The sequence below is a fragment of the Malaclemys terrapin genome, chromosome 12 (genome assembly GCF_027887155.1).
Source record: "Malaclemys terrapin pileata isolate rMalTer1 chromosome 12, rMalTer1.hap1, whole genome shotgun sequence".
In the NCBI taxonomy this organism is placed as follows: domain Eukaryota; kingdom Metazoa; phylum Chordata; order Testudines; family Emydidae; genus Malaclemys; species Malaclemys terrapin.
The window spans coordinates 42,795,169-42,867,257 of record NC_071516.1 but is presented as its reverse complement, the minus strand read 5'-3'; the positions used below and the strand labels follow the sequence as shown (position 1 = coordinate 42,867,257).

At 49.2% G+C, this 72,089-nt stretch overlaps 1 long non-coding RNA gene and 1 pseudogene across 1 annotated transcript; one reads left to right on the top strand and one right to left on the bottom strand.

Annotated features, from left to right (window-relative positions):
- Positions 1–2,850: 2,850 nt before the first annotated feature.
- Positions 2,851–3,786, top strand: LOC128846536 (uncharacterized). The gene is made up of 3 exons (XR_008446794.1): positions 2,851–2,940; positions 3,437–3,541; positions 3,666–3,786. It is a non-coding gene; the product is annotated as an uncharacterized LOC128846536 (long non-coding RNA).
- A 16,837-nt stretch (positions 3,787–20,623) lies between these two features.
- On the bottom strand, positions 20,624–39,814 carry LOC128846067 (paired amphipathic helix protein Sin3a-like; annotated as a pseudogene).
- Between the last annotated feature and the right edge of the window lie 32,275 nt (positions 39,815–72,089).

Genomic DNA, 72,089 nt, shown 5'->3' with positions numbered 1-72,089 from the left:
GATGCCTTGGTAGGGAGAGCCCAGCCAACTGCAGAGAGCAGCAGATTCCTGTCAAAGATCGGACAATTACGACCTGATTGTCAGGGGAGCTGAGCAGTCCCAGGGCCCACTGACAGCTCTGGGAACTCCAAGTGCTCAGCACCTCTGGGAATCAGCCCATTCCTTCCATTCATCTCCAGAGATATTCCCCTAGGCCAGGGATTCTCAAACTGGGGGTCGGGACCCCTCCGGGGGTCACGAGGTCATTACATGGGGGGGTCGCAAGTTGTTAACCTCCACCCCAAACCCCACTTGCCTCCAGCACTTATAATGGTGTTAAATATATTAGAGAGGGTGTTTAATTTATTAGGGGGGTCACACCCAGAGGCTTGCTGTGTGAAAGGGGTCATCAGTAAAAATAGTTGGAGACCCACAGCCCTAGGGAATGCAAAGATGTTCCACTCAGCAAGCCAGGTCCTTTCCCTTAGGGCATGAGGGCAATTCCGCCTAGGACAGCAGCTCCCTTGTAGAGACTCGCCCTGTAGCCTTGTGTCTCAGCTCTCTATTGCCTGTGGCTGTTTCCTCATTGTTCTCTCCCCATCCTGCCTGTGAGCCCAGGACCCACTGGTGAGATCTGCTTTTCTGAGAAGCCTCGCGCTGGTGGGTGAAGCTGTCACCCAAGTGAGCAGGATTCCCTTGGTGAGCCAGGACACATACACCGTGCTGTCCCCCCTGCTGGTGAGTGAGCATGCTTGGGTCCTGGGAGGGGTCCCTAGGGCAGATGCACGTGCCACAGTCTCTAGCGTTTAAAGGCCATGTGCTGTGTTTGCGACCCGGTGCCCAGGGTTCTACATTGTGCACTGCAAACCCAGTGCTGATGCCAGATTCTTCTGGTGCGATTCCAGCCCAAGGAATTAAATGACACTATTTTCCATTAGCGGATTCATGCTGCTTACACCTGGGACCATTCCCCATCCCACTTCTCAGGGATCTGCCTGGCAGCCAGAAAGCGCCCTGGGGATTAACTCCAAGGGTTTTCACTCCGGACATGATCCTGAGGAGTTAACAGGCACAGCCCTCCCTTGGTTTGCAGGAAAATATTTGACCTCAGCTGTTCAGGATTCTAATGCTCCCCGTCACAAAATCGCCTCTGCCCAGATCCCCCTTCCCTGCACCGTGACAGATGCTGAAGTTTCCAGATGTGCCATCAGGAATGGCGAAATAGGGGCTCTGGTGAATGTCTCCTGCATTCTGGCCACATGGCCGCTCCTGGGCCAGCTTCCCAGCTCCGTGCCCCAGTGCACTGCACGCTGGGGCTGAGGGTCGGTGGGGGCATCAAACTGCGTTTGGAGATTCCAGATCTTGCTGAGGAACCGGGCTCCCCCAAATTCTTTTGCCTTTGACTCTCTGCTTTGTGCTGCAGGAGATGCTCAGAGGCAAGGACCGGGCCCGGCTGCAGAGCCCCGATCACCAGCATGCCCTGTTGGCCATCTCATACATAGGGTACGTCCATGGGGCCTGACTCAGCTGCGGAGCCCAGCAGCCGGGGAGGGGCAGATGGAGGGAGAGGAAGTGGGGGAGGGAGGAGCTGCAATAAGAACCGGAGGATATTTCTCTCTTGTGGCTCACTAACGGGCCATACCCTCCTCGGCCTCCGGGTCTCTTTATCCAGCCCCCATCTCTGCGTCTTGCCTGGTAAGAGGGAGCCCCTCCCGTCAGCATGAAGTGCTGTGAAGGGTGCAGCCGCAGAGCGGGGCCCAGGATCAGCCCCGGAGAGCAGCTTCCCCAGCAGAGCCCCTGCCGGGCCCAGGGGGCAAAGGCATCTCCAGACAGGACCATTCCCTAGGCGGTGGCTCTGCTGGAGATACCCCCTGGAGCTCTGCTGCTAAGGGAGGGAGCTGTCCCTCGAGCCATCAAACTCAACCTGACTCATGCCAGGACCTGTCTCCTGTCTAATGGCCCCGTCTGCTCCGTTCCTTCCAATCAGGAAATTTGAGCCTCGCCTGTCTAAGGAACAGGAAGCTGAGACCATCGGGACTTGTATCGCCAGTGCCATGGTTCAGCGCCCAGCCCTGGCGAAGCTGAGAGGGACTGAGGTGGCAAAAAGCTCCGCTCTCTGGGCAGAGGTTAGTGAGGCATGGACAAAGCTGCAGCTTCCACCTGCCTCCTTGGCTGGGAAACTCAGCCACCCCCCTGCTGAGTAGCTGGACCCTGGCCCGATGCAGAGAGCTGCGTGTCCAGCCAAATCCAGCCCCTCGGTTTATTTTCCAAAGGGCTGGTGACAAGTGGCTACGCAGTTAACTCTGCAGTGGGGTTGGCAGGGAGAACAGCTGTAGAGGTGAGTGTCTGTGAGACTGTATAGAATTACCCTGGATTCTTGGCACAGGGAGCTAGAAGCTACCCCCGTTTACACCAGCTGAGGCTCTGGCCCAGAGCGTTAAATAGCATTTGGTGCAGAGGGAGCAAAGCATGGATTCGGGACAGCCACACGGCCAGGCCATGACTCGCCCTGCCACAGAAACAGAGATTGGCTGGAGCGGGATGAACAGCTCAGCCCTTGGGGAGCCAGCGGGGTGTTGGGGGGCAGCTGGGGCCCCTCCAGAGCGGGAGGGAGGAGGCCTTCCCTCCAGAGCCCAGCTCAGTACATGTGTTGGGGAGCCCAGGTGGGAGGAAGGATTCTTTGGGGAAGGGCAGCCCGTGGTCCAGGTGAGACCCATGTCTATGTGCAGGGGGATCAGTATCACCTGGGTAAAGTGACCTCGAATACCAACAGCACCTGGCTCCAGACGGGGGGATCCACTCGTCCCCCTGCCTCGTGCACCCCACCTCCCTTGTTATTTACTTCCCTGCTTCTCTCTGCTCCAGTCTCTCCAAGAACTGCCCTGGGAGGGCCTGGATCTTGTGCTGCAGACATTCCTGGAGCAGCACCTGACCCCCACCACGCTACTGCATCTCTTTCTGGTATGATAGTGCGGGGGGAGGGGCCCATTCGCACTGGCCATCTGGGGATGGGCCGGCTGGTCAGGTTCTACCCGAACCACAAGAGGGAAGGCTCCCGTTGATCCCGAGGGGGCTGAGCAGGCCTCCCAGCTGCTGTGAACTAGCCAGTCCCCCTGGGGCATACACCCAACCCTGAGATCCAGCAAGACAATCCTAGTCCTGCTCCAGGGGTGTCACTTTGGCCTCCTACATTTGGCCTGGAGCCCCTGTTCCCCTGAAGGAAACAGCCCCGAGACCCTACATGATCAATGGGGAGAATCCTCAAAGCGCTGAGCCCAAGACCCTCAGACCTGTGCCAACGCCCCCCAGACAGGAGAGGAGCGCTGAGTTCCAGTGTCCGGAAGTGGAGGAGAAGCGGTTAAATGCTCCATGTCCTCTCCCTGCTGGGGCAGGAAGCAGGTTCTGGAGGTCACCCCGGCATTGCTGCCGCTCACACGACTTTCTCCCTACTCCCCAGCACTTGCAGCCGTGGATCTGCTCTCCCCGGGCCCAGGAGAGGAGCCGAGCTGTGAGAGCCAGCGCCCGGCTCTTCATGTTCTACCGCTTCAAAGCCATCACCGAGGTGAGCAGCGCAGACCCTGCTGCCCCCCCCCCCCCCCCCAGCACTCACGGGAAGTGGGGGGAATACAGACAGAGCTGGGCTCGTCCCGACCTATGCCCTCAATTTCTGTTTGGTGGCCCATTAGGACCTGAAACCCATGGTAGAGCAGGGCTACATGGCCGGGCTGCTGACAAGCCAGGCCTTCGATGCTCAGGAGGCCACCAGATACTGGGCATCTCAGGCTCTCTACTGGCTCTTCACGCCTTGCAAAGGTAAGATAGAGCGGAAGCAGTCGCCACTTCTCAGCCTTCACAGCCCCGGCCGTTACCTAGCGAGCAGGGCTGCAGAGAGAACATGGCGCCTTCATCGCAGCCCTGACCAGAGGGACACAGAGCAGAAGTGGGTTGGTACCTCCCAGGCTGACCTGGCATCTGCCCTTCACCAGGTGCCTGGGACCATCTGGGACCTCCCCTGATCCCACCCCAGCCCCAACACACCTTCTACATCAGGGTGAAGAGTGGGCAGTTGGCCCAGAAGCCAGCTGAGAGCTCACCCTAGCTGGTCGTTCCCAGCTGCGGCTGGAGTCTGGCTCTTTGGCACCTCTGATCTGGCTCGAAGGGGAGGGGGAAGAATCCGGCCCTGAGAGCTCTGCCTGAGCACTGCTGGTTTCTTGTGCAGCTGTCGTGTACACCAAGACAGGGGCAGTGGTGAGAGTGCTGAGCAAGACACAGAAGGATGCCAGCTGCAGAGAGAACCCTGTCCATGTTGCTATGGTGAGCAAAAGACTGTGGCTGGAGAGACAGACACACACATGGGAAAGGGGGGTTATTGGCTCCTTCCCTCGATGAGGTGCCGGCAGATGGAAATTCCTGGGTATGGGCTCCAGTGCCCACTCACATAGCCCTGGGCACAGGCTGCCAGTGCCTCTGTCCCCGTTCCCCGAAGAGCAAACCCACCTCCCCGGGCCGGGGCTCGCTGCTCACACTCGGCCTGTGCCTTTCCCTGCAGCTCATCGCGAAGCACCTGCAGTCGAGTGACCTCATGCCCTTCAGCTTCACCCTGCTGGTGGGCCTGCTGGAGAAGGAGGAGTGTGCAGACCAGCTGGCGGGCGTCATGGAGGCGGTGCTGAGAGAGCAAGAATCAGAGCTGCAGGGCCAAGTAATGGCTGGGCATTGGAGGCACCATGCTGACATCTCGGGCAGCTCCATCTTGCCCCGTGCCTAGAATTCCTGGGGCACGAGGGAGGATGTGGAGGGGAGACATCCCTTCTCACCATCATTGATCAATGGGACCCATCCATGCCCTGTCTGCAAGGGGGCCGCTGGGCACGGCCCTGTAATGGTTTTCAGGCTTTGATCCCAGGAGTCTGGTTTGCCCAGCTCACTCCCTGGGAAATGTGCCCTATCTCCAGACCCATCCCCCAGCTGGAGGAACAGAGCCTGCGGTGGGGTCCCCCATGTCCACTGACTCTTTGCTCAGTGGGCATGGATTGACGTACAGGATGGAAATGCATCCCAGACGCTTAGACCCCACTCTGGTGCTGAAGCAGCCCAGGCATGTTGTCACAAGGGGAGGTACAGCCGGGATATCCGGGGGGTGGGGTGTCACTGGGCAGCGGGATTGGGACCCTTAGTTCTACGGTGCTGGATCACGGGTGGGGGTTTCAAGGTACCGAACCCAGAACCCCCCTCAGCTCAGTCACTCGCTAGGAGAGTTTATCCACGGCCTCCGCCGGGCCATGTGACCGCTGCCTTGTTTCTGAGCCTGCCCAGTTCCTCCTGGCCCTTGCCTGCCACCCACCCACAGCGGGGGTAGGGTCTCAGTCCCTGCTTTGCCTCCGCAGGTGCAGGATCTCCAGGCGGCTCTTTCCTACACACTGAGCCCACCCCGGGGGGGGCGGCTGAGCGAGGGGACGAGAGACATTCTCCACCTACTGGCCAGACAACACACCAAGACCGCGGTCAGCATCCTCCTGAAGATGCCCTGGCCTTACAAACGGTGAGCGCCAGCCCCAGGGAAAGGATAGAACACCCCACTCCGGCCTCCAAGCCCCCAGCACCACGGTTACATGCAGCACAGACCCTCCCCTTGCACACAGGCCCCCAGGGAACAGCCCTGCCCCGGCATAGCCTCCCTGTCCCTTGGAGGGCTCCGTGTGCTCTGGGACCCCCGGCTCAGGGCTCCCCCAGCTGAGCTATTCCTAACACAGCTGTCACCCTCCCCCACTTCGTTCTGTGCACTGCTAGCCAGTCCACCCCATCCCGGTTCGGCTGTGCAATGGCTTGGCTGGCTGGAGGCCAGAACAGTCTTCCAGCCCCCACTCTCCCCATCACTACACAGACCAGGAGAGACCCCATGTGAGCAGGGTCACCTCCTCTGTCAGCATGGCGCCCTGCTCCCGGCAGGGCATCCCTCCAGGCTGAGGCAGGAGAGGGGCCAACCTAACTGCATTGCCCCCACAGACGCCCCTACACTGAGCATGTCCCCGCAGGGGCACCCCCTCCCCCCAGCTGGGAAATGCTCTCTCCCCCCTGGAATCCCAGCCTGGTATCTTCCCCATCACCGCACGCTTTTAGACCTCTCATCCCACCCCTAGAGGCTGGTCTTCTCTGATTCCCCAGCCTGCCAGGTTCCCCTGGGCCAGCAGCGCCTTCCCTGCATCCTGCCCAGAGCCGACAAGCACAGAGCCCATTTTACAGCCTTCTCCAAACCCCGCACCCCAGAGCCATGGCATGACCAGAACTGGAGCCTTGTTCCTCCTGAAACCCCCACACTCTGCCCCATGGGGAAGGAGCTCCTGCTCTCCTTGGCCGCAGCTCCCACTCTGTGCCCCCCGCCCCCAGTTCAGGAGATCCAGCCCAGCACCTAGCCCTAGCCCCTCCCAAGGGTGGGCACCTCCTCACACCAGCCCCACCCCTGAGCCCGGAGTCACTGCTTTCCCCCATGGGGGCTCTAACCCCAGCCCCTCTGGTTCCCATCAGGAGAAGGCAGCAAGGGAGGGAGGGGGCCCCCAAGCTGGGAGAAGTGAGTCTGGCCACGTCCACCCATCCCTTTCTGTGACACAGCGCCCCCTGGCAGTGCCCAGGCAGGAGGGTATGAACCCCTTAGGACTGGACAGTGCCTGAAGGGCCTTGAGGTCAGCCACCAGCAGGCTCAACCTGCTGCTTCTGGCCCGTCACCCCTCGGAGGGCATCATTCCTGGTGTGTACCAACTGGGCCCGTCCTCTGTGTGAATTCCTTACCTGCCGTCCCTCTGTCCGTCACAGCCCCAGCAAGGCCATCTGGAGATTCCTAGGTGCAGACCCCATGCTGACCAGGGAGGTACTGCACATCCTGCTGTACGACAGCCCGGAGAAAGGCCGGGCTAACCCTGGGCAGACCCAGGACAGGAGCTGCCCCCAGCCAGCCCGGCTGCCCCCGGCGGTAAGTTCCCATCGCTGGCATTCAGCCCTCTTTCCCGGCTGCATTCTGCACAGAGCCACGGTCTTCTGACTGTATCTTTTCCCTTCCAGACCACATATGGCCTGTGGGAGCTGATCGGGGCCTTGGGGCAAGCGGACACGCTGGAGGGACGCGAGGACGACCTGTTCGCCTCTTGCTTCCTCGCCATCGCCTGCCCCCCGGCACGGCACCTCTCGGGAGCCCAGCAGGACTTACCCAGTGACACCAGTCCACGCAGGTAATGTGTGGGGCCAATGGATCCCAGCACCCACGCAGTGTCTGGGTTAGCCCCTAGGAGGGGGAAGCTTCCTTCTTGGACCTTCATTGTCAAGGCACCCCTGACACCTTCGGGGGACCGAGGGTTCAGATCAGCCAGGCTTCTCATGCTTAGGAGCGGGCAGAGCTGCCCCCGGATACTCAGGGAGCCAGAGAGCTCCTCAGAGTGGGCAGCTCAGCAGGGTGATGAGGGAGCTGAGCCGTGGGCGGGTGGAGCGGGAGCAGAGCTGGGGAGCAGGGCAGAGCTGGCTGCTGTCTCTATTTACTGTCTACTTTGAAGGCTTTGGGACAGGCCCGGCCTGTCACTGAGCCACTTCACCCCTTTTCTGCAGTGGGCCCTGGGGGACAGGGCTCAGGGCAGCAGGGCATTCAGGGGGCACTGCATGTCCTTTTCTCCCCAGGGTTAGTTTCCTGGGCGGGGTGGGGAGGGGCAATTTTCACATCTTTGGAGGAGAGCGAAGGTCACATCTGCAGACACTCCCCCCTGCCCCCACAGTTGTGGGGGGAAAACCGAAGGCAGAAGTGGGGCAGCTTCTAGGCTCACCCTGATCCCGTCAGTGCTGCAGCAAGGGAGTCCTGCCCGCCCCCACCCCGCCCAGAGAGCAGGAATCCCCGCATCACCATCTCCTGCCTCCTTCTTTTCCCAGCATGGCCGTGCAGGCCCTGGCGCGGGTGCTGCGCCTCAGGGGCAGTCAGCCAGCTGTGGAGCTAATGGACCAGGAGCGAGGCTGGCAGCTGCTGGAGGAGGCCCAGCCCGAGGGGTTCACTCTCCTTAGCAGGTGAGGACAGAGGCTGGAGGAGTCACGTTCTCGCTCTGGAGCCCAGTGGGGCAGAGATGGGAGGGGGTGGCCGGGACCGGGCTGGATTCCGGCAAGTGCAGGGTTGTCATGCACACGTCAACACGAACTCTTGTTCTCTCCCAGGGCCATAGTGACCCACCCAAACCTGGCCCTGAAGAACATCCCAAAGCTTCTCCTTCCCAGCCTCCAGGCCAGCCAGGAGGGTGAACGCATGGCCTGCACCGCCCTGTTCGCAGAGGTGAGCCTGGAAGACCAGGGGGGAGGGTTAGCCAGGCCCAGAAGCTGATGGAACAGGGGGCCAATAGCTGGTCAGCCAATGAGAGATGGTCCCGGTGGTGTATTGCTTGAACAGCAGTCGGTACGGATCTATGTCACCTCCTGGCCCCTGATCATACTCCCTTCCCCTTGCTCCTCCTGGCCTCGCCCAGCCCCCTCTGACAGCTCCTTTCGGTCCCTTTAGTTCCTTGGCAGCCCCCTGCTGATGGAGAATGAGCCCAAGGCGATGCGGAAGCAGGTTGTGAAGGCCATGCTGCAGCGGACAGAGGACAGCAACATCCACGTTCGAGGCAGAGCGCTGCACGGCCTCAGAAACGCAGTGACCGAGTTCCCGGACAAGGTGGGTCTGGAATGGCAGGAGACTAGGCAGAGAGGGCTGGGTAGGAAGCGCCTGGTTCCCCTTCTCCCCAGCCTGTGGCTCCTATGGAGCAGACTAGGCTGTAGGCTGACTTGCCCGGACTCTGCTTACGCTCAGGCTGACAGAGCGTTGCTCACCGAGCGGCGTCCAACCCCTTCTCTGCAGGTCAGGAAAAAGCGAGACAAGATCCTGGAGAGTTTTGTCCGCGCTGTGTGCGAATGCTGCGACCCCCGCACCGTTCTGGAAGCCATGGAAGGGCTCTGCTGGATGCTGCGGGACCCCAAGGCACCTCTGAAGGCTCACGTCGCCGTCCCACTGGCCCTGCAGGCGAGAACGTTCTTTGAGGATGTAAGTACCAAGCAGGGCAGGCCCCATGGCGCTATAGGGCACCCCACAGGGGAAGGTGCTCAGGACCTGCCTTCCCGTGGAGGGGGCTCAGTGTCCGATGCAGGCACATTTCTGGATTTGTGGGGCAGCTCAGCTCCTCTGCTAGGGAAGGCAGGGATGCAATCATTCTTGGGCCCTGGGCCCACAATTGTTCAGCAGCCCTGGGGCCCAGCAGGAAAGAGGGGAGCTTGCAGAGAATTGTCCTGTCGTTTGAACTAGCTGAAACCTCTCCGGGCTCCGCAGCTGCCAGGCTGATTCCCAAAGCATGTGAGGGCCTGAGCCTGTCCCCTCTAACCACCCTGCGCCCCCTGTCTGCAGGAGACCAGCGGCCTGAGGCGGGCCTCCATGGAGCTCTTTGGCCACCTCAGCAAATTTGTTTCCAAGAAGTCATCCCTCTTTGGGGCTGAGGTGAAGAAGAGCATGGGGACACTGCTCATCCACCTACAGGACGGGGACCCCCAGGTGGCCCAGGTGAGTGCAGCTGAGGGCTCATAGGGGCAGGGGTGGCTGGGGGCATTCTAACAACATGGCAAGGATGGTGCAAACTCCCCCCTCCAAGCCCCAGATCTCCTCAGTGCTGCCCTGTGGCACCCAGGACCCCCCACTAATCCAGCCCTCCCCCACCCCACACACAGCTCTGCCAGCCCTCAGAGTGTAGCTGTGGGGTAGATCTGTGGGGATTCCTTCTCCTCCTCCATTCCCCACAGGCACCTCCAGCCTCCCTGCCCAGCCAGCCTCTCCGCGGCTGTGGCTCCATTTTACAGCCTGCCCTGTTTAGTGGCCAGGTCCAGGTCTATCTCTGGCCCCTAGCAAGTGACCTAACCCAAGCAGGGCCACAGGGAAGGGCAGGTCGCTGAGGCCGATTGGGTCTCCATTGCTGCTGCCCTGTCCTCACTTGTGTGCTAGCTCCTGTCTGGGAATGACCAGCCTCCTGCAGCAATCCCACCACAACCCGCGCCCCAGCCGAGTAGCAGCCCCCGATAGTGCCTGGGATTGAGGGGAGGCCAAGTACGTTGGTCATCGGGCAGTGCTGTTAACCGCCCACCGGGGACCCACAGGGAATGGCCCCTTCCCTGTTCCAGGAGTGTACCTCCCCGGCCCCAGCACTCGGGCCTGGCTCCCCTCAACCCAGCCAAGCTGGAGATGGGGGCTGTGGGGGCCTGGGGAACAACCGTCAGGCCAGAGGAGGTTCTGCAAAGAGGTGGCTCCTTGCTGCTCCGGCACAGCGGAGTCTCCCCAAGCCACACAGAGCCTGCGAGTTGGCAGCCCGTTGCGCTCAGGGACTCAACCAGTTTCCTTCTCGCCCTCTCTGGCAGGCGTGCAGGGTGGCATTGCTGCAGTGCGCACACTTCCTCAGCTACCAGCCCCTGCGTACGCTCGTGCGGAGCCAGCTAGCCGAGGGGGCGGCCCCTGCCATCCCCGCCTTCCTGAGCGAAGCCTGCAGGATCCTGGTGAGTGAGCTCTGGGGTGTGGGCCCTGCAGGACAGGGGGGTGGGAAGACCTAAGCACACAGGGAGCTTCCCTGCTCCAGGGAGCCCCCTCACTGACTCAGCCCCATCCCCCACCCTTGAGGATGGCTCCTGTACAAGTCATCTCTGTCCCATGGGAGGAATCAAGGGGGAGAGGGCTCTGACAGCCAGGGGTTCCTCACCTCCCTACCAGGCAGCTCCCCTCAGCCTGGGGAGGATGTGTGGCTTGGGACTAACTGGGTGCTTGGTTTCCCAGCTCCAGGACTGCCCAGGGAGACTGAGCAAGAAGGATGCCCTGAGAGCAGCAGCTGCCCAGCAGCTGATAGGTAAGAAAAGAGCTGGAGCTCTTCTTCCTATTATCCCTCCCTGCCCCATGAGTCCGGGGCCCAGCGCCACATGCACACTCCTAACAGGGGGGAGGGGCTGACCTCCGTTGTCCACACACAACCAAACCCAACTCCCCCCCCAACCCGCTCCTTCCCATCTCCCTGGGACAAAGGGGGAACCAAGACTCCCTGCAGCCAGATGTGAGAGGGCTCTGCGGCCAGAGGGTCTCCTCTGCCCTGGCCCTGGGCAAGCCTGGCACCTGCAGCAGGAGCAGGCCCAAGGGAGAGATCCTGCCTCCCAAAGGTCTCACCCTGGTTTCCCCGCACCCCACCCCGCACCCTCACGAGGCACTGGCCCCAGCCAGGTCCCCCTGCAGCCTGTACAGGGAGGGCAGAGATTCACAGGAAGCCCCAGCCCTGCCCACCCCAGCTACCACCAGCCGTGCAGGCAAAGAGCCAGGGCAGCAGCTCTGCCACACTGTGCTTCACGCCAACTCCCAGTGGGGCTTGTGTGCACAACACCTCTCCTGGCCTTTGTGGGGCATGAGGCCAAAGGCAAAATGATCCCAATATTCTTGGGGACTGACTCTCCACCCAGCTCCTTCCCCTCCTCTGTCCGGATGGATTGGGGGTGGGGGGCACCTTGAAAGACAGAAATCCAAGCGGTGGCTGGTGCCCTGCATGCTGTTAAATAACCAGGCCTACCTGCCTCCCCTAGGATACATGATGGACAATTGAAGCCAGAGAAGAGCAGGAGGCTTGGACCGCCCACCCTGCTGTGAGTCACAGCTGAGGGGTATTGCTGTGCTGGGAGGAGGGGCGGGGGGAAATCGGGGCAGGGATCTAGGGGCAGGGGGCAGCAGCCACATCGCATGGTGGCTGGGAGCCAGAACCCAGTTGGAGTGACCTGCAGAGCATAGGAGCAGGGAGAAAACTCTTGGGGCTGGTTCTGGGGTATCTTCTCCCCGGCTATAGTTTGAAACTCCCTGCCCTGTGGGGTGTTCCCATCCTGGCCCAGGCAGGAGCCATGGCTGGTCAGCAGGGTCTGGGAGTCAGAAGTGAGTTATTCCTGGCAGGCAGGGGGCAGTGGCAAGCAGAGAGCGGGTGGACTCCACAAGAGGGAGGAAAACCACCTCCTATGGGAGACCCGGCTGCTGGAGGAGACTTTTCCCCTTAATCCCTCACCAGCCGCAGTGCCGCGGGCAGGGACTCTGAGCAGCCCCAGCCAAGGGCGAGGCCAGGGGTTCCTCTGAGCCTCATTTGGTGCTAACTCTGCAGAACCCAGCCTGGATTGCTGCCTGCCCCCTGCAAGTGGCAGCTCCAAGAGCCTCTGCACGCACGGAGCAGCTGACACCACCCCAACCCCCCACCCCACCCCACCCCAGCCCCAGCTATGCTTATGGGGATATGAAATTCTACCTCTGAGGCTCCCTGCCTTCAACAGCTGATCATGCCCCAAAGGGCTGCACCAGAGCTGAGGAAACAGAGCCAGGTGCTGAGGAAACACATTCCAGGGCTGGAGTGTGCAGTCCAACCCCTCCCCCGCATCACGGGCATTCGTTCTGTCAGAGGCTGACCCTGCCAGCTGCTCACTAGGCAGAACCCAGCCAGGTGCTGAGCAGACTCTCCTAGGCCTGGTGCTTAAATACCTGGAGAGGCTGCAGTCAGCCCAAGAAGGGTGGGCAGGGGGTGGTGTAGAGTCTCAGGCTGAACTGCAGGCCGCAAGCAGACCCAGCGTCACTTCTCACGGCCCCAATCCACTGAGCAAGAGGGGAATAAGGCTGCTGCAGCCAGAATTTTCTTCACTCCAGTAAACTCCTCTCCCCACATTTCCTGACACCCTCCCTATTTACAACCAATGCCGTTGGCTGCTTTTTAAAGATAAGTGCATGTTGCAAACTCATGTTTTGTTATCCATTTCCTTCTTTGCAGACAAAGATTCCGGCGGAGAGAAATTCCGGCATAGTTCTTCCCGCAGGTCTAGCTACTTAGATGCTTTGCTCACACAGGCAGGCTGATCATATGGGCTGGACCACGCTGCTGTGTGGATGAGGGAAGCCTATGGAAGGTGGGGTGTAAAACAGCAGCTGACGTAGCCTAGATGGGCGCATACTCACTGAAGATGCTCAGACCAAACTTGGGTCAGGGAGCAATGCTGAAACAGTCCAGCAGAGGGAGCCACCGCAGGAATAATAGACAGGCTGCCAGTAGATGTCCCCATGTAGGCAAGAGAGCACTTGCACAGACCTGTGAGAAAGCAGGAGGATACCCAGGGTACTGCCTTGCAGAGTTCCAGAAGGGAGGAGTCTCTTTCTCACCAAGATCTACCCGAGCTCTGATCTCTAGGGCAGGAGCCTTTTATTTGGCTCCACAGGCTTCACTCATACACCTGCCAACCAAGCAAGGCTTTCGAGCTCAGTTTGCACCATACAGAATGAACAGGTGGTCAGACTCACTCACCTCTAGGGTGCCCTTTTTGTATGTCTAGGACTTTTCCATCTTCTCCTCCTCCACTGAGGGGAAGAGGATGGAAGCTCCAGCTCTTGAATTGGGCTATTAGGGACACACACTGATCACCAGTGACTTATTAGGGAACTAAATAGGGAACCCGGGAGACAAGGGTATTTCCCCGACCTGCCTATGGTGGAGAAACATTAAGATTCAGGTCCCAGGAGTCCAGAACCTCTTAAGTTTGCCCTCTGCAATCCGTTATCTCTGGATGGAGCCTAACAGAAAAACAAGGGATTAGTGGCCAAGGGCACAGAGGGCTGCCACGTATACCCTCCGGGAACCAAGGCTCAGGAGAAAAGGCTAGTGGCATGCCAAGCAGAAGCAGTCAGGCTTGGCCTTCTCTGGCCCCTCAACAAATCTTCCCCAGAACCTCTGAGCTACATGCAGGCTACCCGGAGGGTATCGCTCAGTGAGAATTCACCTCTGGCAGGCAGCCCTATCAAGAGGGGGCGGGATCAAAATTACATGAGCCCAGGATGAGCTTCCTCTCTTGGACAGTAGAGCTGGGCAACCTGCTGCAGAGGCAAACGCTGCAAATCCAAAAAACATCATCATCATGTTCAGCCTCACCTCCACGAGCAGACGCCTGGCATGTAATCAAGGCTCCATTTTGACCTCATCCAAAACCTGAAATCAAACTCTTACCTTCTCAACATTAAAGACAGTGATAGATGCCCTTGTTTTGTAAACAGGCAGAGAACTTGGGCGGAAACAGGCACTCAAATACTGCACTGATGGGGGCCTTATAAAGATGTAGACAGATGATAAGTAGCATCTTTATATAGGAGATCCTTGAACAATGCACCAAGATATTGGACTCAAAGCAAGAACAAACTTCTCTTGTTCACCTCTCAGTAGGAGAGCTCAGGGAAGAGAAGAGTGAAGCCACAGCTCGTATCGAATCTGCTCTTCAGCAGACTACACGCTGCACATCAGACGTACAGCAGCGGTGTTGGTGAATTAATCTAGTACAGTGGTTCCCAAACTGGGGTTCGCGAAATGTTACAGGTTGTCCGTGGGGAACAAATTCCCTAACGGCGGACAGAGCTGTCCCTAGGGACCCCGGGCAGCATGGGGCCAGCAGCCCGGAGCCCCTGGATGTCCAAGAGCGAAGCAGATCAAAGCAAGCATCTCTATCACACTGAGATTTAAACTTCAAAACTCCTTATAGAAAATGCAAAGGGAGGTGGATATTTTTTCCTGTTTTTAAAATTAAATAGGCAGCTAATATTGTTTTTAAAATGATTAGGAAGAACAAGTTTAAGCTTTGTTGTAACGTGCGTTGTTTGTCCGGACTGCTCAAGACCTGAATGCTTGTGTAGAAGAAACTCTAAGTTGACTTCTTAAATACCTTCATCAAGGAGTATCAGGTGTGAAACAGCATGAAACATAGGAGCCTTGTCTTATAACAGACTTATTCAAAGTGATACAAGCTTCGAAAGTAAGATCTTGGAAGAGTGTTGCCGTTTTCATAATGTAATAAAATACTGTAATGATAAATAATAATTAATAATAAAGTGTGTAATAAGCTTGTCATCAAAACAAATTTTATATTTCCCAGATTACTGTTTTTATAATTTATACTCAGGTAAAGGAGAAACTCCCTGGAAATATTTATTTTGAGGAAGGGGTTCGCGAGACTTGACATTTTAGTGAAAGGGGTTTTGTCATAACTATAAAGGGAAGGGTAACAGCCCTCCTGTGTACAATATATAAAATCCCTCCTGGCCAGAGACTCCAAAATCCTTTTACCTGTAAAGGGTTAAGAAGCTCAGGTAACCTGGTTGACACCTGACCCAAAGGATCAATAAGGGGACAAGATACTTTCAAATCTTGGTGGGGGAAAGGCTTTTGTTTGTGCTCTTTGTTTTTGGGGGGAGTTCGCTCTTGGGACTAAGAGGGACCAGACATCAATCTATGCTCTCCAAATCTTTCTGAACAAGTCTCTCATATTTCAAACTTGTAAGTACAGCCAGGCAAGGCGTGTTAGTTTTATCTTTGTTTTCCCAACTAGTAAATGTACCTTTTGCTAAGGTGTTTACCTCTGTTTGCTGTAACTTTGAACCTAAAGCTAGAGGGGGTTCCTCTGGGCTCTTTAAGTTTGATTACCCTGTAAAGTTATTTTCCATCCTGAGTTAACAGAGATGATTTAGACCTTTTTCTTTAATTAAAAGCCTTTTTTAATAACCTGATTGATTTTTCCTTGTTTTTAGATCCAAGGGGATTGGATCTGGATCCACCAGGAGTTGGTGGGAGAAAGGAGGGGGGGGTTAATTTCTCCTTGTTTTAAGATCCAAGGGGTTGGATCTATGTTCACCAGGGAGTTGGTGGAAGAGTCTCTCAAGGCTACCCAGGGAAGGGAGTTAGCCCATTGGGAGTGGTGGCAGGGGACCAGATCTAAGCTGGTAGTTAAGCTTAGAAGTTTTCATGCAGACCCTCACATCTGTACCCTAAAGATCAGAGTGGGGAAGGAGCCTTGACAGGTTCACAGGTTGTTAAAGTTTGGGAACCACTGATCTAGAATGAGAATACAGTATCTGCACCATCTGGGTCCAAAATAGGGTAAATGCACACAAGGCAGACTTTTAATAATGCTTGGACAATACAAAGCCAACTCCCTCCTCTATGCAAGTTCTGCTGGTTGGATGTGAAGATACGAGGGTGGGGTTGCAGTCATGGAGGTGATGTTGTATAAATATGCTCCTGGAAGACCAATAGACTGCTTCTACTACACAGCCACTTCCTAGGGGAATCCAAAGAGACTAGGTTTCATTTGGGACACCTTCCAGAAAACAGCTTAGGAGAGAGGTGCTACAGCTGCCTTGGGAACATATACTTCCAACAGATTCTCTACCACCCAACTGGGAAAAGTCTCCATGTGTGTCAAAGACAGGACTGCTTACGGGCTGAAAGGTCAAATTCCTGGAAGCTGAGAGTGAGAAGTTTTAAATCACCCTATGGTGAAACTCCTCTGATTACCAGACAATGCCAGGATTCATTGCCTCAAGTACCATGTCACTAATCCAGCATGCCAGGGACATCCCAGAGTGCAAAGGCAAACACGGTGGTTTACGAGCAGCTGTTTTGCTTGACCTAGATACAGAAATCTGGTTTTGCCTGGGAGGGGAAGGAACAACAGATTATTTAGAACTTTTGACAGCGCTGCAGCTTTAAGCACCAGAGAAGCAAATGCTTCCTCAGATTTTCAGCCTTCAGTAAGATGTGGCAGCCCTTACAGAAACAAGCAAGAAACTGCCTGGAGACACAGAATGGCTACCCTGAAGTCACAAACCTTTGCTGACCTGTCACCAACTGCTGGCGAAGGAAGCTGCACACACTGCAGTGCTCCTGGTCTGGCCACACAAACACGCTTGGCAGCGTCACTGAGTCAAGACAGCACTCACCAGATCTTCTGGCTCCCTTGAAAGTACTCCAACGGCCCAGCTTGACAGACATGCATGTGGGGCAGTGGGCTGCACTTCCACACGCATCTTTTGGGGATTTTTTTTTTAAAGCTGCAGTTCCAAAGGAATGTTTTGGGGGAAGTTCTGGGTTATACAGGCAGTCAGAGAAGCTTCTAAGGCCAGAAGGGATCATTGTGCTCTATGACCCTTGCTAGCTGGCATCCCTAAATTCAGAGTGCAAAAGGGGTGACTTCAAAGGGAGGCTCAAAGCACTGTTGAAAACCGGACAGGCTATCCAGTAACTTAGAGCACCTTCAGACATTGCCACTATTTGCATCTCTCGGGTCCCCCGATTCGTTATTAATAGACTTACAGTCTGTATTCAGTGCTCCTTAGCTTATGGCTTTGGATACCCAATGACAGCTGGTTGAGCTTTTCTGGTAGTTCTACCTGTGTATTTATACAACACAATTACCTCATGGGGCTTCCTCACCCAACGGGAAGAGACAGAAAGCAGGGAGGCAAAACTATTAAACTCTTCCACAAAATACTGAGCCATATAAAGTGCAATGTTACCATTTAGGCTAAAAAAATGCAACGTTCACGTCAAGGGGGCTGGGAGTTTAGTGGCCCTAAACACCACGACTGTGTTTGTGATAGACCTCAATCTCCAAGCACTGGATGTAGGCAAAGGGAGTGCTGAAGACAGCTCTAAATCAAAAAAGAATCAGGCTAAAGAGAACTGTTAATTTGTTAAGGAACCAAAAAGGATTGATTTGTTATTTAACAGCCCTGCTGCTAACAAGACGGAGGGATAGATTTTTTTTTTTGACATTTCCACTGGCTGGTAAATTGTATTACCGCGTTTCCCAGAATGACTCAAGGGATTTGGGGGGGACGGGGGCAACCTCCCAACTCCAGTGGAAGAGGTGGCTAATTATTAGCTCTCGACCACCACAGAATGTTGCAACTGCTACAAAATAAAAAGAGTTTATAACCTCTGAACAGGAACTGGGAATTGCTTACAAATTAGTATCTGGAATCCAGAGGCGATACCCTTACATTTATCTGCTAGGGTAAGTCAAACATTGGTCATTTGTGAGGGTCCTAAACAGAGATCAAACTTTCAGGTCTACTACTATCTTCTCCCACCACCTCTACTTCTGTTTTTATTAAAGGAGTGATTCCATCAGATGCATCTTCCTCCCTTTCCTCAGGAGAGTGTGTGTCAAAATCTCATTGTGTATGATCAAGAAGGAAGAAAAATCTGTACACAATGATTAGCCCTGATATTTTAATGGAAATACTGCACTACAGTCAAGTTTACATTTGTATAGAAATCATCACATGGATAGGTGGCCAAGGATCACATTACAGAATACAAAAAGCAATTTAAAGTAAAAAGAAATCTTGCTATTGTACAGTCTGGGATCAGAGCATGGAGCTCAGAAGTCAGACATCGAGAGGGATGAAAGCTTGTCGGAGAAAAACAGAGTTCTCATTCTTTTGTTTAGGTACAGCAAGTCAGATGCTTTATTAACTCTCACAATTGTGCAGAGGGAGAGAGCTAAGCAGGTCTCTCTCAGGTAACTAATTACAGCAAGCATTTATACCTTTCATTACAGAACTAATGAGGGACAGCTGCATTTTGTTTATACATAGGCCATCTTGATATCTTATTTCCTCACTTGTTTTGACTCTAGTCAACATACAATATTTTCTATACCTTATCTATACAAGGTCACAACGACTTCACACACAGTTCTTTCCCACCCGCCTCACACAATCCTCGCTTCTACAAATCTCGCGTTATTAGGGTTACAGTTAGCCTGACTCTTGCTAACGAGCTGTCATGCATTGCAGTTCCTTTCTGTCAGTTCTTTCTCTGCTTCCACAACCTGTAGGTGAAAACCCTGCTGCAGGAGGAGATCGCCTTGTGTTTTACTGGGTTTTTTTCCTGGGTACCTTGAACAGCAGGAATCCCGCCATGTTAATCCCATTCCGCTCAAATAACATGCAGGCACAGACTCTTGGACAAAACACCCACAAAGCAGCAGCAGCTATTACTTCCAAGCTGGTAAAGTCTAAATCATCCTGACTTCCACTTCCAGATCAGCTTTAACATATATTAAAAAGAAACACCTGAGGGTGGGGTGAGGCACAGGGGAGCGTGTGTAAAACCTTTGAAATGGAAGAGGACACAATAAAACCCCTTTCTTGTCTGAACACAGCAAAAGGAGGAGAAACGGGACAGGTAACTTATTGCTGGCAAACTCTGAAAACTCCCCCGTGGGCTCTTTACTCTCTTTTCCTCTTTCCATAGGAGGCTCCCATCCATCACAATGGCTGGAATTACTCTCTGTGCATTGGCTGCCAATGACTAGTGACCCTTATAGGCCGTGCATTTTCACTACTCTGCTCTCCCAGCTGCACAAAGGCTGGAGCCATTGCCTTCCCCCGACCCTCTCTCCCCAATTTCTCCATCTCTCTGCCAGGGAAGGGAAGAGAACTCAGTTCTGAGGGGACAACCAGCTGTCTTGAAATCCCTGGGACAGATTTCAGAAGTGGACTTTGAAAAACAGCAAAGCTGCATTCACAGCTCTCCAGCTGGGACATGGAAGCTGTTCGGGCACAACTGATAGCATTGTTTTGTGCAAGGAAAGGATGCCTCCTTTGAGGAGAGACAGTGCAGTTGGGTCTGTCGTGGCTTACGAAGTCCATGCCAACTTGTCTGAAAACCAAAATCTTCCAGTGCTTAAATATCTGCCAGCACTAAACTTCTATGCTTAAAATATATATATCCCATTTGTGGATTTCACTAGTGAAATGCATCACACTGCCTACCCGCCTTGCCGTTCTCTCTCTCACACACACACACACACACACACACACACACACAGACATAGACACAAAGCAGCTCTAATGAAATACTGGTTTGGTACTTAGGATGTTTTCTCCAATACTGAGAGGGAAAATACATAAGCACAATCAACCCCAGCTAGGTAGCTCAGCAACACTTCAGATTATGAAGCCAATAATAAAATGGTCAAATGTCCCCTCTATGCACTGCAAACTGCATGGTGCCTTTCAGAACAGGAACAGGGCCGTGGGTGAGCGAGTGTCTTCCTCAATAAGAACCAAGATGTATTTTTATTTACAAAAGAAAGGAGAGAACAATTTCCACACAAAAGCACTACAACGATAACTCCCTTTGGTAAAAAGTGTAATAAATGTCTCCATAGGTCTGTTTGTTGGTACTCACTCTCAAGCCACCTGGTACTATGGTACACAAGAAGCTGGTACAGTTATACTAGCACATCAAGCATATTTCCTTTAATAAAAAAAGGAAAAAAAATTGACAATATGTACATTTATTTACAAAAAAGGAAGGGGAACATGTTAAAATTGTGTTGTTTCTGCTGAGAATCCAGTTGTTATAGGCACCTCTAGTTTCACGACATATCTGAGCATGTAACTTTAAATGCACCACTCCTGTCAGGATGTATGCAACATCCAGTTCTCTTCCCTTGAAGTTCAGGCCATTGAGGAGTTAGTCTCAGAAGTGATGGTGCATATGAGCTAGCTGCATTTCTCTAGGATCACTCAGTTCTGAAAAGGATCCTTCCCTCCACAGTGCACGCTGAAGTCAGAGGCCTGTTGGCAAGAGTTCCAGCTTAGGGTTGTAGAGATCCGTTTTCCTAAACCGAATCCCGCTGGTGACAGGATGTATCAGCTGTGCACTAGTCAACTGGCCATGTTACGGAGATACACAGTGAGGGGAGAAAGGCATCTTCCTTGTTTCCTGGATACGCACATACATACACACACCACGTGATCTTCCCTCACTCAGGGACTTTACGGTGTCTTGAATATTGTGCCGTATTTGACACGGTACTTGTTAATGCTCACAAAGTGCAGGGTCTCTGTATCACAGGTAGTGGTACAGGGCACCAAACCCTCCAACCCTTCTCCCATTAGCCACTTGTTTGTCTCAGCTGCCATTTCACGGGTCACATGCTCCTTGGTCCATTTGTCCACCCAGGCTTGGAATCGCTGGTGCAGCCGCTTGCTCACTCTTTCATGGGACTACAGAAACGGGAGAGACAAAAGATCACGAAACACTTAAAAAGCAAAAACAAATCCACTTCCCTAGGCCAACAGATTTGAGATGTTTAGCACGGGCCAAGGTATGTGCTGGCCGCGGCTTCCCGCTGCCCCCATTGGCCTGGAGCGGCGAACCGCGGCCAGCGGGAGCCGCCATCGGCCAAACCTGCCGACGCAGCAGGTAAACAAACTGGCCCGGCCCCAGGGTGCTTACCCTGGCGAGCCGTGTGCCAGAGGTTGCTGACCCCTGATGTGCACCATCTTATAGGAGTTCAGTTTGAATTTACACTCCAGCTTGTCCAAGCTCTCCACATTCTCCATGGACTTCTTACTGTTTCCCTCCTTCCCTTCCTTCTCCTGCTGCTCCCGACCACGCTGACACTTACGGATCCGCCTCAGGTTCCTGTAAACCAGAGAATCCCTGCTGGGATTAGTGCTCATCCTCTGTCCACTAGGCTGGGCATATCTGGTGGCTCCAGGCCAGCCCTTCGGAACCCAAAGTATTGCTCAGAGTGGAATGGTCACAAATTAAAGTCGGTTAGGCTCATGTGTCTACCATAAGCCAACCCACTGATCTCAGCTGTTTACAGAGAGTGAGGGCCTTTCAAAGCTGTTTTGCAACCAACTTCCTGCTAGCGAAAAGCGCTGACTCAGCACCTTCTGCACTCAGCTAGAGGGCTATTGTAAGCAAAGGCAGGATTGCCAAAAAAAAAACGGGGCTGGTGACTCCCCAAACCCTGACCTCTCTGCAGCCTGTGGACTATGCTCTCTCTCAGTCACTGGAGAGCAGGAGGCCAGGGTGGGCTCTTGGAATAAACAGCAGCACTGTGTCTCTATATGCTACTCCCAGGTTAATGTCTTCTAAAGTGGCAGAGTACTAAAAACAAACAAGAGACTGCAATAGCCAACACTGTGACAGAGTAAGATTTTCTCCCTCTGCTGACATGGGTACTTGTGGTCTGCGTGTCACTTTTCACAGCCACAGCTTGTTCACTCACCTTGGCAGGAAAACCGGCTTCTGGGCCAGGTGTTCCCGAAGTTCGGGAGAGGCAGAATCAGAGTTGACGTACCGCTCTACGTAGTCTGACCAACGCTGAAATTGGGCACAGAACACAAGGGGTTAACCAACATCTGCCAAATCAAACAATTCAAACCCAACTCTGAAGGGGTTTGGTTGGAAGTGGATGAAAGAAAAGCAACCTTTGGAGACTCCATATATTTCACACAGGTTCCACTCACTCTCCCCCCATGGATGGACATACCTATATCATAGAACTGGAAGGGACCCTGAAAGGTCATCGAGTCCAGCCCCCTGCCTTCACTAGCAGGACCAAGTACTGATTGTTGTCCCAGATCCTTAAGTGGCCCCCTCAAGGATTGAACTCACAACCCTGGGTTTAGCAGGCCAATGCTCAAACCACTGAGCTATCCCTCCCCCTATATGCCCCTGCACTGTCTGGTTTTTGAAATTCTTAATAAGAGATGCCAACAAGGCTTGTTCAACCCAATTCACTGAGTGCACTGTGTCACAGAATGAATGTGTCCTGTAGGACTAGAAGCAGGTCATAAACTATAGCATCTGAAACACTGACAGCTCTGCCATCTTCATCCAGTTATACCCCCATTTAAACTTTACATGCTTAATAGCTGCAGCTGAACTCCAAGGACAATTGGCTCTTACCTCTGCCTCTACGGAGTCATCCAAGTTCTCCTCTTCGGTGTCCAGCAGGTCGATGGTTAATTGGACCTGGCCTCTGCTCTGAATGAACATCAGCTACAAAGCAGAATTTGGAAGGAGACTTAGTAACCACTTATTCAGAAAAATAAATCCAATAAACTTTATGCAACTCTCCAGCATAATACTGTGCCTTCCACTTTGCTGGGAACAACGGTAGGATACTAGCCCCAGTTACACAATTTGAACACAGAAGGAGTTTTGACAATGAGTGGAAAGTTCTAGATCACTAAGGAGCTAATCTAACAGAGGGTAAAAGGAGAAAGAAATTATTCTACATATATGGGCAGAAGAGAATTCCTGGATAGAGAACCATGACATACTTAAAGAGAGGTGGAAGAAAAAAGCATGAATTGCTGCAGTGAACAGTTGGTATTTTATTAACGATCAGAAAAAATCTCTCTGTTACCCACAGAGTTTGCTCGAAATTGGGATGTTTATAAAGGCAAAGAAGGAGCTGGACCCCTTTTAGCAGCATGCTGTTTTCTGATCAATTTGTGCAGTTTCAATTCTTTGCTTCCCTGCTTATTTTGAGACTCTCATCGGGAACACAGAGACGCCCTATAAATATCAAAGCCATTATCAATGAATTTCACTAGTTCAAGATGGGCCCGGCCACTTTTGATTTCACAGCGACGAGAAGTATGAATTTGATTTGAACTGAGAGTCAGGTTTATTTAACGCAGAGGTGACAAATATTAGTAAGAGACCGTTACAGTCTACAATGGATGAGATGGAGAAAAAGGTGGAAAGCGTCAGTGACCCACCCCACAGGAGGGAGGGAGAGACAGAGATTAAAAGCCTAGTGACAGCAATCACTCAATACAGTATTACTCTGGCTTTTGGTACAATGAGAAATACAGAGACAAATCCCAGCTTTCCTTCAGGATACGTATTTTTCCATCTTCCTTGCAAATGTCCCATTTCCGAGGAACTCTTTATAGAAATATTCTTCTGTTTTTCCTGTTCGTTCTACAGTTCCTGTCTGGATTGATGCAAGCCCCGCCAAGGGCTATATTAAGACCGACAGTCACAGAGCAGGTACTCGGCAGCTCCACCAGGCTAGAATGCACAATCAGGTCACCCTCTCAAGCTCTATGACAGCTGCGGAGCACACAGGTGTCCAGAGGTCCTTGGGATATTTGGAGAGTTACGTAAAATGAAAAGCTGAGCCCATTCTCCTTTCTCAGAGAGCCTTCGTACTTCCCCTCCTCTCTCAGCAAGCTCCTCCAGGAGTCCTCCTCCAAGCGTCACTGCAGGCAGATATGGATTTTACCTTTTAACAGTTCTTGTCTGACATGAGCTGCTCGGCTTTGCGCTGGTACGTGGCCTCCACAAGGGCCCGAGATGACTGTGAGGACAGCAGGCCTCCGGTAGCTCCGTTGCTATTCTCCAACAGGTAAAGCTCTGTCACCTGCATGCAGATCTCATCGCTCACTGTGTGCTGAAGCTGGGAGCAGGAAGGACACAGAGAAGAGGAGTTAGTGAAGTGGTTTTAAATGCCTCTGGACTTGGTGCACTGTATACTCCAGTAGCCCCCTTTCCCCACCCAAGTCAGTCAGAGGCCTTTGCACTAGTGTGCACTATGGACAACCTGCCTTCTGCAGTCAGGCCGTAGACAAAAGAGAACACTAAGAAAATCTCCAAAATAAACTTCTCCATGTGGCAACAAGCAGAGTTTGACATTAATCAAAACAAGCCAGGCTGAGCCTTCATCATTTGCCTGCACTTCTAGACTTACATGTTTGCATGCAAACACTTATGTCAAAAGCTATAATTGATGAGAAACTATTTTATCTCCCCTGCATACATATACGCTGTGGCAGAATTGGTCAGATTTCCAGTTCTTCTCCACTATGCACCATGCAAGTCTCAGAACCAGCTAAAGAATATGTCCATCAATGCAGATTAGAAATGAACATACCCTTCAAAATTCCTGCTTCAAACCTCTGTCTGGTCAAACCACAGGGAAAAAAAAAATTCTAGCCATCTAAGTATTAAAACTAAAAAACAATTATGTAGGTTATGAACATAGTAGCCTCTTCTACTGTGAATTACTACTACACCCATTGGAAAACATTGTGTCCTTTAAAATAAATAATGATGCTGGCAAAGTACAGTTACACATACAAAGTAACTACGGATTAATAACCTTTAAGTGAGCATTATGAAGGAAATGCCTGACAGCTGGCAAAGATTTAGACCATCGAGGTACGCGGGAAGGGCTTGTTAGGCAATTCTCTTGCCATGGAATCGCTACACCAAATCCAAAGGTTGATTAGTTGGTTGTTTCTGGAGGGGAAATTAAAAATAATTAAATCAAATTCTAATTATTAATTATATTCCCAAATTTAAATAAAGAGCCGGTTGACTGCCGATTTCCTGTCAAAACTGAAATTAAGAACTTGTTTTTAGCCCTGTCTTTATACTCTAATTTGTGCTTAACAATTCTCCATAGAAATTGGATCATCGAGGTAGCCAGCATGTGAGAGTCGACACTTGGGCTTACAGAGTTCAAGTGACAACAAGCAGCTAAAAGCCACAAATATACCAGCTTCAAGAGCCAGCCAGCGTGTGTGAAATCCAGAAGAAGTTGTTATTCAAAAGAAATACAGAACCTTTTCCAAGAGTCCTTACAGTTTTGGTCCTTGTGTTTACAAATGCTTCAGGTTTCCTAAGAGCAAGAGAACACTTCAAATGTGGTCCCACCTGATACTAGGCATCTCTTGGATAGTGGAGGACAGTCTGCACTTGGTAAGGCAACTCCCATCTTTTCATGTGCTGTATATTTATACCTGCTTACTGTATTTTCCAGTCCATGCATCTGATGAAGTGGGTTATAGCCCACAAAAGCTTATGCCCAAATAAATGTGTTAGTCTCTAAGGTGCCACAAGGACTCCTTGTTGTTTTTACTGATACAGACTAACACGGCTACCCCTCTGAAAGCTGGGTAGTAATCCTCCACATCAATATCCACTAGAGGAAGAGAAGGTGTAACATGAACTACACCCCTCAAAGGCAGTTCCTACAGGCCCACTATGAGTTCTGGGAGCAAAAGGGCCACATGTTGAAGGTCTCAGACAAATTGATGAATTACCAGAATGGTCAATAAAACAAGGAACAATATTGTAAGACTTTAAATGAGAGCTTTTTAAATTAATGCCAGGTCTGTAACCCGTCAGAGGCCTCACGGAGGAGGGCAGAGGTGGTAAAATTCTCAGAACTAAAGAGAACTAAAGAGGTTCTTGCTACCAAAACAACATTATGCACACCATTAAAGCAGAGACCTCACCAAAAAGATATGAATGCAGATATGTCCTAGGGCTCTTATGAAATATACGCTTTGCACATTATTATTAACTTGTATTTCACTAGCACCCAGAGGTCCCAAACTATATCTGCGACCCCTCTGTGCTTGCCACCATTCAGACACACAACCAACTAGGCCCTGCCTTGAAGAATGTAAAACAGAAACCAAGGGGGTTGGGGGAAGCAACTTGCCTGAGGTCACAGAGTAACTAAGTAGCAGAGCTCGAACCAGAACCCAGGTCTCCTGTTTCTCCAGCACCTTATCCAGAGCAAGCTACACAGACAGTTACCGCCTTTCCAAGCTGAATGTGCTAATGTCGCTTCTAAAAGGTTTTGTGGGCTGTAGCAGAAACATAGTAAAAAGGGGAGGAAAATGAAAAAAGCCATTCAGGGTACACCCAGTTTTGAACTAACACTCATCACTGCGGTATAGGCATCAAGGGAAGATGAAAATAAAGTTTTTAAAAATACTGGTTAAGGAACAATGCCAATTTAAAGGGAATTTGAAAAGTTCTCTGTGTTTTCTGTTTGTTTTTAATTGTTCTAGGTTCAAACACCTCTGCCTCCCTCAAGGCCAACAAAGACTGTCCACACTTCCTCCTTTGCTTCAATCCAAATTAGCTACTTTACTCTGGTTTTAGCTGGCCGGAAACAGGCAGCCATAGGCAGTTTAGTACTGTAGCATTATCACCACTAAGGAAACCAGCCCTTGGAGAATTCTAAATACATATATTTGCTGAGACCACTCAGATTACACGAAGATTGTAACAGAAAATGGAAGATCAAGGAGGCTCTTTACTGGTCTACATAGGACTGCCTGGACTTACTTGGGTTTGGCCTGCCCTGCTTTCTTTAGTCGGTAAATCATTTGAACACCAGTTTAAAAGGAGACACACTTTTTAATACCAGAGCCAAAACTGACTGCTTTGTCAATTGCCAGGGGCTGACTCCTCCATTGAGATATTTTATAACAAGCTTGGGGCAAGAGAAGATTTTTATCCAACTTGTAAATTCATGAGGTAGAAAAATAGCGCAACCCAAAATTAAGAAATTCAGCTGGCAAGGAGTGTTAAAGCAATACAAAATACCACACCTCTCCCCCACAGCCCCATGAAGTAGGATGTTCCAAGCCCCAGGGTCAGGTCTAGAGATCTCCTCCTTGATAACACGTTGTGCTACATTCAGTGCCCACCAGCATCCTTATATTTCACATTTTGGAAACTACCAAAATGCAGGTACCAGATTTTACAGAGACAAGACCTAAAGGCAGGTGAGAGGGAGGAACACAGATTCCTCAAGACACCAGGAAACAGATCAAGTACCAGATCCACACACTGGGCTGTCATTCTTGTCTCATTTTATGCCTAGCACTTCCCGCTCCCATTCCCTTTCCCGGTTCTCCTCTTCGATTTGCCGCTCAGCCTGGGTGCAAATCCTCAGCAGCAGCAAGCATAGGATTTGGTGAAGCCGCATGAAGATGTACCAGTTGTTGTTGACATAGAAGAGGTTGTACACTTCATGCCCCCTCCGCCCCTCCCCCAGGTAGCTTCTGGGCCGCTGTGTTGCTGAACAGCAGCTTGGCTTTAGGGAGGCTGCCCCCAACTCCGTTGTGCTTTTTTGCAGCCCCAGTGGCTTCATCCACATCCATTTCCTCCTCCACATCTGAGAGCTCGCACCACCCAGCAAACAGCATGTCCGGAATGAAGTGGTACATGATCTGCTTGATTTTGTACTTGTCCTCTTTCTGAATTCCTGTCTGCTGTTTCATGTGGTGGATGATAAAGAGAAGCAGCATCCTCCAGGATTTGCCTGTCCTCATAGGCTAGTGACAGGTGTGGGCCTATGGGTACTCCAGCATTATCTTCTGATGCCTGCTCTTGCCTCTGAGGGAGGAAGACAAAATACACAGAGCATGGGTGAGTCTCACATATGCAACTTACCACGTCTTTAAGACCCTTGTACAAAGCACTGCCAGTGAACTGGATTTCCTCTTTCATTACAAGCCCAAACCCTATGGGGGAAGGGCCAGAGTTCACATTATCCATCACAACAACCCAAGTTCTGGTGTCAAGGGCCTACACATATTACATACAGGGCCTTGGTGTCATTCTGTTTGAAGCTGATGCCCTGGTGATCCAGGGATTTCAGGTAATGTTTCTCATTCTGCTCGCTCCAGACCTTGTTGAATCCTCTCTGGGCTTCTCGCCACTCTTCATCTTTCATCTTTAACCTTAGCAGCAACAAAAAACAAAACAGAAGCTAAGAGATGCTAAGATACCACATTGATGGGTACAGGATAAAACCCTAGACCAGACAAGCTGGAGGCAGTAAGGCTTCTGCTCAGTGCCCATTGCCCACTGAAACAGCAGAAAGTTTCAGAAGGACTTCAAATGTGGTACAACGTACATAGCAAAATTCTCCAGGAATGGCCATGAATCTTTAGATTGGTTTTGTGGCTATGTTATTTTACAGAAGATTAAATAGGCCACAAATGCATGGCTATACCCCACTAACCAGGGTGATGATGAGGGCATTCAACAGAACATAAACCAAACTTTTTTTTCCCCCCGTATACCTCCTACAGAGTCCCAGGACTGGGTCTGGGTTCATTGTCAATATCCCAGAATTCTGCTTTGTGAGAAGTTACAAAAGCAGAAATCTCAACTGTTGTAACCAGCTGCCCCAAAGAGTCCCTGGTATCTGTAACATCCCATAATTTAATACATGGATTTAACCACTTGCCAGACATTTCAGAGCTCTCAAACTTCTCTGATACTTGTTATGGTCCCGTAACTAGATATTCTTTTCACCCCATGCAACACAGGCATACACAAAACTCTGAACCTCTCAGCCAGCTTATACCTAGCCTAGAAGAAAGAAGTCCATTCTGTCACTTCACAAAGAGTGCACTGTAACCAACTTGATCATGTTTAAAGGAAAAACACCACAAGTTGGGAATCAGACAACCCTCGACCTCTCACATCTTGACATAATGGAAAAAACAGCTCTTTCTCCACTGAGGATTAAGGAATCACAATTTACATCTAGGCAGCCTAGATACTTTTGATGAGACATGGGAACTTTGCAGAGATATAATTGCTGAACATTCCAGGAGTCTAGAAGCACACAGATCCCAGAAGTACCTATTACTTGGCAGTCCCTTCGCAAACCTATATCCCTCCTCTAATCTAGTTTTCATACCATGTCCATACCCTGGTGTCTAAGAGCACCTTCTCATAGTCTTACCCCTCTCCTTTCATCTCTCATTTCTTTATGTCTAGTTCTCACATTATGCCCTGCCTCAGTAGAGAACCTGCTAGAGACTGCAGACGTCCTCAATGTGATGCAACATAAAAGCAAGTCCTTCCGGACATGAGTTCTCTTTCTGCATTTGTATAACGGGGCCCCAATTCTGACGGGGACATTAGGGAGCCACCATAATAAAGATCTGACAATCTGCAACTACAATGCTAAAGGGAATTACTTTCATTTCTAATTATCCTTTGTTCTACATTGTTAGAGATGTATCGGGAAAGTTGAAAAGTATGATGACACGGTTCCATCAAAATGCTGTTGTAGCCTCTTGCTGTGTAAACCCAGAACCAGCCAGGAGGACAGAGAAGCTATAAAGAACACAAAGGTTAGTTTCCATTCATTTATGGACTATCCCCTTCAGCCGGTTTAGTAGGGGCACATTCCGCACATTCTTTGAATACTGTAGTTCAATTTCCACCTTCTTTTTACAGCTCACTGACCATGCGCAACTAGGAACAGGGTGGAAGACAGCACTTAAACTCAAGAGTGACACGTGGTGACCACTAGGGGGTTTGGCTCTTACTCCACTCTACCATGGCTGCCCTCAAGGGTAAAAAAAGGAAGAGCTAAGGAAGTGCGGAAAGTCTTGTGCTAAGGTTCTAAGACACAAGAGAAAAAGTCCTACACAGATGGTACTAGAGAAGAGAACTTCCTTTCATCAATTTTACATTTCCTGCCTTTCATTTTCACATTTTCATATCCCCTTGTCCGTATATGAAAAGGTAAATAGCAGCAGCAATCAGATTTTGTATACCTCTGTAAAAACGCCTCTGATACCACTATCTCTCAAACCTAAACAGTCTCATTACCATCAATCACTTCTCACAGTCTTCCCATGCCTCATCTTCCCCCCCCCATGCTCATTTCTGAGTCCTTTATTACTGAGCTGTCCTTCTTGAGATAGGGTGACCACAACACAGAATTCCAACTAGGTGGGGGATTTGTTAGTTTTTCAATATACAGTAATGGCATATTTGCTTCAATTCATAGCAGAGATTGAGGCTGTATAAAAAGATTCTGTCAACCACCTCTCTTTCTATTCCAGACCACATTGACGACCTGTAGTCTATAGATCAGGAAGCTATGCTTTAAAGATTGTAAAAGTGTCCAACTTTTGACTTAGCTTCCACTTTCCTATGTCTCATATCACAGTACTAATTTTTGGTATGATCCCTTCCACCAAGGATACTGGACTGTTATATATTGTGATCGCTACCACTCAATGGTTTGACCATAGTTATTTCTTGATTCAGAATCTAAGTGTTATTCAGGGCTAAATCAATAACCTCTCCTCTTGTGTAGCTACAGACTAGCTATTACAAGAAGCAATCATTTAAAATATTGAAAAACTCCTTCTCCTCACCTTCTCCAGAGGTTGACATTTTATATGTGGGGAGTTGAAATTGCCCGTTATAACTATTATTCAAGAGAGTGGTCTCTGCCCCCCCCTCAATATTGTGCACTCACTTCCTTTTTCTGATCAGGAGGCTGGCAGTAGAACACAGTAATTTTTGAGTTGGAACCTGAATCCAATACAGACTCTACACTTCAAAGTCTTTTTCACTTTCACAGATTGGATTTATAATGGGATCATACTCAGTTGTGTCCAAAACTGACTATACAGAACCCCACCCCAGCTTGATTTTTGAACTCAAGACTGCCCTATCTTGGGTAGGAAAAATAAAAAATCCTTATCCTGCCAGCAGGGCCAGTGATGTTTTGGCTTTACTAGACACAATAGTAGCTGGGTACTATGAAACGCAACCACTTATTAGAACATAAAAAGCATCTGCATTTCTCAGACTGTATGCTTTCCTCAACTGGAGCCTCTGTGTGTATTATAAGTTGGGATAGTGCCTAGCATACGATGAGTTTTACTCAAACACAAGTAATAATGCCGAAACCTGGGAAGTACCATTTCAGCACAATAGGAACGGCAACAAATGAATTTTTCCTCACCCGTCTATGATGTCGGCCGCTTTGTCAGCATATATCCTCTGCAGCGCCTTGCGGTGGATCACCTCCGACGTGCCACCCAGAGTGTTGTCCAGCTGGAATTTGGTTTGCTCCTCAGCAGACAAGCGGGGAGTTTCTTTGGATTGCCTCTAAGACTCTGATTGTTGCCAGGGTGGTCTCCAAGACAACATCCAGATGAAAGGGAAGATGTGTTAGCCATAGTACAATATTACTTTCTGGAAATAAAGGTCGGGTCTACACTACAGACCTATATTGGTGTAACTATGTTGCTCAGGGGTGTGAAAAATCCACACTGAGCAATGCAGTTACATCGACCTAATCCCCTGTGTAGACAGTGTCATGTCAACGGGAGAGCTTCTCCCATTGATACAGCTATCACGTCTTGGGGAGGTGGATTAACTAAGCTGATGGGAGAAGCTCTCCCGTTGGCATAGGAGTTTCTTCACTTAAGCACTGCGTCAGCACAGCTGCAGGGTTTTAAGTGTCCACGTACCCTAACATTTAAGTGAACCAAAACAAGAACTTAATACTTCTGTAACGCTGTGCACGTAAAACAGGAGGCACTTGAGAAATGGTTTAATATTTCCACATCTGGTTATTCTAATCAACCTATATTTCATCTGCTTCCTATACAGTATTGCATCTTTTCACAAGAAGTTACAGGCTACTAAAATGCTTCCTTCAGGAAGTAAGATTTTCCATGGGTGGGAGGTACACAATTGACAGCATTACTACAAAAGAAAGCGATAAATCTTAGCATAGGCAAATAATTGCTGTGCTGAGTTCCATTTGGAGTGTCAATCATTTAACACTCTGTGAATGTCATTCTTCAGATTTTTAACAGAAATATATTTCAGCCTCTATGTACTAATAAAAGGAAGCATCAATTATGCACCTGCCACTGAACAGTTTCATTTGGAATGACCTAAAGAGAAGAGAAAGAAAGCTGTGCCAAAGCTACCGACCACGATAAAGTCAATGGGTTGGAGGGGAAGGAGTTGGTGATCAGAAGCAGTTACTTGGATTTTGATTCTTGTATTCACAGAGGTTGAACAGTCCTTAGGTAGAAGCATAACCATGTCCACCAAAGGCAGGACAAGTAGTAATGGGCTAAATCTGCAGCAAGGGAGATTTAGATTAGATATTAGGAAAGCTTTCTAACTATAAGGGTATGTCTACACTACGGGATTAATCCGAATTTATATAATTCGAATTTGGGAAACAGATTGTATAAAGTCGAATGTATGCGGCCACACTAAGCACATTAATTCAGCGGTGTGCGTCCATGTTCTGGGGCTAGCGTCGATTTCTGGAGCGTTGCACTGTAGGTAGCTATCCCATAGCTATCCCATAGTTCCCGCAGTCTCCCCCGCCCATTGGAATTCTGGGTTGAGATCCCAGTGCCTGATGGGACAAAAAACATTGTCACAGGTGGTTCTGGGTACAGCCTCACCCCTCCCTCCCTCCCTGCATGAAAGCAACGGACGGCAGACAACCATTTCGTGCCTTTTTCCTGGGTGAACACTGCAGACTCCATACCACGGCAAGCATGGAGCCTGCTCAGCTCAAGACAGCAGTCATGAACATTGTAAACACCTCGCGCGTTCTTGTGGAGTTTATGCTGAGCCAGGACCAGAAAAACGAGGTGAGGAGGCAACGGCGGCGGCAGCGCAGCGACAAGCGTGATGAGAACATGGACGTGGACACGGACACAGAATTCTTCAAACCGCGGGCCCCGATGCTTTGGAGATCATGTTGTTAATGGGGCAGGTTCTATCCATGGAAAGCCAATTCTGGGCAAGGGAAACAAGTACAGACTGGTGGGACCGCATAGTGTTGCAGGTGTGGGATGATTCCCAGTGGCTGCGGAACTTTCGCATGCGTAAGGGCACTGTCATGGAACTTTGTGACTTGCTGTCCCCTGCCCTGAAGCACCAGAATACCAAGATGCGAGCAGCCCTCACAGTTGAGAAGCGAGTGGCGATAGCCCTGTGGAAGCTTGCAACGCCAGACAGCTACCGGTCACTCGGGAATCAATTTGGAGTGGGCAAATCTACTGTGGGGGCTGCTGTGATGCAAGTAGCCAAAGCAATCACTCAGGTGCTGCTACGAAAGGTAGTGACTCTTGGAAATGTGCAGGCCACAGTGGATGGCTTTGCTGCAATGGGATTCCCTAACTGTGGTGGGGCAATAGATGGAACCCATATCCCTATCTTGTCACCGGAGCACTAGGGTACCACTAGGGTACCCAGTACATAAACCGCAAGAGGTAATTTTCAATGGTGCTGCAAGCACTTGTGGATCACAAGGGACGTTTCACCAACATCAATGTGGGCTGGCCGGGAAGGGTTCATGACGCTCGCGTCTTCAGGAACACTACTCTGTTTAAAGGGCTGCAGCAAGGGACTTACTTTCCGGACCAGAAAATAACCATTGGGGATGTTGAAATGCCAATAGTTATTCTTGGGGACCCAGCCTACCCCTTAATGCCATGACTCATGAAGCCATACACAGGCAGCTGTTCAACTACAGGCTGAGCAAGTGCAGAATGGTGGTAGAATGTGCATTTGGCAGTTTAAAAGGTCGCTGGCCATCGTTACTGACTCGCTCAGACCTCAGCCAAACCAACCTCCCCATTGTTATTTCTGCTTGCTGTGTGCTCCACAGTCTCTGTGAAAGTAAGGGCGAGACCTTTATGGCGGGGTGGGAGGCTGAGGCAAATCACCTGGCTGCTGATTACGTGCAGCCAGACACCAGGGCGATTAGAAGAGCACACCAGGATGCTCTGTGCATCAGAGAAGCTTTGAAAACCAGTTTCATGACTGGCCAGGCTACAGTGTGAAATATCTGTTTCTTTCTCCATCATGAAAACCCGCCCCCTTTATTGACTCATTCTCTGTAAGGAACCCACCCTCCCCCTTCTCCCAGCTTGCTTTAAAACCAAATAAAGTCACTATTCTTTAAAAATCATTGATTCTTTATTAATACATTATTAAAAGAGAGAGGGAACCTGAGTGGGGTTTGGGAGGAGGATCGGCGGGAAGGAAAAGGCCACTAAAAAAAGGTTAAAAAAATGACAGCCTTTTGCTTGGGCTGTCCACTGGGGTGGAATGGGAAGGTGTACGGAGCCTCCCCACCTCCGCGTTCTTACACGTCTGGATGAGGAGGCTATGGAACATGGTGAGGGGGGAGGGGGGATATACAGGGGCTGTAGCAGCACTCTGTTATCCTGCTGCCGTTCCTGAAGCACCACCAGACGTCGGAGCATGTCTGTTTGCTCACGCAGCAGCCCCAGTGTTGCATCCTGCCTCCTCTGACCTTCCTGCCACCACCTCTCATCTCGAGAGTCTCTCCTCTCCTCACGTTGGTCCCTCCTGTCCTCACGTTCACTGTCTTCTTTCCTATACTTTGAAACGGTGTCCTTCCACTCATTCAGATGAGCTCTGTCACTGCGGGTGGATTCCATGATTTCTGCAAACATCTCGTCTCGCGTCTTCTTTTTCCGACGCCTTATCTGTGATTGCCTTCAGGACGGAGGAGGGAGGCTTGAAGAATTTGCAGCTGCTGGAGGGAGGGAAAAAAGGAGAGAATTTTTTAAAAAGATTCATTTTGCAGAACAATGCTTATACTCTTTCACGGTGACCAACACTATTCACATTACATAGCACATATGATTTCTGTGCAAGGTCGCATTTTGCCTCTTAATATTGAGTGCCTGTGGCTTTGCTGCTAGAGATCACAGACGCAGGTCCGGGCAACAGAATTCGGCTTGCATGCGGCCATGGTAAGCCATTGTCTTTCGGCTTCTGCGCCCTCCTTTCCCACATACCAAGCAAAGCCCGTTGAGTGCTGCCGTTTTCCTGTTAGCATTCAACAGCAGGAAACAAACTAACCCCCTGCCCCCATCCAATTCTCTGGATGATCGCTTTACCCCTCCCCGCACCACGTGGCTGGTATCAGGGAAGATCCCTGCTAGCCAAACACGAAAAGCTCTGGGCCAATTCCCCCTCTCCCTCCCGCACTTGGCTAACTGCAGGGAAGGATTTCTTTTCAGCCACAGGCAAACAGCCCAGTAGGAACTGCCACCTCTGTCCCCTTAATTAAATTCCCGTATTTCAACCAGCTTACCATGAGCGATATCACTCTCCTGAGGATTACACAGTAAGATAAAGAACGGATGTTGCTTGAATGCCAGCAAACACCGGGACCATACGCTGCCAGGCTTTGTCATGCATTGATACCAGATTACTTGCTGCAAGCATGGTGCGGTCAAGTGTCCTACCATGGAGGATGGAATAAGGCTGCATTGCCCAGAAACCTTGTGGCAAGGCTTTTGGAGTATCTCCAGGACAGCTTCATGGAGATGTCCCTGGAGGATTTCCACTCCATCCCCAGACACGTTAACAGACTTTTCCAGTAGCTGTACTGGCTGCGAATGCATTCCAAGTCCTCAGGGCAAAGTAATCAGACTTGAAGGTATAAGTTGTCCCCAAATCTGAAGTGGTTGTGGGTGAGGACAAAGATCTTTATCAAGCATTCGTAAAACTACAGTACCCACCTGGGGAAGTGAGGAAACAGATTGAAAGAGCAAGACAGGTACCCAGAAATCACCTACTACAGGACAGGCCCAACAAGGACAATAACAGAACACCACTGGCCATCACATACAGCCCCCAGCTAAAACCTCTCCAGCGCATTATCTATGATCTACAACCTATCCTGGAAAATGATCCCTCACTCTCACAGACCTTCGGAGGCAGGCCAGTCCTCGCTTACAGACCACCCCCCAACCTGAAGCAAATACTCACCAGCAACTACACACCACACCACACCACAGAAACACCAACCCAGGAACCAATCCCTGTAGCAAACCTCGTTGCCTACTCTGTCCCCATATCTACTCTGGCGACACCATCAGAGGACCCAACCACATCAGCCACACCATCAAGGGCTCATTCACCTGCACATTCACTAATGTTATATATGCCATCATGTGCCAGCAATGCCCCTCTGCCATGTACATTGGCCAAACCGGACAGTCCCTCCGCAAAAGAATAAATGGACACAAATCAGACATCAGGAATGGTAACACACATAAGCCAGTAAGTGAATACTTCATTCTCCCTGGTCATTCTATTACAGATTTAAAAGTCACTATCATTGAACAAAAAAACTTCAGAAAGAGACTTCAAAAAAACAGCAGAACTAAAATTCATTTGCAAATTTTATACCATTAATCTGGGCTTGAATAGGGACTGGGAGTGGCTGGCTCATTACAGAGCAGCTTTTCCTCTCCTGGAATTGACACCTCTTCATCCGTTATTGGGAGTGGACTACATCCACCCTGATTGAATTGGCCCTGTCAACACTGGTTCTCCACTTGCGAAGTAACTCCCTGCTCTCCATGTGTCAGTATATAATGCCTGCATCTGTAACTTTCACTCTATGCATCCAAAGAAGTGAGGTTTTTACCCATGAAAGCTTATGCCCAAATAAATCTGTTAGTCTTTAAGGTGCCACCAGACTCCTTGTTGTTTTTATACTATATAGCTAACCAGTTCATAGAATCCCAGGCTTTCCAAGAAATGATTTTGGAAGAATTCTACCTCAAAACGCTCGTCCTCACATCTGTAGATGTGTTCTTCGTATTGTGTCTTCTTGGAGCTAACGAAGGTAGAATCCTCAGACCGGGAAGGGAAGGAGACCCAAGTATCATTCAAAACCTTAGGTGAAGGAGAAAAGCAGAAGACTGATGGATCTTTTCTCTGAGCCATCAGAGCAGACACCCAAATTTCTATCATCACATGTTTCTCTGACAAGGAATCTCAGATTCCCAACATCCATTGTCTCTTTTCCTTGGTGAACATTCTCTCCTGTACATACCACAGGATCCCTTATAGCCAAAACTCGACCTTCTGGGCATGCTGCAAAAGCCATTGATTTGACACTGTCTGGGGGAAAGCTAGTGGCTTTTCTCCTAGGAAAGTCAAAGAGAAGGGTGAAAGTAGTTTTTCTGCTGCTTTGGATTTATTGGCTGGCTGAGTTAAATCTGTTCTGTGAATATGATTGTTTAATGATGCTGGGTGGTCTCACTGGGTTATTGTAAGCATAATTAATTGTTATGGTGCCTATGGCTTTATGTAGGGACTTTATATTCAAATATAGATACAGTAACTCCTCACTTAAAGTCATCCCCGTAAACGCTGTTTCATTGTTACCTTGCTGATCAATTATGGAACATGCTCATTTAAAGATGTGCAATGCTCCCTTCTAACGTCCTTTGGCAGCCGCCTGCTTTGTCCACTGCTTGCAGGAAGAGCAGCCCGTTGCAGCTAGCTTGTGGGGGCTTGGAACCAGGGTGGACCGGCAACCCCCCTATTAGCTGCCCGCTCCTCTAAGTTCCCTGTGCTGCAGCCACCCAGCAGGGTATCAATTCCTGGCAGTTCAGCTGACCTTCCCACCACTGCCATGTGCTGCTCCTGCCCTCTGCCTTGGAGCTGCTCCCAGAGATGCCTGCTTGCTGTGCAGGGAAGGAAGGGGGGCTAATATCAGGGTGTCCCCCTCCCCCCTGCTCCCCACTTACCCCTTCTCCATATAGAGCAGGGAGACAGAGAGAGCTTGGGGTAGGAGCTGCTATCTCAACTTCCTGATCCTTAAAAACACAATGCACTTAGAGTGGGTCAGCTTACTTAAAGGGGCAGTGTGCATCTCTCTCTCTCTCCCACACACAAGGTTTATGTCTGTCTCTGTCTGCTATGTCTGTCTCCCCTCCCTCGTGTTCCTGCTGCCTTGTGTGAGAGGCTACATTAACAACGTGTTAACCCTTGAAGGCTCAGTCGAGTGCTAGTTCATCATTTAGCAGCAAGGCTTTCCCTGGGAAATATCCCTCCCTCTTCCACCCTCTAACTTCACCACCTCAACCAAGCTTCACAATCATCATAGCTGTGAACAGTATTAAATTGTTGGTTTAAAACGTATACTATGTGTATAGCTACATAATACAGTCTATAGTTTTTTGTCTGGTGAAAAAAATTTCCCTGGAACCTCACCTCCCTATTTACATTAATTCTTATGGGGAAATTGGATTTGCTTAACATCGTTTTGCTTAAAGTCGCATTTTTCAGGAACATAACTACAATGTTAAGCGAGGGGTTTCTGTATCGCTCTGAGGCTGGTTGGTTCCCACTTTCTCCCACCCAACGCAGCCTGACTCCTTTGAGCCCCATGGCAGGATTGGAGGGGGACAGGCACATGTGGCAATCCTGTTGATCTCACATCTAGCTTCCTGTGCATGCATAGAGTCACTCCCCAATCCTGCAATTTATTGTAAGTGGACGGGCTGTGCGTTTACGCAGAAGCAGGGCCGGCTCCAGGCACCAGCTTCTCAAGCAGGTGCTTGGGGCGGCCGCTCTGGAGAGGGGCGGCACCTCCAGGTATTCGTGGCAATTCGGCAGACGGTCCCTCACTCCACCTGGGAGCGAAGGACCTCCCGCAGAATTGCCGCCACAGATCGCGATCGCAGCTTTTTTTTTTTTTGGCTGCTTGGGGCGGCCAAAACCCTGGAGCCAGCCCTGCGCAGAAGCCCCATTAACTTCAATGAGACTCAGCCTCGACACTGGGGACCTTCTGAGCAGAGCCAGTTGAGGAGCAAAGATTTACGTGACAGCTGCCAGGACCAGATGCAGTCATGGTAGGGTCTATGAAAAAAGTCTTTTTGTTTAAATATTTGAGAGCTAAAGAATAGGAAGATTGTGGTGCTAGTAAGACAGATGGGTTCGGATCTCTGTTATGAGCTGCTCCACAGGGTGAAAAGAAGAACCGCCATCCTACACTGTGAGAAACCCAAAAGGCTGATCAGAACTGGAGAGAATGAAGCAGCAAAATTGAAACTGACCAGCCTAAGTGCAGAGTGAAACAGCAAAGGGGAAAGAAAGAACAGCAGAGCCTTTGATTTTTAAAGCCTTTAAACGCCCAAAAAAGATTTTGCAAGTGTCCCTTTTCCCCCCCACCCCCCGCCTGCTCCAAGCTTTCAGAGCAGCGACACCCGGGCTGTAGCAGGTGGGAACACCCCACCCGATCGTCCCGCTCCCCGGGGCACGGCTGGAGTCACTGCGACTCTCAGGCAGACCCACAGCCAGGCCAGCAGGAACCAGGGGCCGGGGGCGTCTCGGGTCCCCGCCGGCCAGCGGGGCTCGCTCCGCCGCTCGCTCGCACGCCCCCAGCGTCCCGATCCAGCCCCACTCCCACCTCGGTCCTGGCACGCCGGGCCGGGCCGCTCCAGGCACCGGGGTGGGAGGGGCGCTGGAAGTGAGGGTGCTGAGTCGGGGAGGGGCAAGGGGGCCGGAGCGGGAGCGCAGACCCGGCCCGGGGACGCCCGCGGGCCGCTGTTTCCCGGCCGGAGGGGGCGGAACTCGTGGCGGATCGGTCCGGCTCCCACCTGCCCCGGAGGCTGCAGTCGGGGAAGCGGGGCTCGGAAAGCAACTTCTCGGCCCGCTCCAGCACCTGGGACCCGGCCATGGCCCCGCGGAGCAGCTCGGACAGGAGCCGAGCCACAGCTCCGGAGTCCGGCAACAGGGGAAGCCTGTACCTGTGGGCTACTGCGCATGTGCGGGTACGGTGTTGAGTGAACGCCCCGGGGGCGGGGCCTGGGTCCCGCCCCGCCCTGTCGCCTAGCAACGGGCAAGCCCAGATTCCTGGCTCAGACTGCCCCCTGCTGCCCCCATGCGGCCACTGCGGGGAGAGAGCGGGGCGCACACCCCGGCGGGGTCCCTCGCACTGCTCTGGGGAAGGGCCCCCGTTCCGGCGTTGAACAGTCATTGGGTCAGCCCCGGGATTGCCGTGGGAACCAGGCCCTGCTGTGCCACAGGCTCCCAGTGCCAGGTGGGCCAGTCACTTGGGCCCAGATCCTCATGGGTTTAGGCACCTAAATCCGACTGAAGTCCTACCTTCTCTGTGCCTCAGTTCCCCACCCCTGCAGTGGCGGTTACAGCCCTGCCCTGCCTCCCAGTGGTGGTGTGAGGATAAAGACCTTAAAGATTGGGAGGTGCTCAGCTCCTACAGTAATGGCGCCACAGGAGTACCTAAGACAGACTACAAACAGGCAGAGATATGAGAAAAAACAGACACACACACACACTCCCAAACGGAACCACGTAGAGTAATGTATGTTATAAAACACATACACACATACAGATGAGAAACACAGACACACCACTCTCAAACAGAACCATGCAAGGTAATGTGTGTTATAAAAAACACCCACAAACCAACCACACACACCTAGCCCATGGACCAGGCTGAACTTGTTCCTGTCACTCTCATTTCACAGGCCCTTTCCTCCTAGTGTTTGTCACACTCACTTGTTGCATCTTGTTTTAAATCAGGCCCTGTCCCTGCAAACACTGATCTGGAGTCCACAAGCTGCCCTGCGCACTCGAGTCCTTACACCTACAAGGAGCTCCATGGAAGCGAAGGAGGGTCTGCCACATGCATGCAGGGATCCACCGAAGTGGACCCATTTGTGGGATTGTGTCACTTCTGCATGAGTTTGCTCATGTGAATAGTCTAATTGACTTCACTGGGGCTCTGCACATGCACAAAAGTCCTTCCATGTGGATCAGTTAGAGGATCAGCGGCTTTGGCCCCCAAACTTGTTTGAGCTCCGTACAGCCGCAGGGGTCCACCCACACTCATCTCATTGTAAAACTGGGACCTTTGAAAGAATACGGCTTTTTCATCTCAGCATTTACAAACATCTCCCTTTAATGTGCTACTTTATAGTCATCCATTTTAATTAGTGATACGACTGGGACTTCGACTGAGTTTGACCCCATTGCATTGCAATTTTACACCGTCAAATATTTTCACTCACACCACTATGTTGTCACTGTTACATCAGCTGCATTGTAAATGAATCCTAGGTAGAAAGGGGACTCCATTTCACACACTCTCAGGCTCAAACCCTGCTAGCAGCTCCGTGTAGGTGGACGCCCGCAGAGGCTTTGGTGAGCTTCATCCTAGGTGCAGTGAGCCACCCACAATGATCAGCTTGTAACATCGGGACCTTCGTTGTGACAACTTGTTCGATGATCAGAACAGTTGCTGAAATCATTCCCAGAAGTGTGAGCAGCCAGAGAAGCTTGAACTCAATAATGCATTAAAATATACACTCTCTATCTCCACTTCTGCAAATGTGCTCAATGGGCATTCACGTTGTTCCCTAAGAGTTTAATAAGCTTGAGCTATTATGGGGCTAGAAATCAGACAAGGGCAGTCATTTAAAGATACATCTCTATAAGAGAAGAATTTGGGCCCTGTGAATTCCCCATATTGCAGAATTTGGCTTCAAGAAAGTAGCAGGGTACAGAAAGTTCCACACCACCGTTGCTTGTTCTCTCCATTCACTCATACTGCACCGTGATCCTATGTCCAATGAGGGTTTTGATCTGACCCGAATTGTTTTCAGGATGCAGTTCCTTGGGATTCTGTGGCTAAGTCATCCCACCCCCATGGTCAAAGCCATGGTAGAAGGCTCTGGGGGAGGAAATCTCCATGAGGAGACCCTAGCTGAGATACCTCCACATCATCCTGGTAGGGGGCGAAGAGGGAACAAAGCCACAAGGCCCACCCTCAGGCCCTGCACATCCCCAGAGCACCGCAGAAGGCCAGGGCTCTCCATGCAGAGGCCTTTTACCTCCAGACCAGCTCTATCCCCAAATGCAGTTGAAGGCAATGGGAACACTGGCTCCACAGCCCCACTGAAAATCAGCTCCCATGTGTCCCCACTTGGGCACAAGAAATGAAGGCACCCAAAAATCAGTAGCTGTTTTTGAGAACATTGACCTCCCCCTCTCCATGCCTCAGTTTTCCCGTCTGTAAAATGGAGATAATACTCCTCACCCACCTTGCTAAAGCACTTTGAATGACGAACGCTTGGTAATGCTTGTTGGAGAGACCATAGAGAGAGAGGAACTTTCGTTCCACACGGATCAGAGACCTAGCAGCAGCCATATTGCTTCCCACCCCTTTGACTGAGTCCCTGGAATGCCCAGTGAAAATATGCGTCCACTGAACAATTCTAGACTGCCTTTGCATCTCTCATGGTCACTAAACGGCTCCTCAGTGGTACATTGGAAGAGCAGATGCCCCTGACAATACTGCCTAGGGTTGGGGGGACAAGATACTCTTGTTACAAAGGAACACTGAGATGATCAGAAAGCCGGAGCCAGGAACCATCCTATAGTTTGGCAGCTTTTCCTTAAGAGAGTCAAGAGCTTTGATTCATTCTAAATTAGACTCTTCCTCAGTCACTCTGTGTGAGTGTGTGGATAGAGAGAGAGAAAGTACATGGGTGTGTACCTATATGGGTAGGAAAAAGCAGGGAGAGGCGGCAGGGAGCAGAGACAGGCACTAGGGAAAGACACCCATGGGGAATGGGGAGCAAGTGGGTTGGGGGAGGAAGAGCCAAAAAGGGACAGAAGGAAAGAAAGAGGGGGAGGGGAAGAGCCCACAGGCCCCAGGGAAAGGGGTTGGAGGAGGTGCAGAGGAAGAGAATAGAAAAGAATGAGACAGAGAGAGGGAGAAGATGAAGGGGGAATAAAAATCATAGGGAGAAGAAGGGTTAAAAAAATGGCTCAAGGGGAGGAGAGAGCAAGACAAGCCACCACGTTAGTGGAGCCTGTTGTAATAATTTGGGCCTCATACGCCTACCCCGATTGTAAGCTTAACTTTGGGTAAGTGGATAAAAAGTTGATCAAATGTTCCAATAACTCATAACAGGGAACGTTGAGGAAAGGGAGACAGACTGAATGAGCCCAAACAGAAAGGCCAACTAGTAACTCAAGGACACTGTTAAGATCATGCTTGGTCAACAAGAGAACTGTGGGGCTGGAAATCAAGGGACCAAAACTGGTGTGTCAGAAATGAGGTCTAATTGGTAGACAAAATAATAAGGGGAAGGACTATTCCACCCATCGCTCCCTTTTGGGTCCATTAGAAAAAAGACTTTTGGGGAGAATGAAGCGCTCTGACTAGCTGGGAGATGGGTGGACAGGAAGAAGTGAACTTCACTGCATGGCTGCCACATCCACCATCTCCTCGGGACCTCAGGATCCACCGTAACGCTGTTGGGCCTTCATGATCCTGATCCTGATGCTGAGAAATGTCCTGTCCAGACCAGGCCTGAGAGAGAGGGACTCAGATGACACGGCCACCTCCACTGGCTCCAGCCAAATCCCAAACACCACCTGGGATTTAAGGGGGTGTTTGCTGTGGGACTGAGCAGACCAATGTCTGTGTGTTCCAAAATCCCAAGCCTTGTTTCACTGTTTAGTTCTGTACAGTGGCAGGAGTCATGTTAACACCTTTCAATCTCTAATCCAATATATTCCATTAAACCGAATACAAAATCCTTCCAGGCTATGGCTGCCTCTCTGCCCCCAACTCATACTAGCCCTTGGGAGAGCTGCATTGCCCAGCTGCCCCACACCCTCCCCACAGCCACCCTCCTCTCCATCAACCCCACGGTCTCAACCTTGGGGTCAGCTACAACTCTACCTCTCCCCCTCGCCCCACCCCACATCCAGGCTGCTGCCCAATCTTGCCAGTCATAAAATCATAGACTATCAGGGTTGGAAGGGACCTCAGGAGGTCATCTAGTCCAACCCCTGCTCAAAGCAGGACCAATCCCTAACTAAATCATCCCAGCCAGGGCTTTGTCAAGCCTGACCTTAAAAACCTCTAAGGAAGGAGATTCCACCACCTCCCTAGGTAACCCATTCCCGTGCTTCACCACCCTCCTAGTGAAAAAGTTTTTCCTAATATCCAACCTAAACCTCCCCCACTGCAACTTGAGACCATTACTCCTTGTTCTGTCATCTACTACCATTGAGGACAGTCTAGATCCATCCTCTTTGGAACCCCCTTTCAGGTAGTTGAAAGCAGCTATCAAATCCCCCCTCATTCTTCTCTTCTGCAGACTAAACAATCCCAGTTCCCTCAGCCTCTCCTCATAAGTCATGTGCTCATTTTTGTTGCCCTCTGCTGGACTCTTTCCCATTTTTCCACATCCTTCTTGTAGTGTGGGGCCCAAAAGTGGACACAGTACTCCAGATGAGGCCTCACCAATGTCAAATAGAAGGGAACGATCATGTCCCTCGATCTGCTGGCAATGCCCCTACTTATACAGCCCAAAATGCTGTTAGCCTTCTTGGCAACAAGGGCACACTGTTGACTCATATCCAGCTTCTCGTCCATTGTAACCCCTAGGTTCTTTTCTGCAGAACTGCTGCCTAGCCATTCGGTCCCTAGTCTGTAGCAGTGCATGGGATTCTTCTGTCCTAAGTGCAGGACTCTGCAGTTGTCCTTGTTGAACCTCATCAGATTTCTTTTGGCCCAATCCTCTAATTTGTCTAGGTCCCTCTGTGTCCTATCCCTACCCTCCAGCATATCTACCACTCCTCCCAGTTTAGTATCATCTACAAACTTGCTGAGGATGCAGTCCACGCTATCCTCCAAATCATTAATGAAGATATTGAACAAAACCGGCCCCAGGACCGACCCTTGGGGCACTCCGCTTCATACCGGCTGCCAACTAGACATGGAGCCATTGATCACTACCCGTTGTGCCTGATGATCTAGCTAGCTTTCTATCCAGTTATAGTCCATTCATCCAGCCCATACTTCTTTAACTTGCCGGCAAGAATACTGTGGGAGACCGTATCAAAAACTTTACTCAAGTCAAGGAATAACACATCCACTGCTTTCCCCTCATCCACAGAGCCAGTTATCTCATCATAGAAGGCAATTAGGTTAGTCAGACATGACTTGCCCTTGGTGAATCCATGCTGATTGTTCCTCATCACTTTCCTCTCCTCTAAGTGCTTCGGAATTGATTCCTTGAGGACCTGCTCCATGATTTTTTCAGGGACTGAGGTGAGACTGACTGGCCTGTAGTTCCCCAGATCCTCCTTCTTCTCTTTTTTAAAGATGGGCACAACATTAGCCTTTTTCCAGTCATCCGGGACCTCCCCCGATCACCATGAGTTTTCAAAGATAATGGCCAATGGCTCTGCAATCACCTCCGCCAACTCCTTTAGCAGAGCTGGCTCCAGGCACCAGTGCCGGAAGCAGGTGCTTGGGGCGGCCAACGGAAAGGGGCGGCACGTCTGGGTCTTTGGCGGCAATTCGGGGGCGGGTCCCTCTCAAAGTGAAGGACCCACTGCTGAATTGCTGCCGAAGAACGAAGAGGCGCGGCAGAGCTGCTGCCGAAGTGCCGCCGATCGCGGCTTTATCTTCCCCCACACACTTCGCTGCTTGGGGTGGCAAAAAACCTAGAGCCAGCCCTGTCCTTTAGCACCCTCGGATGCAGCGCATCTGGCCCCATGGACTTGTGCTCGTCCAGCTTTTCTAAAGAGTCCCCAACCACTTCTTTCTCCACAGAGGGCTGGTCACCTCCTCCCCATGCTGTGCTGTACAGTGCAGTAGTAGGGAGCTGACCTTCTTCATGAAGACAGAGGCAAAAAAAGCAATGAGTACATTAGCTTTTTCCACATCCTCTGTCACTAGGTTGACTCCCTCATTCAGTAAGGGGCCCACATTTTCCTTGACGTTCTTCTTGTTGCTAACGTACCTGAAGAAACCCTTCTTGTTACTCTTAACATCTCTTGCTAACTGTAACTCCAAGTGTGATTTGGCCTTCCTGATTTCACTCCTGCATGCCTGAGGCCTGGTCTACACTAGGAGGTTATGTTGAATTTAGCAGTGTTAAATCAAATTAACCCTGCACCCGTCCACACAACGAAGCTATTTAGTTCGACATAGAGGTCTCTTTAATTCGATTTCTGTACTCCTCCCCGACGAGGGGAGTAGCGCTAAATTCGACATGGCCATGTCGAATTAGGGTAGGTGTGGATGGAATTAGATGGTAATAGCTCCGGGAGCTATCCCACAGTGCACCACTCTGTTGACGCTCTGGACAGCAGTCCGAGCTCGGATGCTCTGACCAGCCACACAGAAAAAGCCCCGGGAAAATTTGAATTCCTTTTCCTGTCTGGCCAGTTTGAATCTCATTTCCTGTTTGGACATTGTGGCGAGCTCAGCAGCACTGGCAACGACGCAGAGCTCTCCAGCAGAGGTGACCACGCAATTGCTGAATAGAAAGAGGGCCCCAGCATGGACTGATCGGGAAGTCTTGGATCTGATCGCTGTGTGGGGCGATGAGTCCGTGCTTTTGGAGCAGCGATCGAAAAAATGGAATGCGAAGATCTACGAGAAGATCTTCAAAGCCATGATGGAGAGAGGATACAGCCGGGATTCAACACAGTGCGCGTGAAAATGAAGGAGCTGAGACAAGGGTACCAGAAGACTAAAGAGTCAAACTGACGCTCCGGATCCCAGCCCCAGACATGCCGTTTCTGCGAGGCACTGCATTCCATTCTTAGGTGCGGCCGCCACCACTACCCCACCACTGACCGTGGACTCTGAGGATGGGATATTATTGACGGCCGCTTCCTTGGAGATGTTAGCAGACGGGGAAGATGAGGAAGGAGATGAGGAGGACGAAGCAGTCGACAGCGCTTACAATGCTGATTTCCCCGACAGCCAGGATCTCTTCATCACCCTCACGGAGATCCCCTACCAACCCTCCCCAGGTGTTAACCTGGACCCTGAATCAGGGGAAGGATCAGTCGGTAAGTGTTTTAAACATGTAAACATTTATTTTGAACAGAACAGGAATACTAACAAAGAGTTTTTCATGATTAGTTTGCCCTAGGCGCTTAACGTTTTAGTCCTTGGCAGTGCAACTACTGCAAAAGAATCTAAAAATGTCCGGTTTATCATGATTAGTTTGCCCTAGGCGCTCTACTTTTTAGTCCTTGCCAGTGCAGCTACTGGAAATAAGATCTATATGTCCGGGGATAGAGCTGAAATCCTCATGGGACATCTCCATGAACCTCTCCTGGAGTTAATTGGAAAGCCTTTGCATGAGGTTCCTGGGGAGAGCGGCCTTATTGCGTCCTCCATGGTAGGAAACTTTTCTGCGCCATGCTAACAGCAAGTACTCTGGGATCATTGCCTTACAGAGCATGGCCGCAGATGGCCCTGGTTTTTGCTGGCATTCACGCATGAGGAGGACGAAGCGGTCGCTCATGGTGACCTGCTTTGAATTAGGGGAATGTTAATATTGGGACTGCTTGCCTGTTCCTTTACATTACTGTAACCGGCGGTTTACAGCCACACGGTGGAGGCGGGAGAGGGGCAGCATACAGGGATCTTTCCTGGGGACAGCCGCGAGGGGATGGGACAGGGGCAGAGTTCATGCTTGCCGGATTGCCGGCAGCAGGAACTGGCCAACGCTAGGAGCATTGCTTTGAACGTGAAAGGAGGGCACTGCTATAAATTACGTTTTAAGCAGCCAAAAGTCTACGGCTTACCATGTCAGTCTGCTACCCGAATTCCGCTGTCCTGCTCCGCTTGTCTGATCTCCACTGCAAGACCCCAGGCACTGAATGCGAAGGCCGAATATTCGACCTTGTCCTGAGTGCACATGTGATAGGTGCTGTGCATGGTCTTCTTCACAGAGAAAGACTATGTTCATTGTTCACAAAAATGTATCTTTGTGAGGAATTCACTCCCTTTTTCCCATCCCACAGCTGCGAATGTCTCCCGACCTACCCCGGCATCCCCCTCCCAGAGGCTGGCGCAGATTAGGCGGAGAAAGAAAAGGACACGGGACGAGATGTTCTCCAAACTTATGGGCTGCTCCCGAGCCAAGGGAGCCCAGCAAACCTAGTGGAGGGAGAACATGTCGCAATACCAGCAATCACACAGCAAACGGGAGGAGAGGTGGCGGCAGGAAGACCAGCAGGCGACTCAAACGCTGCTTGCACTTATGAGGGAGCAAACGGACACGCTCCGGCGCCTTGTGGATGTTCTGCAGGACCGGAGGCAGGAGGACAGAGCCCCGCTGCAGTCTATCTCTAACTGCCCCCACCCCCCCGCCACAAAGTCCCATCCCCCCGTCACCCAAAGTCCCAAGAAGGAGGGGCGGCAAGGGCCGTGAAAACTGTCACTCCACCCCTGCAGACTGCTCAAGTACTAGAAGGCTCTCATTCCCAAAAATTTGATAAGTCCTTTCCTTCCTGCCTCACCCAAGCCCCCGTCCCAGTTTCATCCCCTAACTGTGTAGTTGCTAATAAAAAATATGTTTCTGTTAATTACTGTTTCCGTCATGTTCTTTTAGAGGAGAGTGTGTTTGAAGTGGGGAAAGGGGGTTGGTAATTGGAGAGGACAGTCACCTTTACCAGGGTAGAGACACGGGGGCAGGTTCAGCAGAAGGTCACACAAACATTGCAGTCACTAGGCACCCTGGTCAGTCTGGGAGGTGGTTTTCATGTTCTGGAGGTGAGGGGGGGCGCTATGTGACTTTGTGGCGGGGGAGGGCGGTTAGAGATCTTATGCAGCAGTCCTTAGCCTGGATCACAGAGCCACGCAGCAGGGGATCTGTAACCGTCCTCCCCCGCCACAAAGTCACATAGCCCCCACACACAGAGTCCCGAAAAGGAGGGGTGACAGGCTCCGTTGAAACAACAAGTCCACCACTACGGACCACTCTAGGAGCAGGAGCCTGTCATTACTCGAGTTTAGAAGCGTTCTTTCCATCACTACGCCCGCTCCCCACCACAGTCTGCGTCCCAGTTTCAACAATTTACCACGAAATCCGTAATAAAGAAAACGGTGTTCATTAACAAAGTTCCATTTATTTTATTTTTAAACGTGTGTTGGAAGGGGGGAACAGGGTGAACGGGGTATATAACTGCAGAGGATAGTCAACATTAAGTGGGTAAAGAAAGAGGGGCAGGTTCAGCTTCTCTTTAAACAAACTTAATAGTCACAAGTTACCCTGCTCACTGAGGAACCTAGCTTGCAAAGCCTCCAGGATGCACAGCGCGTCCTGCTGGTCTCTTCTAATCGCACGGCTGTCTGGCTGGGCATAATCAGCAGCCAGGCTATTTGCCTCAACCTCCCACCCCGCCATAAAGGTCTCCCCCTTGCTCTCACAGAGATTGTGGAGCACATAGCAAGCTGCAATAACAATGGGGATATTGGTTTCGCTGAGATCAGAGCGAGTCAGTAAGTTTCTCCATCTCCCCTTGAGACGTCCAAAAGCACACTCCACCACCATTCTGCACTTGCTCAGGCGGTAGTTGAAGAGTTCTTTTTCAGTGTCCAGGGTGCCTGTATAGGGCTTCATGAGCCAGGGTATTAGCGGGTAGGTAGGGTCCCCGAGGATCACTATAGGCATCTCCACATCCCCAACAGTTATGTTGTGGTCCTGGAAGTAAATACCTTCCTGCAGCCATCTAAACAGACCAGAGTTCCTGAAAACACGAGCGTCATGAACCTTGCCCGGCCATCCGACGTTGATGTTTGTAAAACATCCCCTATGGTCCACCAGTGCTTGCAGCAGCATTGAAAAGTAGCCCTTTCTGTTAATGTACTGGCTGGCCTGGTGGTCCGGTGCCAGGACAGGGATGTGAGTTCCATCTATAGCCCCACCGCAGTTTGGGAATCCCATCGCGGCGAAGCCATCTATGATGACCTGCACGTTTCCCAGGGTCACTACCTTTGACAGCAGTAGCTCAACGATTGCGTTGGCTACTTGCATCACAGCAACCCCCACTGTAGATTTGCCCACGCCAAAGTGGTTCGCGACTGACAGGTAGCTGTCTGACGTTGCAAGCTTCCAGAGGGCTATGGCCACTTGCTTCTGGACAGTCAGGGCTGCTCGCATCCGGGTGCAGGGGACAGCAACTCACAAAGTTCCAGGAAAGTTCCCTTACACATCCGAAAGTTTCGCAGCCACTGTGATTCATCGCAGACTTGCAGCACTATGCGGTCCCACCAGTCCGTGCTTGTTTCCCGGGCCCAGAATCACCGTTACACAGCATCAACATGACCCATTGCCACCATGATGTTCACAGCACGGGGTGCCATGCTTTGTGAGAGGTCTGTACTCTTCTCAGACTTAATGTCCTCACCGCGCTGCCGTAGCCTCCTCGCCCGATTTCTCAGCATCTGACTCTGAAAAAGGTGGATGATATGGTGCGAGGTGCTGACAACGTCCATATCTGCAGCGATGGTCACAGCGGGCTCCATGCTCGCAGTGCTGTGGCGTCCGCGCTGTCACTCACCAGAAAAGTGCGCAAAGTGATTGCCCGCCGGCGCTTTCAGGGAGGGAGGGCGGGAGTGACGGTTGAATGACTACAGTTACCCAAAACCACCCTCGACACATTTTTTGCCCCAGCAGGCATTGGAGGCTCGACCCAGAATTCCAATGGGCAGCGGGGACTGCGGGAACTGTGGGATAGCTGCCTACAGTGCACTGCTTCCAATGTCGACGTTTGCCCCATTAGTGTGGACTCACAAAGTCGAATTACTGTCCTTAGTGTGGATACACACGTTCGACTTTGTAATATCGGTTCCACAAATTCAATTTAAGTAAAATCGAACTTCTCTCGTAGTGTAGACATACCCTGAGCAATATTTTTATACTTCTTCCTGGTCATTTGTCCAATCTTCTACTTCTTGTAAGCTTCTTTTTTGTGTTTAAGATCAGCAAGGATTTCACTGTTATTTACTATTCTTTCTACACATAGGGATGTGTTGTTCCTGCAACCTCAGTAAGGATTCTTTAAAATACAGCCAGCTCTCCTGGACTCCTTTCCCCCTCATGTTATTCTCCCAGGGTATCCTGCCCATCAGTTCCCTGAGGGAGGCAAAGTCTGCTTTTCTGAAGTCTAGGGTTCGTATTCTGCTGCTCTCCTTTCTTCCTTGTGTCAGGATTCTGAACTCGACCATCTCATGGTTACTGCGTCCCAGGTTCCCATCCACTTTTGCTTCCCCTACTAGTTCTTCCCTGTTTGTGAGCAGCAGGTCAAGAAAAGCTTTGCCCCTAGTTGGTTCCTCCAGCACTTGCACCAGGAAATTGTCCCCTACACTTTCCAAAAATTTCCTGGATTGCCTGTGCACCGCTGTATTGCTCTCCCAGCAGATATCAGGGTGATTGACATCTCCCATGAGAACCAGGGCCTGCGATCCAGCAACTTCTGTTAGTTGCCGGAAGAAAGTCTCATCCACCTCATCCCCCTGGTCTGCTGGTCTATAGCAGACTCCCACCATGACATCACTCTTGTTGCTCACAATTCTAAACTTAATCCTGTGGAAGCAGAGAAAAGAACTGACAGAAGGGAACTGCAATGCATGATGGTTGTTAGCAAGAGTCAGGCTTCGTTAGCAAGAGACAGTCTTTGTTAGCAAGAGTCAAGCTAGCTGTGACCCTGATAACCCTGATAACGCGAGATTTGTAGAAGCGAGGATTGTGTGAGGATTGTGTGAGACGGGTGAGAAAGAGCTGTGTAAGAAGTCATTGTGACCTCAGTATAGATAAGGTGTAGAAGACCTTGTGTAGATAAGGTATAGAAACTAATTGTATGTAGGCAAGAGTCAAAACAAGTAAGGAAATGAGATATCAAGATGGCCTATGTATAAACAAAATGCAGCTGTCCCTCATTATTTCTGTAATGAAAGGTATAAATGCTTGCTGTAATTAGTTACCAGAGAGAGACCTACTTGCTCTCTCCTCTGCACATGTGAGAGTTAATAATAAAGCCTCTGACTTGCTGCACCTAAACAAAAATAGTGAGAACTCAGTTTTTCTCCGACAATTTGGGGGCTCGTCCGGGATGGCAACGCCCACTGAGGCAACGGCAGCTGCTACGGATCGTTCCCCTTCGAACCCCATGGCGCCACAATAGAGGTAAGAGACCTTTTGAAATCTCTATTGGGGTGTCGGAGGAGGACTGTCCGTGGGGCTGTCTGCCCCTGTTGGGCTCACGCCATCCAAACTTATTGACTGTGCAGCAAGGTCAGATGCTGAGCGGCGTAATAGGGGAATTGTTTGCCGCCCCCTGTAAGCATATGCTAGGTGCATAGGGTTTGCACCTGTATTGAGGAGTTGTTACTGCCTCAAGAGGGGTTTTTACCGCCTCAAGTGATGCATCAAGGTACTTGGGAATAGTACCTGGAGGTACTCAGGAGTAGTACCTGGTATAAGGCCTTGGTATGTTGGAGTGTGTGTGTGTGTGGTGTGTGTGTGTGTGTGTGTGTGTACACAGTGTGAATTGAGTGTTACCGGAAGACGCCCAGAGTACTCTGCGAAGTCTTTTGGCTCGTGACCAGAACTACTCTAACGCAAGCCCGGTAACTAGAGGATCTTTTAGGAGATCCGACCCATGTAAGTTGACTCGGCCTGGCATCGTCCGGCGAGGAGGCTACCTGGGTCTAGGAGTGTGTGCACCCATCTTCCCTCCCCTTTTCCTCTCCGTGTGAGCCACTGACAGTCTGACCATCTCACTGGATGCAACAGAGTAAGCGGCGCTTTCTCTCTGAGATTAGCCGACGCTCTTTGCTGAAGGGAGGTGTAGGGGGTCATGGCTATCCTCGTTAGTCACTCCTGTGTGAATACCCTGTAGGGAGAGATCCTTAGTTTATAAGCCGCTAGCGCGGACAGGGCATCCTTCCCCCTTTGAGTGTGTGATTGGAAAATGGGTGGGGGACAGTCTAAGTCTTCCCTCTCAACCCCTAAGGGTACCCCAGCTTATTTCATGTACGTACATTATGGCCCGAAAACCTGCAGGTATTTAGATAATTGGAATCTTTACACGCGTGCAAATCCATCTAAACAATGTCCACTAGAAGGTATCTTTGATTTAGACAAACTTAAATACCTTAAAGAAACTCTGGCTTCACCAAAAGCCTCTGATACACAGTGGGAGCAATTTGTCTGTTGGTGGGAGGAAGCAACAAAGAGACTCCACGAGTCTCGAGTGCGGAGTCTAAAGGACTCCCAGGAAAAGTTAAAAGCCCAAGTGCAACATTTACAGCTTAAATGCAAGGCATCCAGCTGTTTAACCCCTAGAGCGATTCCTTCTGCTCCTGTGTATCCTAATCCCGTTCAAGCAATTCCTTCTGCTCCCCTTTATCCCCAATTAGTTAGGTCTGACAGTGAGGAGGAAACTGCTGAGGATATTTTAGATTTCTTTAGTAACATTCAGCAGCAGCAGCAGCCCGTGCTGCCTCCTCCCCCTGCACAGCCTGGGTCTGCTAACGAATCTCACCCGGCAGTGCCAGTTTCACCACCGCATGTATCAGCTGCATACATTGTTCTCTCTTCCCCTGGGAGAGAAGCCTCCTCTTCACCACAAAGAGGTGATTCTGAGCCTGCCAGTAGCTCCCCTGATTCTAATCCCTCTGAGGAAAGTACCCGTTATCTTACTAGAAGTGTGGCACATGCACTCCAGGTTCCTTTAAGAGGCCTGGAACTATTTCTCAAATGCGTACTTTTCTTGGCATGACTGGGTACTGTAGACAATGGATTTTAGGCTATGCAACAATGATTAAACCCTTACAGGATCTGACTAAGTCAGGTACCCCTGAGCCTCTTCCTTGGTCTCCAGAGGCTGAACAAGCTTTTGTTGCTATCAAGCAAAGTCTGTCCAGTGCACCAGCCCTGGGACTTCCTGATTATGCTAAACCATTCACTCTTTTCTGTCATGAGCGTAATGGGTTTGCTTTGGCTGTATTAACGCAAAAGCACGGAGACAAACACCGTCCCATTGCTTATTACAGTATTGCCCTAGACGCTGTGGCAGCTGGATTTCTCCCTTGCCTGCGTGCTGTAGCTGCAGCAGCTCTTGCTGTTCAGGTATCTGAATCTATTGTCTTAGGATCTCCTTTGATTGTTGCTGTTCCTCATGCTGTGGCTGCTCTCTTGTTAAAATCTAAGACACAGCATCTATCCACTTCTCGTCTTACAAAATATGAGCTTGTCTTGTTGTCTTCATCTCATATTACTTTGGCTCGTTGCCCTGTTCTAAATCCTGCCTCATTGTTGCCTGGGCCCAAAGACGGAGACCCACATGACTGTGTGTCTGTGACATCGGTTCTCTCTCGTCCAAGAGATGATTTACTAGATGTGCCTTTGCAAAATCCTGATCTTATTTACTTTGTAGATGGTTCGTGCTTGCGAGATTCTAAGGGCAAATTGGTTGCTGGTTATGCTGTGTGTTCTGCACATGCTGTTATTGAAAGTGCTTTCCTTCCTTCTGTGTTTTCTGCTCAAGTGGCCGAACTTGTGGCTTTAACTCGAGCCTGCATTCTCGCTCAGGATCAAGCAGTTACAATCTATACAGACTCTCGTTATGCTTTTGGAGTGGTACATGATTATGGGTTGCTCTGGAAGTATAGAGGTTTTCTTACATCCACTGGTTCTCCTATTAAGAACAGTCTGTATGTCTCTGCTCTTTTAGATGCTCTTTTATTGCCCAAAGCTATAGCTGTCGTGAAATGTACAGCTCACCAGACCCCTCATGATGAAGTTACCCGTGGAAATGCTTTGGCAGACTCTGCAGCCAAAGCAGCGGCCCTTTCTGCACCTCAGGCTGAATATACTTGTGCTTTGATTGAACAGCCTCCACTAGCCTCCCTTGAGGATCTGGCCAAGATCCAGGAAGCAGCACCAGCAGCTGAGAAACGTTTTTGGAGTGCTAATGGCTGTATTCTACACCCTGATCATCTTTGGCGTGCCCCAGCTGGTCGCCTGGTTGCACCGAAGATGCTAATGCCCTATCTTGCTCGTGTATACCACGGAATGGCTCACGTGAGCAAAGGGGGGATGGTTGCTGCGGTTAACCGAGATTGGTGTGCGTTCGGGTTCCCAGTCATTGCACATCACTACTGTCAACAATGTGTGATTTGTCAGCAGCATAACATTGGTAAAGCTGTTAAAGTTAGGCAGGCAGCTCACCCTCCCCCTTGGGGACCTTTTGTAAATATTCAGATTGATTTTATTCAACTGTCTAAATGTTGTGGCTATGAATATGTATTGGTTTTGGTGGATGTATTTTCAAATTGGGTTGAAGCTTTTCCCTGCAGGAAAGCAGATGCCAGGACTGTTGTGAAACTTCTGCTTAAAGATTTTGTACCACGATTTGGCATCCCTGTGAGTATCAACAGTGACCGTGGAACTCATTTTACTGGACAGATTGTAAAGGAGTTATGTGCAGCTTTGCAGATTCAACACAACCTTCACTGTCCCCACCATCCGCAGTCTGCTGGGACAGTGGAACGCCAGAATGGAATTCTGAAAAATAAACTGGCCAAGATTTGTGCTGAAACAAACTTGAAGTGGCCAGATGCCCTTCCTCTGGCACTAATGAGTATGAGGGCCACTCCCAATCGAAAGACTGGACTCAGCCCTCATGAGATTCTGACAGGGCGCCCGATGAGACTACCAACTGCGCCCCCACTGACCCTAGCTCAGATGGACATTCATTTAATGGATGACACAATGCTTAAGTATTGTCAGGCACTAATGAAATGTGTTAAGTCTTTCTATACACAGGTGAAAGAAGCACTACCCAAGGATCCTGTGCAGCCCTGCCACTCGCTGGAACCAGGAGACTGGGTCTACATAAAGGTCCATCAGCGAAAGACTGCCCTGGCTCCACGCTGGAAAGGTCCTTTCCAAGTCCTGTTAACCACTAACACTGCTGTGAAGTGCCAAGGACTGCCCACCTGGACCCATCCTTCGCACTGCAAAAAGACCCCTCCGCCTGGAGAGGATTCTCCAGCTGCTGATCAGCCTATTTCTCCTGCTAACTCTGCTGTGCCTCCTGGACAGCAGGGAAAGAGGACAAGGTGAAGTGCTAGTAACCTCTCCCTTGTCCACTGACAGATCTACTGTGCCTTTGAATTCTTTTACAGGAACCACACCAGTACAGGGTGAAGTGCTAGTAACCTCTCCCCTGCACTGTGGTGAATCACAACTGTTTTTGAAGAAGAAAAGAAGAAACACTCGCTCTGCTGAAACCACCAAAGTCCAGAACTTTCTAACTACAAAAGACAATAAGAACTGGCCCTGGTGGAAGAAACGAAGTATTGTTTATTGGCAAGGAGGGAACTGTGGGGAACGTTCCTGGGAATGTGGGGTCCAGTGGTGGGGTGGATTCTTTCCAGGATCAGGGCTTTGTGCTTATGGACAGGTACCTTCAGGATGCACTGCCCTCCCTAATTGGCTTTCAGATGATGAATATAAAAAAAACGCCTTGCCACTACAAAGACTGCACCCACCACCACTAGTCCCTTGACCCTTGCCACCACCACTGTAACTTATCCAGATACAAACAGTACTACACATTCCAATGAAACTCATTGGCCAAGACTTTCACATCTCAGTGATTTACTGAAATTTTGCTCGAAGAAATTATTCTTTAAAGTTCAAGATAATGTATATGAGCAAACAATTGAATGGAAAACAAATGGATCTGTAGAGATAAAAGTACATGATATCACTACTAGTGAACCCCAAGAATTAATAACTGCAATTGATGGGTTCTATAGTGAAATAGATATGATGATTGTTCCTGGAATTTGTACTGTGTTAAATGAAAGAGGCCCTTATTGTTATTTGATCACCCAATTAGTGAACAATCGAACAAGCACTCAAAGAGTTTGTTCTGCCACTGGAAATTTTACCTGCATAGAAATGATTCCAGTGACTGATAATGTGACTTGTACCTTACTGCAATACACTCCATCTTATACCATTAATGTTAATGCCTCCCGGAAATACATAAAGGTATTTGACCAACAGATGTGGTATAGTACTACACCAAAGAGAGATGTAGTAGGATATCGATGGACTGTGATTAACACCACACTGGGAACTGTTAAATTTTCATTGCCCTTATCCAGTTTCCAGATTACCTCTACATACCCGAACTGTTCACAAGGGGCTGCCATTAGATTAGCACAACAGAGGGCTTGGGTTATTTCTTCTAGAAAGAGAAGAGACTTGACCGGATCCCTGTGGGATGGGGCCAATAGTGCAGCAGCAGTTTGGAATATTTTTAAGAATCAGGAGCATGATGAGAAATTGGGCCAACTAGAGAAGGCCATAGGCCTTGTTTCTGGAGCACAACTAACCCAGGTACAGGCTGGAGTTGGTGAGTTACATGTTATCTCCGCCCTTAGTTCTATGACCCAGAAGTTACTGACAGAGATGGTATTGAATATCACTGAGGCTGGGAAGGCATTGCAGTGGGATCTAGCATGCTCAGAGATTCAGGATTTCTTGAATGACCAGCTAATGGCCATTCGGAATGATCTAGAGCACCAGGCTTGGCCCACTGCCCTTACAGACACGTCAGGAGTGCCATCTGACCTGTGGCCATGGAGACATACTTGGAAACTTTCTGGGTGGAAGTGTGGACGTTCTCAGTGCTCCTTCCAAGCATATGGACCGGTACAGGGGGTGTGGGCTCCCACATACCGTATCCTGCCAGGTCCATGGGGAGGATGCATATGGGATTGGGTAATTCATCGAGACATCTGGGAAATTAGACCACCTGGTATGCCCAATCGATTCTTAGTTAGTGCTCCTAGGATTACACCTGACATTTGGATCGGGTTAGGTAACCTGTGGACATTCTGCCCATTAGAACCCCCACAGCTTCAGTGTACACGTAAACTGAAGCCAGGAGAAGTTGTCACTGTCTATGACTACGTTTGCTGGGAGGGTAGGGGACAAGGAACTACCCTGACAGGACACTTACTCTTCCAAGCTAATGATAGCTGTGTGTATGTTAATGACACCATATCACAAGACATACATTTTAATCTCACTACCACTGCAGGCAATCATATCATTTACTGGCCTGCAGATAGAGTTTTTCAAGTAGCCCTTAGGTTCCAGATACCCTTTAATTGGACTAGTTTACTATCTGATAGATTTCAAAATTTGCTTTCATTGTTACCTGAGATTCAGAAAATCTCTGAAGTACAAGGGCAAATTCACATGCTTCAAAATGTATATCAAGTAGAAAAGTATGCCTTTCACACTGCTTATAGAGTAGCTACCTTATGTACTAAATATGATGTATTGTGCTTTATGACAAAGGCTGTACAACAACCCCATTATAGTATTGCTATGGGAATGTTATTGCTTGTATTGTTATTAGTTAGTTTAGGATTATGTTATTGTTGTTGTAAAAGACGTAATAATAGTAATACCTTTCATGTTCATGCTAATCATGCATTATCATTGCATCCAATCAAAACCCCTAAGGTTGAAGCATCTAATTTAGAATCTGAAGTCCAGGACTTGATGCAAATAGAGATTTGAGAATGTTTGTTGTACTAGAAGTACAAAAGGGGGGGGTTGTGGAAGCAGAGAAAAGAACTGACAGAAGGGAACTGCAATGCATGATGGTTGTTAGCAAGAGTCAGGCTTCGTTAGCAAGAGACAGTCTTTGTTAGCAAGAGTCAAGCTAGCTGTGACCCTGATAACCCTGATAACGCGAGATTTGTAGAAGCGAGGATTGTGTGAGGATTGTGTGAGACGGGTGAGAAAGAGCTGTGTAAGAAGTCATTGTGACCTCAGTATAGATAAGGTGTAGAAGACCTTGTGTAGATAAGGTATAGAAACTAATTGTATGTAGGCAAGAGTCAAAACAAGTAAGGAAATGAGATATCAAGATGGCCTATGTATAAACAAAATGCAGCTGTCCCTCATTATTTCTGTAATGAAAGGTATAAATGCTTGCTGTAATTAGTTACCAGAGAGAGACCTACTTGCTCTCTCCTCTGCACATGTGAGAGTTAATAATAAAGCCTCTGACTTGCTGCACCTAAACAAAAATAGTGAGAACTCAGTTTTTCTCCGACAATCCAGAGACTCTCAGGTTTTTCTGCAGTTTCATACCGGAATTCTGAGCAGTCATACTGCTCTCTTACTTACAATGCAACTCCCCACCCTTTTCTGCCCTGCCTGTCCTTCCTGAACAGTCCTTCCTTTACTATGTCTCTACAATTCCCCTCATCCTCTCCAGCCCACCTGCTCCAGGCCTTGATCACCCATCCCATTAACTCTGCCCTCCCCCCACATCTCCTCTCATTCCCCTTCAGAGCCCGCTGTAAAATCATCTAACCCATCAGACCAGCCTATTCTGATCCCTCCCCTGGCTCCCTCCCAGGTCCTACGCTAGAGCTAGCAAACTCCCCCAAAATGCATCTCTCAGGGCCATCCAAACCAGGTGCGAATTCAGCAAATCCTTTCAGCCACACACAAAAAGGGAATGTTTTGTTTTAAAAGTCAAACCAGTCTGTTTGGACCATTCCACAGCAAAATGTTGTCACTTTTCATTTTGAAATTGAGGCAACTTTAAAAAAAGTGGGGGGAGGGTTGAAAAACACCCGCAAACAACGTGAAACGAAAAACCAAAACAATTTTGTTTTAGGCCAAACCGAACCAATATTTATTTATTTATTTTGTATTTCTCCAACTGGCCCCCAAACTGAAAAGTCACTGATTTGCTCAGCTCCATTCAGCACCCAAGTGCGGCTCCTTGTTGAGTCTTTGCAAACTTCTTCCCCACCTAGCTCTCTGGGCTCATTCCCCCGCCACTCTCCCAGCCATTCCCTTTGTGTCCTTCCCTGGCTCTCCCTTGCCAACCCCCTGCCATGCTGCTCCTCAGGCTCCCTTTCTCCTGCCCCAAACTTCCCTCTCTTCCTTCAAGTTCCTGCGTAAACAAGATCCTGCTCAGGAGAATGGGAAATCAAATAAACCAAGCAAGAGATTCGCTGCTCTTTGGGGTCAGGCCTGTGCCCTCCCCTGTATTGTACAGCCCCCAGCATGCTGTTGGGACTCAATAAATACCCACGGGTCCTGCGCTCCGACTGCCTTTGATTGCAGACTTTAGGAATGGGATTTAGTGTCTGTGTGTATCCTTAGGAAAGAATCTTCTCAGCCCTTTTATTCTCTCAGCCCAGGGCACCGATGCAGCTGTGGCTGGACTAACAATTGGAGCGCCTCACGCTGAGACGGACGGCCAGTCCAATCTCATGCTTCAGGGATTCCATGGTCACTGAGGGGTGAGGAAGGAATTTTTTACCCATATGTCAGAGAATAGCAAAGCTGGCCAGGTGCATTGTGGGGATTTCACCTTCCCCTTTGCTGATGCAAGAGGCAAGATACTGGAGTGGACTGACACAAAATGATTTTGCACCTTGTGGTCGAATCTCCTTTTCTCATGACACATTATACAAACAGGGTTTGTGGGGAGGCCCCGGGGCTCCCTTGGATTAAAATTCCCAACAAAAGCCAAGAGCAATCCTCCCTTAATCCAATCTGGGGGATGCAAACCCCAAGGGCCCTAGCCAGACAGCCCCAGCCCACCTTGTCTCTGTGATGTCATCAGTGGCCCTGTGACACGAAGGGGGCAGGCAGCCTGTGGCTCAGTGTGCTCTGGGAGCTGGAGGAGGGAGCACACGGCTGTCTGGGCTCTGCTTTTCAGACAGTTGGGAGCGTTTTTTGGAGCGCATAGCACCTGTTTACACAGAACTCGTGGAGGAATCCACATCCTCACTGTCATCTGTGATTATATGTGAGACATCAAAATTCTTCTGTGGCTCGACCATCCCAGCACAGGGGTGAGGGACCTTTCCTTGTGTATCATCAGGGTTTGGAAAAAGAAGTACGAAATTATACCAAGCTCTGAGAATCAGCCTTTCTTTAGGTAAATATCTAAAAAGCAAAAATGGAAAACAAGTTTAAAATCAGATTTCCTGTGCTTGCTGATTTAAATCACAATGAAAATCATTGATTTGACTCGCTCTGATTTAAACCAGTCCATACTGCCGTGAACTTGGTGTGGGGTGGAAAGGGGTAATTTTAAATTGTGTTGGATGTCAAGTAATTTTATCCCAAAACTTAGTACAAATATTTAGTTTAGAGAAACAAGAAATGCTAGGCTAGTTCTTACTCTCTCTTTTTCTGACAATTCAGGGTGTGACTCCACTATTTTAGTCACAGGGGCTCTTTTACATACCTTAGAGGACACCGTGATTAAAGCCAAGCAAAATAATCACTGTTATTAACCATGGCTATTTAAAGAAAAGAAAACACTAAACAAAACAACAAAAGACAGAACACAAATGATAGCAGGCTGATTTCTGTCCAGTCTCATCTCTATGCTTCTCTGGAGAGCTGTTAACAGATTACACCTTTGTGAGCAGGCTTGCCTTTGATGGGGTACTTTTCTTTTGGTAAATTGAAACCAGGTCTTATTTCCCAAAATTATTGTGAGTCATAGATACTAAGACTGTTTATGGATGGGCAACATAATTTTAAGAGCAGGCGGATCCTATTAATAACTAGACTGTTTATATAGATGGGCAAAGTAAGCAATTTTAACTCAATCCTCTGAAATAGAAGAAAGTAGTTAAATTACTTAGTTAGAAGAAACCATTTAAGGAGCTGGCTTGAGACTGGCCAATTAACAAAATATTTAGAATCTTAAATTCAGTTAAATCCCACTATTTCTCCGTTTCCCAATGATTAGCCCTTGTCTCTTTCCCAAATACATGGTCTAAGCATTTAGTGGTTAACAGGAGAAACTGTTAACATCTTAAATTACAACAGCATTTCCATATCACAACAAAACTGTTGCAAGAGTTTATAACTCTAATCCCTTGGCAGGGTTTTAGTTAACTTCTCTTACCAGCACATGCTGAAGTTTTGGGGAGGTTTCCTTGGGCTGGTTTCTTCCCACGTTTTCTCTCTTCTGTCTTTGTCAGCTTGGTTGTAGAGAGGGAGAGGATGAGTTGAGTTTGAGCAGGGTAGCAGAGCGTGTGCAGGGTGCTCACTTAGAGTGTTTATACTCGCTCTTCCCTTTTTTTGTGTGCAATTTTAGAAAAACACACCTCTCTTGCCCTTTCATTGGCTTCGTACATTCATGGAGCCTCTTCATCTTATGGACAGGTAGTTTGTTAATGTGTATATGTGTTAGGGTTATACGTCTTTCTTGACAGTTATATTTCCTTTGTTTTTGTTGGAGAGATTCTCAGAACATCTTCAAATTTAGTCTTTTAACTCTTAACTTATTCATTTCATTTTCTGAGGTATTTCTTCAGCTTCATTAGGGTTCAACAGGAAATGAAATTCTGTTTTTAAAAAGTTCAAACCTGTGGTTTATGTACAGGTTTTTAGTTCTCGAAGCAGTCTTTTAAAATTAAATCATTCTTAACGAGTCTTTAGCTTAAATACGATTGAAGAAGTTGTTGATTCTCTAGAACAATTGTTGATGATTCTTCTTCTTATCTTTATGAGTTGGGGGAAGGAGTGGCTAGAGCTCTGCCAGTAACTAATTACTTCCCCATTAATATAATAAATAGTCTAAACTTAAATGGCTTCTTATAATCAGCTGAGCAAGGTCATTAGATTTCATGTTAGTACATAATGCATTTTACCACATGTAGTAATGTATTAGAAAACCAGTTAGATACTTTGCATTTGGTTAAAATACTTTGCAAATATTGAAATATGCAAATATGCCCTCCAAAACAGTTTGCCATTTCAAGATTTTAGAAATCAACTAAGGTTTTCTACAAAACTTTTTCTCAACTACACACATTCTTCTCTAAAGTTTTAAGGACACAAGCAGAAGGTTTTCTTGCAAAGAGGGGCTGGTAGAGCCCACTTTACAGCCTAGATTTATTGTTCTAACACATCCCTACATTCATTTTGGAATATCCAACATAAATAACATCCTCACCTTCTCCTACAGGGCCAGATCTTTCCTAAAACATTTCTCTTTATAACATTTCTTTTATTGAGATAAAGGATTAGATCTATAATAAACTGGCAGCTTATAGAAGAGGAAGTGTTCTGCTGTGGATAAAACACTCTTTTGGTTGGTTTGACTCTTGACCCAAGCGGTCTGTTATAGCAATTAAACTTCTCTTAAATATTTTGTACAAAGCACAAATGCCAATAATAAACACATATATTAAACATAGCACAGAAAGAAACTAGCATAAAAGTTAAAGCAGATTAAAATGAGCACAGCTGCCTTTTAAAGTTTGTACAGACACTCTTGGGGGACATAAACAGTTTTATGGTCAAGGAGATGTTATTTTCCAGACATTTGCATGTTTCTGGATGACAGAAAGCTGAAGACTTCTGCAATGTCTTTGATTAGCGTGAACATTTTATAACCTAGCTAACTAAAACTGGGCTACTGTTCTATTTTCAAGCCTCCTGGTGACAATATACTTATAGCTATGTTTGAATGTTCAGTAAAGGCACAAACATGTTTATAATTACCTAACATTATAAAACGAAGTGATAATAATGCTATTCATAAAATTTTACATCAATATTGAGGTCTCACCACCTCATAGCGTTCTTGTCTCTCCAGCCAGGTAGGCAGCAAAAGAACTACGCCTGGGTCCCTTTGGCCCACCTAGAACCATGTGTAAGTATGGTGGGGTCTGTGTCATGGGAAGGAAGCCCCAGGGACTCATTCATGTTGGTTCTTGTCTTAGGAGCCGATATGGATCTTTACGACCACCTCCGCCGACTGCTGGTCCGGTCTGGAGGTGAGTAGGAATTCTCCCCAGAAATGGACCCTCCTCTCCCCCCATTGCTGTCCTGTCCAGAGCTACCTGCAGGGGACCACTGGGAATCTGCATGGAATCTCCATGTGCTTGGGGAGTCAGGGTCTCCTGATGGAGGAGGTTTGTTTTCTCCAAGGTTCCTTGCAGCATTTTAGCTTTATTTAAACCCCCAGACATTTCTAGCCCTTCTGGACTGGCAGGGAATTCTCCGGTGGGACCCCAATGCAGCACTGCCATCCCGGCCTTGTCTGCACTCTCCTTGTCTCCTGAGGGAGATCTGTTATTAACTAGAGAAGCGGGAACAAGCAGAGCTGGGGAAGTCCAGGCCTCTTGGGCTAAAATCTCTAATGGAATCCTGCTGGTTAGGGAAAAATTTGGGGCAGATTCTCCTCAAATTTCCCCCTGGCCCCTATTGCCCCTCCCCATGTTATCTCAGCTCCCTACCTGTGGGGTGAGGTGTTTGTCAAATGCCTTGGCGATGGGTGTGCAATATAAATGCTCTGGGCTGTGACTGGTGGAAGTCCCTCTCCAGAGGTGTCCTGCAGTGTGATTAGTTCCCCACACATATGTATTGTCTACCTCACCCCCCTGGGATTTCTATCAGTGACCAGGAAAGGAGGAAATGACCCCTACCCCTTTGCACTTATCCACAGACACAGACCAGGGGAAGGAGGATACAGCAACAACTGTGTGTTGCAGCCCTTCGCTGTCTGGGCCTGCTTCAGGTAAGCAGGAAACAGGGGTACCGACTCCTCAGATTCACCCCTTTTTCCTGCGTAACCTTCTGGAACCTTCATGTTGAAATGTTTCCAATTCATAGTAAGTTGTTACAGATAAGGCTGCAACAAAACCCAGGTTCAAGCCACTAGGTCAGTTACAGAAAATGTATTTAGGTGACACTATGAATGATAAAACCAAACTTCATTCCAAAATAAAACGATTAGTTAAGCAAACAGGTGCGCAATTACCACCTACACTGTCAACACTAACTGTTGTATTGTGGATCAATGCGGGATCAGTCCACTGACAACAGCGTGAAGTACAGCCTTAGAACCCTGGGACATAACGGTACCATTGGGGCGTTCATTGGAGCGCTCACCGAATTAACAAAACAACTCCCAGGAGAAGCCATTCTCGTACTATTGAATGTGCAACTGCCCCTTACACTAATTATATTTCCATCGCCTCCTTATTGACTCTTTACATTCCACGTGGTGTACATTACCATCTGCACCAATATCCTTCCCATACTATATTAGTATAGATAACATTTTAATAAAACAGTCACAATTCTCAAAAACACTCATTAAAAGCCCTGCTTAAGCCAGTTATAACCAAAACCTAACAGTAGCATAATCCCGGGCCATGTCCTTGCTAACTCTTACTTTCCCATAACAGGATCTCCAACTTATGGCTAACTTTCCTCACACGAACAACTTCAGTTTTCTAAACTCTTCTACACTTAAGCTAACTTAGGCCCCAGACCTATTTTCTACTTATTTCTTAACCTAAACCATCCCATAGGTAGGCCAAATTCACAGCCATGAAAAAGTCATGGACCATGAAATCAGACCTCCCCCATGAAATCTAGCTATTGGGGAAGGGCAGGCTACTGCCATGCCCCTGACTCCAGCTGCTAGTCCCCTCTGGGCTGGGGAGGGACAGAACTGGCACTTCCCCTGCACAGCCGCCCTCGCCGGGGAGATCAGACCCCCCTCCGGGTACCTACCCCGGTTGCTCAGAAGGCAGCGCAGAAGTGACGGTTGCAATCCCACAACCCCCCTACAACAGTTTTGCGACTCCTCCGCAACTCCCTTTTGGGGCAGAACCCTCACTACAACATTATGACATTTCAGATGTAAACAACTGAAAACCTGAAATTGGGTTTCAAATCCCTATGGCCGCGAAATTGATCAGAATGGACCATAAATTTGGTAGGGCGCTACCTATAGGCTATACCTGCTCTTTGCCAACTCCCTCCAGTGGGTCGGCCCCCTCCTTCCCATTACTGAGGTTCTGCTTGTGCCTGGCATTCGACTTTTCCAGAGGCCTTGTGGTCTGCACTGCCTGAATGAGGAGGGCTCTTGGAGTCTCCATCTCCCTGCGGTTCTCCCTCCCCAAGCACTGCACGCGCTAGATTTCTAAATCCTCAAAGCTGTGTTTGCTGCAAACTAGTCCCCACCCCCTGCACTGCTGAGACCCCATTGTGTACTGTGTGGAAGTCGGGGGCTGTGATTGTTGGCCCCAACCTGTGACAGTGAGAAGGAGAGCTGGGGTGGCTTTGCCTCTGTTTAGAGAATCGCTCCTTTCTGGGTCACACAGGTGTTCTCTGTAACTGAGAAAGTTCTTTGGTGACCCAGGTGTGACTGTATTTGTTACTCAGTGAAATCAGGTTCACTGAAGTGTCACAAGAGGACTGGAACCTGCTGCTTTGGGTACAGAAAACTCCCTTCCCCTCAGCACTATCATTCACATCATTCCCCTGGCGGTTCAACCAGAGACCTTTAATGGAGAAATTTAACCCTTCTCTTCTATTGACAGACACAGCAGTGCAGGAGACTGCAGTGTCAGCCAGAGATGGCAACCCACCTGTCACAGAGTCTCCTGGTCCAGGTAGGCAGAAAGCGGCATGATACACAGCCAGAATTCCTTTGCAAGGCCAAAGTTGCTGTTCATCTGCACTGTCTTTTACAGAATCAACATAATGTTTAGTATCGGGGGCAGCCATGTTAGTCTGTATCCACAAAAACAACAAGGAGTCCGGTGACACCGTAAAGACTAACAGATTTATATAGGGATAAGCTTTCGTGGGTTAAAAAACACTTCTTCAGATGCCCAGAGTGAAAATTACAGATGCAGGCATTATATAATGACACATAAACTAACATAATGTTTAGTTCTAGCTTGTGCAAACAGTATACTTCCCATGGGATCCTTCGGGGTGAACAGTGGTATATTAACGCAGGGTGCTATATTAGAGAATCACTACAGTTATTATGAGAGTAAACGTCTCATTAGCCTCAAAATTCAGAAGGATGTCCACAACTTTAAACTAGCTTTGACGGGGACAGGTGAGCAAAGTCCACAGGTAAGTGGAGAACATGGAGACCTGGGAGATGGGTCGGAAATAGGAGGGAGCGTGGGCTATAATGGCAGAGAGAAAGGAGGGTCAGGGCAAAACTGGGAGGCAAGATCAAATCAGTATCTTAGATGCCTATCTACAAATGCGAGAAGTATGGCTAACAAGCAGGAAGAACTGGAAGTGCTAATAAATAAATACAACTATGACATTGTTGGCATCACCGAAACTTGGTGGGATAATACACATGATTGGAATGTTGGTATGGATGGGTACAGCTTGCTCAGGAAGGATAGACAGGGGAAGGAAGGGGGAAAAGGGAGGAGGTCTTGCCTTGTATATTAAAAATGTACACACTTGGACTGAGGTGGAGACGGACATAGGAGACGGAAGTGTTGAGAGTCTCTGGGTTAGGCTAAAAGGGGTAAAAAACATGGGTGATGTCATCCTAGGGGTCTACTACCGGCCACCTAACCAGGTGCAAGAGGTGGATGTGGCTTTTTTTAAACAACTAACAAAATCATCCAAAGCCCAAGATCTTCAACTATCCAGATATATGTTGGGAAATTAACACAGCAGGGCACAGACTATCTAATAAGTTCTTGGACTGCATTGCAGTCAACTTTTTATTTTGGAAGGTTGAAAAAGCTACCGGGGGGAAGCTGTTCTAGATTTGATTTTAACAAATAGGGAGGAACTCGTTGAGAATTTGAAAGTGGAAGGTAGCTTGGGTGAAAGTGATCATGAAATCATAGAGTTCACAATTCAAAGGAAGGGTAGAAGGGACTACAGCAAAATAGAGACAATGGATTTCAGGAAGGCAGATTTTGGTAAGCTCAGAGAGCTGATAGGTAAGGTCCCATGGGAATCAAGACTGAGGGGAAAAATGACCGAGGAGAGTTGGCAGTTTTTCAAAGGGACGCTATTAAGGGCCCAAAAGCAAGCTATTCCGCTGGGTAGGAAAAATAGAAAATGTGGCAAAAGACCACTTTGGCTTAACCACGAGATCTTGCATGATCTAAAAAATAAAAAGGAGTCATGTAAAAAATGGAAGCTAGGACAAAGTACAAAGGATGAATATAGGCAAACAACACAGGAATGTAGGGGCAAGATTAGAAAGGCAAAGGCACAAAATGAGCTCAAACTAGCTACGGGAATAAAGGGAAACAAGAAGACTTTTTCTTTTTATCAATATATTAGAAGCAAGAGGAAGACCAAAGACAGGGGAGGCCCTCTGCTCAGTGAGGATGGAGAAACAGAAACAGGAAACTTGGAAATGGAAGAGATGCTTAATGACTTCTTTGTTTCGGTCTTCACCGAGAAGTCTGAAGGAATGCCTAACATAGTGAATGCTAATGGGAAGAGGGTAGATTTAGAAGATAAAATAAAAAAAGAACAAGTTAAAAATCTCTTAGAAAAGTTAGATGCCTGCAAGTCACCAGGGCCTGATGAAATGCATCCTAGAATACTCAAGGAGGTAACAGCGGAGGTATCTGAGCCTCTAGCTATTATCTTTGGAAAATCATGGGAGACAGGAGAGATTCCAGAAGACTGGAAAAGGGCAAACATAGTGCCCATCTACAAAAAGGGAAATAAAAACAACCCAAGAAACTACAGACCAGTTAGTTTAACTTCTGTGGAGTCATAGAATATCAGGGTTGGAAGGGACCTCAGGAGATCATCTAGTCCAACCCCCTGCTCAAAGGGGGACAACTCCCCAGACAGTTTTTTTTTTAAACTCTAGTTCCCTAAATGGCCCCCTCAAGGATTAAACTCACAACCGTGGGTTTAGCAGGCCAATGCTCAAACCACTGAGGGAGGTATCCCTGTGCCAGGGAAAATAATGGAGCAAGTAATTAAGGAAATCATGTGCAAACACTTGGAAGGTGGTAAGGTGATAGGGAATAGCCAGCATGGATTTATAAAGAACAAATCATTTCAAAGCAATCTGATAGCTTTTTTTGATAGGATGACGAGTCTTGTGAATAAGGGAGAAGCGGTGGATGTGGTATACCTAGACTTTAGTAAGGCATTTGATACAGTCTCGCATGATATTATTATCGATAAACTAGGCAAATATAACTTAGATGGGGCTACTATAAGGTGGGGGTATAACTGGCTGGATAACCGTACTCAGAGGGTAGTTATTAATGATTCCCAATCCTGCTGGAAAGGTATAACGAGTGGGGTTCCGCAGGGGTCTGTTTTGGGACTGGCTCTGTTCAATATCTTCATCAACGACTTAGATATTGGCATAGAAAGTACGCTTATTACGTTTGCAGATGATACCAAACTGGGAGGGATTGCAACTGCTTTGGAGGATAGGGTCAAAATTCAAAATGATCTGGACAAGTTGGAGAAATGGTCTGAGGTAAACAGGATGAAGTTTAATAAAGACAAATGCAAAGTACTTCACTTAGGAAGGAACAATCAGTTTCATACATACAGAATGGGAAGAGACTGTCTAGGAAGGAGTATGGCAGAAAGGGATCTAGGAGCTATAGTGGACCATAAGCTAAATATGAGTCAACAATGTGATGCTGTTGCAAAAAAACCAAACATGATTCTGGGATGCATTAATAGGTGGGTTGTGAGCAAGACACGAGAAGTCATTCTTCCGCTCTACTCTGTGCTGGTTAGGCCCCAATTGGAGTATTGTGTCCAGTTCTGGGCACCGCATTTCAAGAAAGAGGTGGAGAAATTGGAGAGGGTCCAGAGAAGAGCAACAAGAATGATTAAAGGCCTAGAGAACATGACCTATGAAGGAAGGCTGAAAGAATTGGGTTTGTTTAGTTTGGAAAAGAGAAGATTGAGAAGGGACATGATAGCAGTCTTCAGGTATCTAAAAGGGTGTCATAAGGAGGTGGGAGAAAACTTGTTCATCTTAGCCTCTAAGGATAGAACAAGAAGTAATGGGCTTAAACTGCAGCAAGGGAGGTTTAGGTTGGACATTAGGAAAAAGTTCCTAACTGTCAGGGTGGTTAAACACTGGAATAAATTGCCTAGGGAGCTTGTGGAATCTCCATCTCTGGAGATATTTAAAAGTAGGTTAGATAAATGTCTATCAGGGATGATCTAGACAGTACTTGGTTCTGCCATGAGGGCAGGGGACTGGACTCGATGACCTCTCGAGGTCCCTTCCACTCCTAGAGTCTATGAATCTATGAAAAACTGCTTATTAACTCATGTGCACGGTTGCAGCAATTAGCTAAGCAGTTGCAGTGACTGCTTGTGCAAACGATCATTGTGATCTGTAACTGGCTGACTGTGTGTCAAGCGACCACGGCTGTGGTTGGAACTGTGGGTGCTACGGAGAACACACATTCCATTCCTGGAAACAGACACCAATGCATTTTTCGTCACTGAGATGCCCACGTTTTTCATATGTATATTACAAATGGCTTTGTGAGTCATGATCAGATTCTGTCTCAAGCACTGCTGGTTTGGTGGCTGTGCAGTGACGTGGGCCAGAATAGGTAACTTCTTGGTCAGAACATACCTCATAAACTCAAATACCTCCTGGAACCAAATGCTGTAGGTGATAGAGCCGCCTTGCTGAATCCCAAGGAAGAGGAGAGGTACCACAAAGATTTTATCCCCAAGGAAGGGGGATCCCACATTTCAGTGCTGCAGCTCTGTACATCTACCTCCATCCGAGCCTTGCAATGTCTCTGTCTCCTTGGGGTTCTCCATCTCATGTGTTACGTCCTTCTGGCTCAGGGGGACTCAATGGAATCCCCTTCAGAGCCCCTAGTCAAGCAGAGAGCCTCCCCATGTAAATGGAAGTTCCCCCCACCTGGAGCAATTCCAGCCATCTTGGGAGCCGCAGACCAGCACAGAGAATTGAGCCTGGGTCTCATTCCACATGGCAATGCAGGGCACCGGGCACCAGAGCACTGGCTTGGCCTCCCAAGAGTGAGGTGTGAATGTTCTGAGGTCTGTGCAGTAGAAGAGAAACTCCTGTGATCTGTTTACATTGGTTCTTGTCTAGGAGTCAATATGGGGTTTTTGGACCGTCTCTGCCAAAGACTGATTCAGACTATTGGTGAGTAGGAATTCTGCCCAGAAGCATCCCCCACGATACAGATTTACCCCAGTTCCTCTCTGATTCCTATTGCCCTTACATAGAATCAGTCCCATGACACCTCACCCCACCACTGCCCTTCTGAATTACAGGATGGACACCTTTCCGAACAGACAGGACAAATCTGGACTCCAGCCAGCCAGGCCCCACTGACTCTTCTGTCCCAGGTAGGAGTCAACAGCCTTTCACTGTGACAAATCACCACATGTCTATTTCTGTCCCATCAGGAAGTTCCATCCCAGTGCACACGGGATCATTCAGTGCCTCAGTTTTCCTAGCTTCATAATGGGGCTAACAAGACTGACAATCTTCACTGGGGTGTGGAAGGTGTGGTTAATGTTTTTAAAGGGACTGGAAGAGGAAATGCCCGACCTCAATGTTAAGTAACATGACACTGTCTGGGCAGTGATTGGTGGAAATCCCTCGCCAGGGGTTCCATAAGGTGCAGACAGTTCCCACACAGTTGTATGTCCCTGTCGCCCCCAGGGCATTCTATTAGTGACCATGATTGCGGGAAATTAACCCAGCATCTGCCTGTATCCACAGACACAGAGGAGCAGAAGGCGGCCCAAAAACAAGACCCGGCGCCACAAACCCTGGCTGCAGGAACGGGCAGCCACTGCAGCACTTTCTGTGCTGAACCTCCTGATCCAGGTAGGCCCATGCCCAGTATTGAGTGCCAGGAATAAAGCTGGGGAAAGTAGCCACAGTGACAGCCAAACCCCAGTGCTGAGAGGGCAAGAAGAGACTCCACCCAGGCTCTGTGCCCTGCTCTGCACATGCCCATAAGCCACTGCCCTCTGCTCCACCTTACACGCCAGCCTCCGTGCCATCCCACACTGGGCTAAAGCCCTGCTGCCATAGGGCAGCACTGGAATCATCACTGGGCAGCCTGGGTGCCAGTAAAGGGGGAACTGACCCACCAGGCAGCTCCCTCTACCAGCTCAGCTCCCCAGTGGCTCTTCATAAGAATATAAGAATGGCCATGCTGGGTCAGACCAATGGTCCATCTAGCCCGGTACCCTGTCTTCTGACAGTGGCCAATGCCAGGTGCTTCAGAGGAATGAACAGAACAGAGCAATTATCAAGGGATCCATCATCCCCTGTCATCCAGTTCCAACTTCTGGCCATCAGAGGTTTAGGGACACCCAGAGCATGGGATTGCATCCCTGACCATTTTGGCTAATAGCCATTAATGGA